This window comes from Castor canadensis, chromosome 7 (genome assembly GCF_047511655.1).
Source record: "Castor canadensis chromosome 7, mCasCan1.hap1v2, whole genome shotgun sequence".
Lineage (NCBI taxonomy): Eukaryota > Metazoa > Chordata > Mammalia > Rodentia > Castoridae > Castor > Castor canadensis.
Window position 1 is genome coordinate 35,131,706 of NC_133392.1, and position 72,089 is coordinate 35,203,794.

The following is a 72,089-nucleotide window of genomic DNA, read 5'->3' on the forward strand; positions in this document are numbered from 1 at the left end:
TACTGATTAAATTCTAAAGGTATGTGTCTTCTGACCAATGATCACTGGTAATAGCCTTAGTAGCCTAAGGAAATTTCTCCAAAATAGGTAATATTTTATGACATAAAGTAACTTAACCAACAGAAGAAGACTGTAAGCAGTTTTCCTATTTTATGACACCACAATGGAATAAAACTGAAATAAATAAGAAGAGAAACAGCAGAAAATATTTAAATAGTGTTTAGAGACTGACAATTTCACTTTTGAATTATCAGTGGGTCCTTGAAGAAACAAGGGAAATAAAATATTCCCAGAAACAACCAAAAAATAAAAACACAACTTACCAGAATTTATGGGTTCTGGTAAGGCAGTACTAAAAATAAACTTCATAGCTATCACCTACATTAAAAATTAGAGATATTTCAAAAAATATATAACATAATAGGCCTCTATGGATCTCAGAAAAACAATAATAGGCAAAAGCCTAGAGCAATAGATGGAAAGAAATAACAATGATCAGGGTAGACATCAATGACATAGAGACTAAAAGGACAATACAAAGAATCAATGAAACAAAAAGCTGGTTCTTTGCAGGAATAAAAACATGGACAGATGGTTATCTAAACTAAGAAAAGAAAGCAGAAGACCCAAGCTATTAAAATTAGAGATGAAAAGGTGGATATCACTACGAATACAAATAAATTTCAGATGCCTACTAGAGACTATTTTAAAAACGTACTCTAATAAAATGGAAAAATCTAGATGAAGTGGATAAATATCTATATGCAGATGAGCTACCAGATTGACCCAAGGGGATGTAAATCATCTAAAAGTTATAAAATGAGCAATAAAACTGGATCAGAAATAAAGATTCTCCCAACAAATAAAAGCCCAGAATCATATCACATATTTTCTGAATAATAACAGTCTTCGAAGAAGACTAATACCTATGCTGCTTAAACTATTTCATAAAATAGAAAAGGGGAGAATGGTATCAAACATGTTCTCCAAAGCAAATATTATCTTGATAGCAAAGCTGGATAAGGAAAAAATAATAAAGAAGAAAATTATAGACCAATTTCCTGGAAGAACATTGCAAGTAGATATTTTCAGAACATATTTGCAAACTGAGTTTGACATCATATTAAAAACATCACATGCCATAATCAATGAAAATGAATCCTGAAATTTTTATGGTAGTATAAAAGGCCCTGAATAGCAAAAGTGTTCCTGAACAAAAAGAACAATGCTAGAGGTATCAGAATGAATAACTTCAAATTATGCTATGCAGGCATAGTAACAGAAACAGCATGGTACTCCACAAAAACAGACCTCTGGGAAAGTGAAAAAGAAAAGAATATCCAGAAATAATGCCACACAGTTGCAGCCATCTGATGTTTTACAAAAATGTATGATACAGAATTTTGAAAAATGACAGTCTCTTCAACAAATGGTATTGGGAAACCTGGAATTCTACATGTGGAACACTATCTCAGCCTGTACAAAAATTCATTTAGTGATCTAAATGAAGACCTCAAACTTCGGAACTACTTGAGGAAAACATAGGGAAGTTCCTTGAAAATAGAGTTACATGTAATGTCTTTTAGAATAGGATACCAAGTTCTCAGGATAGATCTAAGATGGCAACCGGGACAGAGCCTCAGACTGTGTGAGCTCCATAAACCAGGGATTTGTTGTGATACTGGAGACACACTTGGCTGTGGTAAAGTTCCAGGGAGAGCTGAAACTTTGGTGGTCTGAACCCCTAGCTCATGGAAGGCTTCTCAATACCAGGATTTACTAACAGAGCATCCCTTGCTGCACACCAGGCCCTGCCCCATAGGCCTGCAGAGCCACTGCTGCCTGCATAGGTCTGTCAAGCCCATGCTCCACAGGCCTGCCAGATCACCGCAATGACAGGCCTCCACCTGCAGGCCCTTGGGGCCCTGCCCATCACAGGAGGGCTCCAAACCTGCTTAAGAGACACAGGAAGGTTTAGATGCTAAAGGAGGACCACCAGAACTATTAAGACTGAAATTCTACTACTCCTAAATTGGTAAATTTTTTTGCCTTCCTTTAAAGGTTTGGCTCTCTGGTTTTCTCTTTGATCATCCACCATCTCTCCCTGCTGTTTTCCTTGGCTCTCCTTTTTTGTTTTTTCCTTCTATTTCTCTATCTTTCTCTTTCTTCTCTTTCTTCCTTGGTTTTGTTAGTATCACTATGGTAACTCAGCTAACACTAAATTACACATAGTACAGAGACAGAAATGATACCAAGTGGAAATATGGGAAGATGAAAAAAGGATACAAACCATTCTCCTACCAAAATAAATTAGTACAGGATTCAGAGGGAAATTAAGAAAATGGATATTCAGATCCAGACTCCAACAAAACAAAGAAAAACTGTGTCAAGAACCCAATGAAACCCACAAGAACAGCATGAAAGAAGAAATCCTGCAAGCAATCACTGAGAATTTCATGGAGATGTTACTAGACATGGTCAACCAAAACGTACACGAGGCACTCAAGAAATTCCCAGACAACAAAAAATAAAGAATATGAGAAACCCCCCCCCAAAAAATAAATGAAATCATGGGAGTCCTAAAAAAAACACCAAAATGAAACAGAGAACACCATAAATAGATAAATGAATTAAGGTAAAAAACTGACATTAAAGAGGAAGTAACCCATGATATGGAAAACCTCAGAAAAAAGAATGAAACAGAAATACAAAACAAAATGGAAGGCCATTCCAGTAGAATAGAACAAACAGAAGACAGAATCTCAGAACTGAAGATGAAATGTTAATTAAAGGAAAAACTGAGGAATTATTAGTCAAACTGAAGACCTGTGAAAAGAATATGCAAGAACTCACTGATTCCATTAAAAGACCAAACCTGAGAATCATGGGCATTGAAGAAGGAGAAGAGATGCAAGCAAAAGGAAAACATAATATATTCACAAGACAATAACAGAATATTTCCCAAATCTAGGGAAAAATATTCCCATCCAGGTACAGGAAGCCTCCAGAACACCAAACAGACTTGACCAAAATAGAACAACCCCATGACAAATTATTATTAAAACAACAATCACAGAGACTAGAGAAAGAATATTGGAGGTTGTAAGGGAGGAAAAAAAATAACTTACAAAGATAAATCCAGCAAAATCACGGAAGATTTCTCCATGGAAAACTTCAAAGCAAGAAGAGCATGGAGTGAGATATTCTGGGCACTAAATGAAAATAACTTCACCCCTAGGATACTCTGCAAAGCCAAACTATCACTCAAAATATATGGAACAATATAAGTTTTCCATGATAAGCAGAAACTAAAACAATATATGACCACCAAGCCACCACTATAAAAGATTATCCGAGGAACTCTGCACACAAAAAGTGATAGCAAACAAAACCATGAAAGGGTAGGCAATACCAAACCACATTTACTTGGAAAAAATAAACAAGATTGATAGACCCCTGACAAACCTGACTAAAATGAGGAGAGAATTATACCAAATCAGTACAATCAAGAATGCAAAAGGGAAGATAACAAGAAAGAGCATGGAAAACCAGGAAATCATCAGAGACTATTTTGAGAACCTATATTCTAATAAATTTGAAAATCTTGAAGAAATGGACATATATCTAGATACTTATGACTGTTGGAAATTGAACCAAGAGGACATTAATCACCTTAATAGATCTATAGCACAAAATGAAATTAAAGCAACAATAGAGAGTCTCCCAAAAAAGAAAAGTCCAGGACCTGATGGATTCACTGCTGAATTCTATCAGATGTCTAAAGAACTAATGCCAACCCTCCTTAAACTGTTCCATGAAATAGAAAGAGAAGGAAAACTGCCTAACTCATTCTATGAAGTCAGTATTACACTCATTCCAAAACCAGACAAAGACACCTCCAAAAAGGAGTATGATAGGCCAGTTTCCTTAATGAATATCTATGAAAAAATCCTCAATAAAATAATGGCAAACTGAACCCAAAAACACATCAGAAAGATCATTCACCACAACCAAGTTGGCTTCATCCCAGGGATGCAGGGATGGTTCAACATATGCAAATCTATAAATGTAATAAGGCCATTAATAGGAACAAACACAAAAACAACTTGATCATCTCAAAAGATTCAGAAAATGCCTTTGACAAGATTCAACACCACTTCATGAGAAAAGCTCTAAGAAAACTAGGAATAGAAGGAATGTACCTCAACACTGTAAAGGCTATGTATGACAAACCTACAGCCAACATCATACGTAATGGTGAAAAACTGAAACCATTTCCCCTAAAATCAGGAACAAGAAAAGGGTGTCCATTATCCCCACTCCTATTCAACATAGTAGTGAAATTTCTAGCCCGAGCAATTAGGCAAGAAAAAGAAATAAAAGGAATACAAATAGGTAAAGAAACTGTCAAAATATCCTCATTTGTGATAATATGATCCTATGCCTTAAAGACCCAAAAAACTTTACCCCAAAACTCCTAGACACCATAAACACCTATAGCAAGGTGTCAGGATACAAAACCAACTCATGAAAATCATTAGCTTTTCTATACACCAACAATGAACAAACTGAGAAGGAATACACAGAAACAATTCCATTTACAATAGCCTAATAAAAAATCAAATACCTAGGAGTAAACTTTACAAAAAATGTGAATGACCTCTACAAGAAGAACTACAAACATCTGAAGAAGGTTTGTCAAGGAAGACTACAGAATATGGAAAGATCTCCAATGCTCATGGATTAGTAGAATCAACATAGTAAAAATGCCTATACCACTAAAAGTAATCTACCTGTTTAATGCAATTCCCATCAAAATTCCAATGACTCTCATCACAGAGATTGAAAAATCTACCCTAAAGTTCATTTGGAAACACAAGAGACCATGACTAGCAAAGACAATACTCAGCAAAAAGAACAATGCTGAAGGTATCACAATACTCGACTTCAAACTACAATACAAAGCAATAGCAATAAAAACAGCATGGTACTGGCACAAAAACAGACATGAAGACCAGTGGAACAGAATAAAGGATGTGGATATGATTTCACACAACTATACCTACCTCATTTTTGACAAAGGGCCAAAAATATATGATGGAGAAAAGACACCCTCTTCAAGAAATGTGGCTGGGAAAAATGGTTATCCATATGCAAAAAACTGAAACTAGATCCATGTCTAACACCCTGTACTAGTATCAACTCAAAATTGATTAAGGACCTTAATATCAGACCAGAAACTCTGAACTTAGTACAGGAAGGAGCAAGAAACACTCTGGAAGTAATAGGCATAGGAAAGGACTTCCTCAATACAACCCCAGCAGCCAAGCAACTAAGAGAAAGTATAAACAAATGGGACTTCATAAAATTAAAAAATCTTCTGCACAACAAAAGAAATGGTCTCTAAACTTAAGACACCACCTACAGAATGGGAGAAAATATTTGCCAGCTATACATCAGACAAAGGACTGATAAGCAGAATATACAGGGAACTTAAAAAAATAAACTCTCCCAAAATCAATGAACCAATTAAGAAATGGGCAACAGAACTAAACAGAACTTTCTCAAAAGAAGAAATTCAAATGGCAAAAAAAACACATGAAAAAATCCTCACCATCTCTAGCCATAAAGGAAATGCAAATCAAAACCACATAAAGATTCCACCTCACCCCTGTTAGAATAGCCATCATCAAAATGCCACCAACAACAGTTGTTGCCTAGGATGTGGGGAAAAGGAACACTCATACATTGCTGGGGGGAATGCATGCTGGAGCAACCACTCTGGAAAAAAATTTGGAAGCTTCTCAAAAATCTAAATATGGATCTGCCATATGATCCTGCAATCCCACTCCTGGGAATATACCCAAAGGAATGCAACACAGGTTGCTCCAAATGCACCTGCACACCCATGTTATTACAGTGCTATTCACAATATCCAAGTTATGGAAACAACCAAGATGCCCCACTGCTGAGATAGGGATCAAGAAAATGTGGTATTTATATATACTGGAATTTTACTCAGCCATGAAGAAGAATGAACTCTTATCATTTGCAAGTAAATAGATGGAACTGGAAAAAATCATTCTGAGCCAGATTATCCAGACTCAGAAGACCAAAAATTGTATATTCTCCCTCAATGTGATCCTTAGATCTAGGGCAAATACAGCAATGTTGTTAGGCTTGGGTCACATGACAAGGGGAGAACATACAGGGGATGTAAGGTGTTAGATAGAAAACCCCAAATATGAAATCATTTGATGTCCCCACTCCAGAAGAATCAACACAGAAACCTTAAAGTGTCAGAGATCAGCACAAGAAGGGGATCAGGAACCAGAGTAAAGATCAGTTAGAGATGAATCAACCTGGGTTGTAACACATTTGTACATGAAAGCAATGCTAGGAATCTCTCTGTATAGCTGTTCTTATCTCAACTAGCAAAAATACTATGTCTTTCTTATTATTGCTTATTTCTACTCTTCAATGGAAATGGAGAAAAGCACATAACAGGTTCTGCAGGGAAGTGATGGGGGGGGATGAGGATGGGGAGCAAGGATGAGAAATGACCCAATGTGTGCACATATGAATAAATGAAAAAAATTCACAAGCTATAATCAATGAAAATGAATCCTAAAATTTATATGGAAGTATAAATGGCTCTGAATAGCCAAAGTGATCCTGAACAAAAAGAACAATGCTAGAGGTATCAGAATGAATAACTTCAAATTATACTATGCAGCCATAGTAACAGAAACAGCATAGTACTCCACAAAAATAGACCTCTAGGCAAATAGAAAGTATAGAATACCCAGAAATAATGTGACACAGTTACAGCCATCTGACTTTTTACAAAACTGTATTATACAGACTTTTGAAAAAGGACAGTCTCTTCAACAAATGGTATTGGGAAACCTGAGATTCTACATGTGGAAGACTATCTCAGCCTGTACAAAAATTCTTTTACAGATCTAAATGAAGACCTCAAACTTTGAAACTGTTTGGGGAAAACCTAGGGAAGTCCCTTGAAAATATAGTTAAAGGTAATGTCATTCAGAATAGGACCCCAAACTCTCCCAAGAAATGAAAAATGATACTGCATCAAATTAAAAACTTTCTATACAGAGAAGAAAAAAATTACCAGAATAAAAGAGGCACCCCACAGATTAGGAGAAAGACTTTTTGTGCTATTCATCAGATCTAGGATTCCTATCCAGGAGATAAAGGGGCCAAAAATTAAACACCAAAAGAACTAAGGATACACTCAACAAATTAGATAAGACAGATTTTAAAACTGTCTTTTGCTTTTTGTTCTTTCTCTTTTCTTATTGTTCTAGCTTGCCATTTACTCATTAGGTTGACTAAGAGTGGAGAAAGTGGACACCCCTTTCTGAATTCCTTTCTTGTATATAGCCTTTATTATTTTGAGGCCCATACATTCTATTACTAGTTTCTTCAGGACTTTTATGATTGAGGGATACTGAATTTGGTCAAAGCCTTTTTCTTGTTTATTGAGATGATCCTGTGATTTTTTTTCTTTTATATTCTTTATGTGCAGTATTACATTTATGGATTTTTGTATGTTGAATCATTCTTACATTCTGGAATGAAACCAACTTGACTATAGTATATGATCTTCCCTTTCAATCTTATGTTATGGTTGGAGGCGCACTGCTGATAGTTCTTTAAAAATCTTGTGGAATTCATCCAGTGCTCTGCTTTTCTTTATTGGGAGTTTATTACTGCTCCAATCTCATTGCCACTTATAAATTTAACAGGTTTTTATTTTCTTGGGTCAATTTAGGTAGGTTACATGTGTCTGAAGTTAATCCATTTCTTCCATGTTTTTGAATTTATTAGGATATAATTTTTGATGTATTTCCTAATAATTATCCTAATTTCATTGGTATTTCTTGTGCTATTTCTGTTTTATACTCACATTTTATTAATATTCCTATTCTTTTTCTTGTGGTTAGTTTGACAAGGGTTTGTCAATATTGTTTATCTTTTCAAAGAACCAACTATTGTTTAGTTCTTTCATTGAATAGTTGAGATCATTTGCAGTAATGATTGTTTTTGAGGAATATTTGCTTATTCTTATACATTTCTTGGATTGTTTTCCTGGTTCGTTTCAGAACTGTTTCTTCCTTTCTTTATCCCTTATTTCTCTTAGGATTTTTCTGATAACTGAGACAAACAAGATTGACTATTTCATAATTGTTATGGGTTCATCTTTTTCTCTCATGAAATTCATTTCTTGCTATGTTTTAGGCTCTATGTTTGGCTGTCTTTCTTCCTGAACTTTAACTATTTTCTACAATGATGATTTAGCGTTCCTGAATTGCTTTAGTTTATCCTTAACTTGGATGGTCTTTGTTTTCCATCAACATTAAAGGATAAGTTTTTGGATATAGTGATAATGATATACATTTCATTATTATTAGGGGTAGAATTATTTCATTCAAGGTTTCTTCTGAAAGATCTGAAGTAATTCTGATAATTCTGAAGTTTAAATTAAGTTGTAGTTCTCTTGCAGCTTTCAGCATCCTTCTTTGTTTTGCAGTCTAGGTATTTTGATATAATGTGGGGTGGAGGTGTTCTTTTCTGGTACTATCTATCTGGGGTTCTAAATGCCTTCTGTTCTTGCACGTTGATATTTTCAATAGATTTGTAAAGTTTTCTGATATAATGTCATTAAATAGGCTTGAACCACAGGGTGGTTCAAGTGGTAAGATCACCTTTCAGGCAAACATGAGGCCCTAAGTTTAAATCCAAGGGCCGGGGGGGAAGCAAGATGGCGGCTAAAGGGAGGAAGCAGAAAGCGAGCCTCCTATAGTGAAATCTTGGAGAGACTATGGAGACACACTTAGCAGGCATAATCACTGAGAAGAGACAAAACTTTGACCCCTCCACACTTCCAGCCGGTGCAGAGAATCTCCACTTCACGTTAAATGGAGACACCAGGAGGGCCCCCAGGCCACCAGTTGCCCACGCCCAGATGGCTTGGGAAGATGCGGACCAGGTGAGCTTTGCGGTACTGCGGTACTCCCACAGACAAGCCTAGGCTAGAGCAGCATAGCCCCCTGGACAGACTGACCTCCACCTGGGGAAAAAAGAGAAACTGAGTAATAAGCAATAAGAACAATAAAGACACGTGGGAAAGAGGGTAGGGTGCCCTAAGCACTGAAGATTGATGGAAGATAATCCTTCCCAAAACTGTAAATAAATAAGCCAGGTGGTCTGGAGAGGCTCTGGCGGGAGCAGGGACGTGCGCCCAGCAACCAGGGATGGGAAAGCTTGTGGGAGTGGCGGAAGGAGGAAAACTCCACAGGAGAGGAGGGAAGAACCACTTATCATGTGAACTGTAAACAAGCATGGCGGCTGGCAGGAGCAGCAGCACCGCCCAGTAATCAGTAACAGGAAAGCTTATGAAAGTGGCAGTGGGAGGAAAACTCCACAGGAGAGGGGGGAAGACCCACCTCCCACATGAACTGTAAATAAACACGGAGGCCTGACAACGCAGGTGCAGTGTCACCTTTCCCAGTGTGCATGGAAAGGGGAAAGCTTGTAGCAGAGGCTCCTGCACAGGAGAACTCTGAGCAAACAAAGCCTGCGGGGCCAGGTGAGTGCTACGCTCACCCCAGAGATCTGCATAAATAATGCCACCAGCAACAGCAGGCTGACAGTAGCAGGCAGGCAAGCCACAGCTGCAGATACCATTCTCAGAACTGTCTCCAGACTCTTTTTTTTCTTTTTCTCCCTACCCTTGATGAGAGAACAACTGAATTACACCTGCATGCTGAAAAACTTACTGAAACTGTATTGCATTTGAACTTGGGACACTTGGTCGGTTTTTTTTTTTTGGGGGTGTGTGTGTGTAGTTTGGTTCTACTTTATGTGTCCTGTTTGATGAGACAACTACAGAACAACATTTGAGGCACCATCTCCAGGATTGGAGACTGAGACAGACACCCAAATTATTAAGACTGAAACTTCCTTGCATGTGAACTTGGAGGTTTTTTGTTTTTTGGGGTTTTTTTTTTTTGGTTTTTTAAAATTTTCTATTTTTTAGTTGTTTTAGTTTATTTTTATATATAAATATATTTCTTTCATTTACTTATTTTTTATTTTTATTCTTAAATTTATTTTTTTATTTTTTTATTTTCAATCCTCTCTCTGTCTCTCTAATGCCTGTTCAGCTTACTGTCGATTACTACACTAACACTCCCTGTTTATACTTTTGAAACTTTCTTGTCTGATTCCTAGTTCTGTTTTCTCCTTCTTGTATGTTTGTTTTTCCCTTTTCTTTAACTTCTTGCTTTCCATCTCCTCTCACCATTCCATTCTAAATATTACCATTGTTATTATTACAGGTAGAAAATACTTATTTGCACATAGTACAGGGACAGTAACAACAACAAAGACAATGATGGGAAGACAGAAAAAACAGGGAAACCAGTTTCCCCACAGCAAAAAATTAGTACAGGAACCAGAGGGGAATGAAGAAAACAGATACTCAGATCCAGACTCCAACAAAATGAAGATAATCTATGCCAAAGGACCCAATGAAGCCCACAAGAATAATTTAAAAGAAGACATACTACAAGTACTCAATGAGAATTTTATAGAGACGATACTGGATATGGTCAACCAAAATGTACAGGAGACATTCAAGAAATTCCGATGCAACAAAAATAGAGAATTTGAAAAAGCAAAAGAAGAAATAAAGGAAACCATAGAAGCACTGTATAAACAGCAAAGTGAAACAGAGAACATGATGAATAAACGGATAAATGAACTCAGGATAAAAATAGACAACATTAAAGAGGAAACCACCCAGGATATGGAAAAACTCAGAAAAAAGAACGAAACAGAGCTGCAAAACAAAACGGAAGGCCAATCCAGCAGAATAGAACAAACAGAAGACAGAATCTCAAAACATGAAGATGAATTGGTAACTAAAGGAAAAACCAAAGAACTATTAATTAAACAACTCAAGACCTGTGAAAAGAAAATTCAAGAACTCACTGACTCCATCAAAAGACCAAACTTGAGAATCATGGGCATCAAAGAAGGAGAAGAGGTGCAAGCAAAGGGAATGCGTAATATATTCAACAAAATAATAATGGAAAATTTCCCAAATCTAGAGAAAGATATTCCCATACAGATGCAAGAGGCCTCCAGGACACCAAAAAGACCAGATCAAAATAGAACTACCCATGACATATCATCATTAAAACAACAAGTTCAGAAACTAGGGAAAGAATATTGAAGTCTGTAAGAGAGAAAAAACAAGTAACATACAAAGGTAAACCCATCAAAATCACAACAGACTTCTCAACAGAAACATTAAAAACCAGAAGAGCATGGGGTGAGATCTTCCGGGCACTGAATGAAAATAACTTCAACCCCAGGATACTCTACCCAGCAAAACTATCATTCAAAATAGATGGAGCAATAAAAGTCTTCCATGATAAGCAGAAACTAAAACAATATGTGACCACAAAGCCACCACTACAAAAGATTCTTCAAGGGATTCGGCACACAGAAAGTGAAACCCAACTTAACCATGAAAAGACAGGCAGCACCAAACCACAAGAAAAGAAAAAGCAAGACAGTAAAGAGTAACCTCAACCTAGGTATACACAATCAAACCTTCAAACAACTAAGACAAGTAAATGACAGGAATCACCACATACCTATCAGTACTAACACTTAATGTTAATGGATTTAATTCACCCATCAAAAGACACCACTTGATGAAATGGATTAAAAAGGAAGATCCAACAATTTGTTGCTTATAGGAGACCCATCTCACCGACAGAAATAAGCACAGGCTAAGGATGAAAGGTGGAAGAAGATTTACCAAGCCAATGGCCCCCAAAAACAGGCAGGAGTATCAATACTTATCTCTGACAAAGTAGACTTCAAACCTGAATTGCTCAAATGGATAAAGGAGGACATTCCATACTAATAAGAGGGGAAATAGACCAAAAGGAAATAATAATCATCAATCTGTATGCAACCAATGTCAATGCACCCAATTTCGTCAAACATACCCTGAAAGACCTAAAAGCATATATAAACACCAACACAGTGGTTGTGGAGACTTTAACACCCCATTATCATCAATAGATAGGTCATCCAATCAAAAAATCAATAAAAATATCCAAGATCTAAAATATGCAATAGATCAAATGGACCTAGTTGATGTCTACAGAACATTTCTTCCAACCTCTACACAATATACATGCTTCTCAGCAGCCCATGGATCCTTCTCCAAAATAGATCATATCCTAGGGCACAAAGCAAGTCTCAGCAAATATAAGAAAATAGAAATAATACTGTGCATACTATCTGACCACAATGCAGTAAAAGTAGAACTCAACAACAAAAGTAAAGACAAAAAACATGCAAACAGCTGGAAACTAAATAACTCATTACTTAATGAAGAATGGATCATCAATGAAATAAAAGAGGAAATTAAAAAGTTCCTGGAAGTCAATGAAATGAACACACAACCTACCGGAACCTATGGGACACAGCTAAGGCAGTCCTGAGAGGAAAGTTTATACCCATGAGCACATATATTAAAAGGACTGAAAGATCCCAAATCAAGGACCTAATGGTTCATCTCAAACTCCTAGAAAAATAAGAACAAGCAAATCCCAAAAACCAATAGAAAGAGAGAAATAATAAAAATAAGAGCTGAAATCAAGGAAATGGAACCAAAAAAACCATACAAAGAATTAATGAAACAAAAAGTTGGTTCTTTGAAAAAAATAAACAAGATCGATAGACCCCTGGCAAACCTGACTGAAATGAGGAGAGAAAAAAACCCAAATTAGTAGAATCAGGAATGCAAAAGGGGAGATAACAACAAACACCATGGAAGTCCAAGACATCATCAGAGACTACTTTGAAAATTTTAAAGAAATGGAAAGATTTCTAGATATATATGATCATCCAAAACTGAACCAAGATGAAATTAATCACCTGAATAGACATATAACTCAAAATGAAATTAAAGCACCAATCAAGAGTCTCCCCAAAGAGAAAAGTCTAGGATCTGATGGATTCTCTGCTGAATTCTATCAGACCTTTAAAAAAGAACTGATACCAACCCTCCTTAAACTGTTCCACGAAATAGAAAGGGAAGGAAAAGTGCTGAACGCATTTTATGAACCAGTATAACACTTATCCAAAACCAGGCAAAGACACCTACAAAAAGGATAACTATAGGCCAATCTCCTTAATGAACATTGATGCAAAAATCCTCAACAAAATAATGGCAAACTGAATTCAACAACACACCAAAAAGATTATTCACCACGACCAAGTAAGCTTCATCCCAGGGATGCAGGGGTGGTTCAACATATGAAAATCAATAAGTGTAATAAACCACATTAACAGAAGCAAAGACAAAAGCCACTTGATCATCTCAAAAGATGCAGAAAAAGCCTTTGATAAGATCCAACACCATTTCATGATAAAAGCTCTAAGAAAACTAGGAATAGAAGGAAAGTACCTCAACATTATAAAAGCTATATATGACAAACCTACAGCCAGCATTATACTTAACGGGGATAAACTGAAACCATTCCCTCTAAAATCAGGAACCAGACAAGGATGCCCACTATCTCCACTCCTATTGAACATAGTACTGGAATTCCTAGCCAGAGTAATTAGGCAAGAAGGAATACAAATAGGTAAAGAAACTGTCAAAATATTCCTATTTGCAGATGACATGATCCTATACTTTAAAGACCCAAAAAACTCTACTCAGAAGCTTCTAGATGTCATCAATAGCTATAGCAAGGTAGCAGGATATAAAATCAACATAGAAAAATCATTAGCATTTCTATACACTAACAATGAGCAAACTGAAAAAGAAGGTATGGAAACAATTCCATTTACAATAGCCTCAAAATAAAATCAAATACCTAGGTGTAAATCTAACAAAAGATGTAAAAGACCTCTACAAGGAAAACTATACACTTCTGAAGAAAGAGATTGAGGAAGACTATAGAAAGTGGAGAGATCTCCCATGCTCATGGATTGGTAGAATCAACATAGTAAACATGTTGATACTCCCAAAAGTAATCTACATATTTAATGCAATTCCCATCAAAATTCCAATGACATTCATTAATGAGATTGAAAAATCTACTGTGAAATTTATATGGAAATACAAGAGGCCATGAATAGCCAAGGCAATACTCAGTCAAAAGAACAATGAAGGAGGAATCACAATACCTGACTTCAAACTATATTACAAAGCAATAACAATAAAAACAGCATGGTACTGGCACAAAACAGACATGAAGACCAGTGAAACAGAATAGAGGACCAAGATATGAACCAACACAAGTATAACAAACTTGTCTTTGACAAAAAGACCTAAAAATATACAATGGAGAAATAGCAGCCTCTTCAACAAAAACTGCTGGGAAAACTGGTTAGCAGTCTGCAAAAAACTGAAACTAGATCCATGTATATCACCCTTACCAATATTAACTCAAAATGGATCAAGGATCTTAATATCAGACCCCAAACTCTAAAGTTGATACAGGAAAGTGTAGGAAATACTCTGGAGTTAGTAGGTATAAGTAAGAACTTTCTCAATGAAACCCCAGCAGCACAGCAACTAAGAGATAGCATAGATAAATGGAACCTCATAAAGCTAAAACGTTTCTGTTCATCAAAAGAAGTGGTCTCTAAACTGAAGAGAACACCCACAGAGTGGGAGTAAATATTTGCCAACTATACATCAGACAAAGGACTGATTACCAGAATATATAGGGAACTCAAAAAACTAAATTCTCCCAAAACTAATGAACCAATAATAAATGGGCAAGTGAACTAAACAGAACTTTCTCAAAAGAAGAAATTCAAATGGCCAAAAAACATGAAAAAATGCTCACCATCTCTAGCAATAAAGGAAATGCAAATTAAAACCACACTAAGATTCCACCTCACCCCTATTAGAATAGCCATCATTAGCAACACCACGAACAACAGGTGTTGGCGAGGATGCGGGGAAAAAGGAACCCTCTTACACTGTTGGTGGGAATGTAAACTATTACAACCACTCTGGAAAAAAATTTGGAGGCTACTTAAAAAGCTGGACATCGATCTACCATTTGATCCAGCAATACCACTCTTGGGGATATACCCAAAAGACTGTGACATAGGTTACTCCAGAGGCACCTGCACACCCATGTTTATCACAGCACTATTCACAATAGCCAAGTTATGGAAACAGCCAAGATGCCCCAGCACTGATGAATGGATTAAGAAAATGTGGTATTCATACACAATGGAATTTTATGCAGCCATGAAGAAGAACGAAATGTTATCATTCGCTGGTAAATGGATGGAATTGGAGAACATCATTCTGAGTGAGGTTATCCTGGCCCAAAAGACCAAAAATCGTATGTTCTCCCTCATATGTGGACATTAGATCAAGGGCAAACACAACAATGGGATTGGACTTTGAGCACATGATAAAAGATTTAGCACACAAGGGAGGGGTGAGGATAGGTAAGACACCTAAAAAATTAGCTAGCATTTGTTGCCCTTAATGCAGAGAAACTAAAGCAGATACCTTAAAAGCAACTGAGGCCAATAGGAAAAGAGGACCAGGAACTAGAGAAAAGGTGAGATCAAAAAGAATTAACCTAGAAGGTAACACCCACGCACAGGAAATTAATGTGAGTCAATGCCCCGTATAGCTATCCTTATCTCAACCAGCAAAAACCCTTGTTTCTTTCTATTATTGCTTATACTCTCTCTACAACAAAATTAGAAATAAGGGCAAAATAGTTTCTGCTGGGTATTGAGGGAGTGGGGGGAGAGGGAGGGGGCGGAGTGGTGGTAAGGGAAGGGGTGGGGGCAGGGGTGAGAAATGACCCAAGCCTTGTATGCACATATGAATAATAAAAAAATATATATATATAAAAATAAAATAAATCCAATGGCCATAAAAAAGCAAGTAAAATGAAAACACAACAATAAATAAAACACAAAAAGAATCTTCAAAATTATGCCCTTAAGTATAATTTGTACCACTTCTATTGAAAATTGTCTGTTTCATTCTGTTTCCCATTTATTCATTAGACTACTAGCATTTTGTTTAATTTTTTTAGCTTTTTATGTGCTTTGGATATTAACCTTCTCTCAGATGAATATATATGTGGATTATTTCCTTCAGTATGCCAAAGGTTTTTAATTTGATGCAATCCAATTGGTTTATTCTTGTTCTTATTTCCCAAGTTGTACTCCTGTACAACTCTGCTATTAAATACCTGTGTTTATGTAATTAAATGTTTCCCCTATGCTTCTTCTAGGTTAGAATAGTAGTTTCAAAGTTTTAGATGTTTCATTAAAGTTTTTGACATAATAAGGTTTTTAGTTTCATTTCTGTACTCTTTCATATATACATCAGACTTTTATATATTGATATACTCTTTTCAAGTATAACTTTTTAAGAGGCTGCCTTGTCCCAATGTGTGTTTTGGTGTATTTTTGAAGAGTCAATGAAAGTACCTGCTTGGCTTAATTATCGATCTTCTCTTCTTTCCATTGGTTTATATGTTTTATTTGTTCAAGTGCTATGATGTTTTGGTGCAATTGCTTGGTAGTATACATACCCAAAAGAATGAAAGTTATCTTACTACAAAAATAACTATATAGTTATTTTTGTCACAGCACATTTCACAGTAGCCAAATTACAGCATAAGTGTCCACCAAAGAAAATATGATAAATAAAATTTATATATATACACAGAGGAATTTTCATTGTCCATAAAGAATGATTTATCTAGGTTGCTAAGAAATTAATGTAATCACAGATCAGCTCCTTAATTGAAATAAGCCAATCCAATGTATACAAATTTCACATGTTCTCTTTAATTAATGGATGCTGTGGGGGTGAAGAGAAAAAACAAGTTCATGGAAGTAAAACATGGACTAAAATTGCAGTATGAAATAAACTAACATATGGCAGAACACAAAGTATAGATTATTAATAAATGTAAAGGATTAACAATTAATTTCTCCTTATATCTTTTGGGAAAATAAATACTGTGCATTGTACACCCAAATATGAAGAGCCACATGAAAAGAAGTTTTAGTCAAGCAATAAATGTGCAGGAAATACAGAGAATTTCATTTTGGTATTTGATTTCATTCTGTTGGCTGAACTGATCTGCCTTTAGAGAAGTGTGAATAGGTATAACAAATTAAATTTTCCACTTATTGAAGCTAAATAGTACAACTTAATGCAAATAACATAAATTCTGTGCATTTAATGTACATTGAAAATTATAATCAGGATACACCAGCAGCAAAACTTAAGCAACCCACATGAAGCTGAATTTTAAAGCAAAATAGTCACTTTACAAAATATTACCATACAGAAAGGAAATGCACAGTGAGGCTTGATACTGTCTTTGTTACAACATTTAATAACTAATAACACATCAGGTTTATATTGGTGGGAAGCCTGCCATTTTCCAGATGGAATGAGGTACCTATGCAAGAACTCAGGTCATAATGGGCAGAAAAGAACGTCAGGACACCTTAGTGGAAGCAAGCTCAGATGGCTGCATGCAGTGCTACTCAAGGACTGGTGAACAGAAGATATCCTCTTGTCTGGACCCTCCCTGAATCTGAAGAGAAGGAAGAGAAGCTTCATAGTCAATCACATTCTATTAGGGTATAATGAGGAGCCCTCTATCACAAATCACTCTGCACAAAGAACATGGCAGGAATTCTCACTAACAGATGCTCCACTGAGATTACCAAAAGCCTGAGGATCCATTTCTGGACTCAGGGTTTGTTGCATTTTTGGTTATTCTTTACCACATATCTGCAACCTGCTGTCTGGAATTCATAGCATTTACTTTCATCATTTAAGCAGTCTGCAAATGATCCATGAGCTTTCAGTATGACAGACTCTGCCTCTGAAAAGAATATTTCTTTCTCCTTAGAGATAGTTGAATCACATTTTTTTCTCTACCATTCTTTATAATTGTAGTTCATTGGGTTATTTTGTTCAAAATTCCCAGCTCTCCATACAAGAAATCATATACCTTGAAATGTAAGAGCTATAACATTCTACTTTTTATAATGATGTAGATCTGTCATTTCATTTCCTCCTCCCTCCAGATGTTATACAGACCATTTGATACAGAATCTCTTATACTGAATTTCTCTACCTCTCTGGAATTTTGTTTTTTCCTATTTTGCTTCACCAATATGGTGTAGAATTCATCCTTATTGCTGTTTTAGATGTCTAAAGATACATTTAATTTTTTCAACTTCTTCTGTGACATACACATTCCTTTTCTTACAGTTTTTTCTCCTTCCTTTTTATAGTTTTTACATTTATTACATGTGCACATATTTTTTGTGCCCCTCCACCCCCACCCCACTGCTAGGCAGAACCTGTTGTACCCTCTTCTCCGATTTTGTTGAACAAAAAACATAAGAGATTATGAGAAAGACATATCATTTTTGCTAGTTTGATATAAAGATGGCTTTTACAGAGAGATTCCTAGCATTGCTTACATGCACTTGTGTATTGCAGCCCACATTGGTACATTTCTACCTGACCTCTTCCCTACTCTCTGGTCCCCTTCCCATAGTGTCCTCTGTCAGCTTAAGTTTATTTGCTCCTTAACAGAGAGCACATCAACCACATTCAAGTTTTAGGTTTCCTTTCCTTTCCTTATTTATCCCATGTACGTTTTCCCCTTAGTGTGTGATCCATGTCTAATAATATTTCTGCATTTGTTTTAGGTCTATAATCCACATATAAGGGAGAACACGCAATTTTTGGTATTTAGAGCCAGGTTAACTTCGCTTGTCATGATGTTCTGTAGTTCCATCCATTCATAGCATCCTTTATCTGACTTGTGAATATGGTCTCTCAAATCTTGATTCCCAGGTATTTATTATGTTCTAGAACTCCAGAAAAGATGTCGGGATATTGGCCCTGAACCAGCGCCCTGAAGAGAAGTGCTAACACTAATATATATGTCCTGGAGAGCACTGTGGAGACACTGAGCATTTGTCAGCTACCCAGATAGATTCAAGGAAGCCCTTTTGGGATTAGACTATGAGCACATGATAAAAGTGAGAGCACACAAGGGAGGGGTGAGGATAGGTAAGACACCTAAAAAACTAGCTAGCATTTGTTGCTCTTAACAGAGAGAAACTAAAGCAGATACCTTAAAAGCAACTGAGGCCAATAGGAAAAGGGGACCAGGTACTAGAGAAAAGGTGAGATCAAAAAGAATTAACCTAGAAAGTAACACCCACGCACAGGAAATCAATGTGAGTCAATGCCCTGTATAGCTATCCTTATCTCAACCAGCAAAAACCCTTGTCCCTTCCTGTTATTGCTTATACTCTCTCTACAACAAAATTAGAAATAAGGGCAAAATAGTTTCTGCTGGGTATTGGGGGGGGGGAGAGGGAGGGGGCGGAGTGGTGGTAAGGGAGGGGGTGGGGACAGGGGGGAGAAATGAACCAAGCCTTGTATGCACATATGAATAATAAAAGAAAAAGGAAAAAATAAATAAAAATTTAAAAAAAGGAAGCCCTTTTGCTTTCCATGAATAGTTTTATTTTCTACAGGGTATATATTTCTTTCAGTAGTTGATATCAACTAAGTTTTGTCAATATTTTCCTCAGTGTTTTGCTAAAACCTATACAAAGCTCAGTTGTAGACAATTCAAATTCAACACACATTTTTGTGTCTTCGTCCTCTCAGAGGAATAAAGTACATGACAACAGTAGTTTCATAGAGCTAGTTATGGATTACTATTGGCAGGTTCATTGTCTCACTGTAGAAAAAAAATTCCTTCATTCCCTACCTGAAAAATTCTTCCTAGAAGCAAGGGACTATGAACACCTGATTCACCACAGCGCCCTTCAAATATCACCCACCGATTACCAGGCACAGTAAGATGTGCTCTCTAGTCCACTGGGAGTTCTGATGTGAAACTTTTCAGTATTTACTGAAATTGCCACAAATATAGACCTTCAACTGGATGAATTTCTTCTATAGTAATCCAGTCTAAGTGAACACTATGGACAGTTGTACCAGATGACACTATGATGGTTATAAGTTCGCCAGAGAACAATTCTGGACCAAGCAGCAAGGTCAGACCTTAGAGTATGCATTATAGTGGTAGAAAATGAGCACAAATAATAAAATAAATGAAAGTTCATTAGAAAACTGGTTAACAACCTTCACTTTGTTTCAGAATTGCCATGATTCAACTCCCACCTCTTTCCCTTAAGAACTATGTGAACTTGGACAAGATCCATAACAAAACTTTACCTCAGTATTTGGTGGCAAAACAGGTATTCCTGTAATGTCATAGTTGAATAATGACATCAACCCTTTCCCCCAAGATGTTCATGCACAATTCTTTGCAAACTGTGAGCAAAAAGGAGGTTCTTTACATAGTAAAAGGTAATAGTAAGTGTTATTATGCTGAAGATTGTTAAATGAGTACATTCTACATTATTATGCTGTGTAGTCACAATGGTTCTTAAGGGAGTGAAATACGAAGGGCATAATAGTCAATAGTACATCATGAGTTATTCTAAGTAAGTAGTGGGAGAGGTGCAAGAAAGAATCATAAGCCAAGGAATACCGGCAACCTCAAGATGCAAAAAATATCAGGGAAATTAATTCTCTCCAAGTGTTAAAGAAAGGACTACTGAAACCAACAACATTATCCTTGAGTCTTGAAATACAGAACTTTAAGATAATCATCTATATTGTTTTATGGCAGTAAATTTGTGGTAATTTTTATAGTCAAAAGGGAATTAACACAAAGATCATCTATTTTTTAGGTTTATGAGAAAGATTAACATGATCCCTGCCAAATGTCAAAAACACTGTAAAGCTAATTAAAAATTAATGACTGGGGGGGGGGTTGTTACAGATGGGAGAATAAAGTTTAAATCAGATTGCAAGCACAGGCATTACTGAGAAGCTGATCATTTTTCAGTGTACAGGATTAACTGTTTGCACATGTATTTGAAATTTCCAAGCAGAAAGGCTTAAAAGGTTCATGGTATAGTTTTAAATTATACTTTTTCCTTTAAGCTATTTTTTGCATAGAAAATAATTTCTTCTCCATTTCTGTTATGGTCATTAAATTAATTTCTTAATTTTCTATTATTATGAGGGGTTTTTATGAATATTCTTTATGAAAGAAACAGTGTCAGAAAAAATAAAGCATAAGACAATTTTATAAATAACTGTGTTAAATTTATTCTAAATGTGTTCATGATATAGGTTACATGTAAATGTATAAACATGTACAAATATATAAGTCAAATAGATGTACCTAGGCAGTAGCATAGCTCTTGAATTGCATCACAAAGTGGCTTCCTCTGAGAAATGAGCTTGGAAAGGTCATAACCCTTTGGGGTTATGTAACTTCCCATAACACTCTATTATAGAAGGAACGGAAAATGTGATAAGAAATTGAAATGTATTTGATATTCTCTAGTGTATGCTGTGGAAATTAAATATGGCTACTGACATTACAGACATAGAATCAAATTTCTATCATATTGGTGTTGAGTTTAAAACTTTTGTTGTGGAAAGCAAAAAAATAAAGAAACTGGAGAGGCTTCCCAGGGGTTTTTTTCATGTTTGGAGAGAATGACACTAAGAAGTTATGAGGAGTGATATGAAAGCATAAACTTATACTTAGCTGAATGTAGGAAAAATGCAATAAAAAGTATATTTTACATATTTATTTTATATTCCAGTAACACCAAAGCAGGGATATGTGTTCTAACACTTTACGTACATTACCGCCCATGGCAGTGCATTTCAATACAGATCAGACATTTATTTATGTAGGTACTTTTGTCAAATCCATATCTCTAGCAATTTTGTATGATATTCATCCAGGAATCTTTCCTACTAACTTCTCCATTACCCTTTTGTGAAAGCAAATACTCTCCTGGGCCTCTATTTTCTTTTCATTTACTTTCATTATGCTCAAAGGAAAGAATGTTTGAGAACTGACTCAAATTAATAGTGCAATTTATTCAGGACATGATTTCAAGAATTCAAGGTAATTCTTGTGCCATTTTACAGTGACTGCACATTAACAATTCAGTATCAGGGAAATATTAGCTCTTCAGATGGTCAGTATATGTGGTTCAGAATTAAGAGTAGCAGATATACTTATGCAGTAAGTAACCCATGTAATTCTGCAGAAGGGAGGTAGGGCACTCTCTGGATCCTGAGGGAATGGAAAAATGTAAGGGATATCAGAGAAGGCAATCCTTAAGGGAGAAGGAGGTGAAGGATGTCCCAGAAGAAATGTTGCAAAAGACAGCACAGAAGCAGCCAGTCTGCTCTTCTTCAGACAGAAATGAAGCACATCTGATACTTGGGTGGCAATGAAATAAATCCTTTGGTAACCGGGGTGGTATGAACATCTTTTGGGTCAACTGCAGATTTCAGGTTAAAGTGCTGTAAAATTGTGGTCAGGAATAAAAACATTTCCATGTGGGCCAGTCCTTCTCCCACACAAATCCGTTTTCTCGAACATAAAACACAAAGAAGATTGTCACTGCTTGTGTGTGACTATGTCAAGCATTCTTTCTGCAACTGTTACAAAGAAAATATATAATAATATTTACAGATGGTACAGTGCATGGATGGATAAATGAATGTGTTGATATGATTAGATGGACAAAAGTAAAATGATGGACAGACTTGGTCTCCATATCTGATCTTAATGAATATTTTATTTAAAATATATATTACCACTTTCATGTCATATGCTTCATTTATTCCTGAATTATAATTGCTTTTTTGACATTTCAAGTTTCCCTCTATATTATTCCTGTGAACTAGCTACATTTCTCTTTTCTGTCCTAGTGTGATGATCTTTGCTTCTACTATTCATAACCTGTGTTCTCGACTCTAGCACTACAATCTTTTGTTCAAGCTCCAAAATACTATGAGTTTTTGTTTATATTTGCTCATGGTTTATATCATTCTATTCTTTTTATCTCAAAAGCCCTTTGCATACACTACTGTTAAATTGCAAATCAAATTTCTTTGTTATCCCCACAAGAAATATAAACTTTTCCCCTATTTATTTTCTCAAAATTATTCATGCGGTTGTATTGAAGAAGGAATCACCTAGAATCAAAATTTATAATTGTTCATTTATGTTCTATTGTGGTGAAATATGTGAGTTCTTGATGACAGACTTATGACTTTGTCACTGCATTATTTACAGTAAAATGTATAAAGTAGACATTACATTCATGGACACGAAGAAAGAGATTCTATGGCCAGAATCACCTCACACACTGAAGTTATGGAGAGCCAATATTACAGACCGTTGATCATGATTGGAGGAATGACAGGGTGCTCTGTGATTATTTCCATTTATCTTGCTTCATTTCCAAAATTTTTGGGACTCCCAATTTTTGGTAGAAAATCTAAAACCCATGACTTTGAGGTATGTCCTTTTCCTACAAATTAATACATACTTAAAAATAACCTGTATTTTCTGTCTTCCAATTTTTATCCACTTCTACCCATCAAAGTCAATTCTGTTATGCCATGTAACATTGATTACCCCATATTATGCCCGATAGCAGATTATGAGTGAGCACAAAGCATGTGCTTTGTCCCCCAAAACCCTCCCTTCCACCAGCAATCCAAGATTCCCTCTCTCACAGTGCCAGTCCTATCCTGTGACAATTAAGTGTTCTCTTGTGGCTATGAGGGCATTTTGTATCCATTTAATGCCTGTGGAAATACATATCATCATAGCTGAGCTTGGGGGTTTAGCCACACCACCTAGAAGGAACTTGATCAAGTTGTGGAGTTAGATGCCTTTCTCATGGTGGGTGTGGAAAGAATAAATTAATTTTAACTTCCAGGAATGATTCTCTAGTATTTCAAGATGTGTCTAGATGAAGAATTCAGTCAACCTAAGCTCTAGCCTTTTCAATTTGGAGAAACTGGGTCAAGATCTTAAAACTACACTAATCAGACCACAAAATGAGGATGGAACATGGGCAGGGAACATGTTGGAAATGTGTTTGTTAGCACTTCTGATCATGTACAAACTGCTATCCTTTCACACATTAAGGTCTTTGGTTTCATTTTAGTACAGCATAAATCTTTCATATATACATCAGACTGTGATATATTGATAAACTCTTTGCGAGTATCACTTTTTAAAGAGGCTTCCTTTTTTCCAATGTGTGTTTCAGTGTATTTTTCAAGAATCAGATGAAAGTACCTGGTTGGCTTAATTAAGGATCTTGTCTTCATTCCATTATTCTATGTATTTTATTTGTTCAAGCACCATGCTGTTTTGGTGCAATGGCTTGGTAGTATATATACCAAAGAGAATCAAAGTTAGCTTACTACAGAAATAACTATATACCTATGTTTGTCACATGACATTACACAGTAGTCAAATTATGGAATCAGCCTAGTCGTTCACCAAGGAAAATATGATAAATAATATTTGTATATATACACAAAAGAATTTTCATTGTCCATAAAGAATGATGTTATCTAAGTTGCTAAGAAATTAATGGAATCAGAGATCATCTCCTTAATTGAAATAAGCCAATCCCATGTATACAAATTTCACATGTTCTCTTTAATTAGTGAATGCTATGGGAGTAAAAAAAAAACGAATTCATAAAAGTAAGTTGTGGACTAAAGCTGCAGCATGACAAAAAATTTACATATGGCAGAACACAAAGTACAGATTATTATAAGCAAAAAGAAGTCAAATATATATATATATATATATATATATATATATATATATATGAAGGAAGAAATAGAAAGTGTAAGTAATAGAAATAGTACATGTAAAGATTCAGCAATTGGTTTCTCCTTATATCTTTTGGGGAAATAAATATCCTGCACTGTACACCTAAATATGAAAAACCACATGAAAAGAAATTTTAGTCAAGCAATAAATGTGCAGGAAATACAGGAAATTTTGCTTTGACATTTGACTTCATTCTGTTGGCTGAACTGATCTGCCTTAGAGAAGTGTGGATAGGTATAACAAATTAATTTTTCCACTTATAGAAAATAAATAGTACAATTGAATGCAAATAACATAAATTCTGTGCAATTAATAAATGTTGAAAATCATAATCAGGATACACAGGCAGCAAAAGTTAAGCAGCCCACATGAAGCTGAATTTAAAGAAAAATAGTCACATTACAAAATATTACCATACAGAAAGGAAATACACAGTGAGGCTTGGTACTGTCTTTGTTACAACATTTAATAACTAATATCACAACAAGTGTATATTGGTGGGAAGCCTGCCATTTTCCAGATGGAGTGAAGTACCCATGCAAGAACTCAGGTCATGATGGGCAGAAAGGAGCATCAGGACACATTAGTAGAAGCAAGCTACTTTCTTGTGAACAGAAAATATCCTCTTGTCTGGACCATCCCTTTAGATACACCAAGAATATTAGTGATCTGAAGAGAAGGAAGAGAAGCTTGGTAGTCAATCACATTCTATTAGAATATAATAAGGACCCTTCCATCACAAATCACTCTGCACAAGGTACGTGGCAGGAATTCTCACTGACAGATGCTCCACTGAGATTACCAAAAGCCTGAGGATCCATTTCTGGATTCAGGGTTTGTTGCATTTTTGGTTATTCTTTACCACATATTTGCAACCTGCTTTCTGGAATTCATAGCATTTACTTTCATCATTTAAGCAGTCTGCAAATGATCCATGAGCTTTCAGTATAAGGGTAAAATATGCCTTTGAAAAGAATGTTTCTTTCTCCTTAGAGATAGTTGAATCACTTTTTTGTACTCTACCATTCTGCATAATTGCAGCTCATTGGGTTATTATGTTCAAATTTCCCAGCTCAACACATAAGAAATCATGTACCTTGAAATATAAGACCTATGACATTCCACTTTCTATAGTGATGTAGATCTGTCATTTCATTTTCTCCTTCCTCCAAATGTCATACTGACCATTTCATACAGAATCTGTTGTACTGAATTTCTCTGCTTCTCTGGAGGTTTCTTCTTCTATTTTGCTTCACCCATATTGGGATAGAATTTATCCTTATTGCTGGTTTAGATGTTTAAAGATACATTCAATTCTTGAACTTCTTCTGTGACATACACATTACTTTTTTTTTTACAGTTTTTCCTCTTTTTATTTTATAAATTTTACATTTACTTACATGTGTATATATGGTTTGTGCTCACCAACCCCCCAGCCCCTATATCCAGGCAGAACCTGTTCTGCCTTCTTCTCTGTTTTGTTGAAGAGATAACATAAGAGATAATAAGAAAGACATACTGTTTTTGCTAGTTTGAGATAAAGGTTGCCTTACAGAGAGATCCCTAGAATTGCTTACATGAACTTCTGTATTGCAACCCACATTGGTACATTTCTACCCAACCTCTTCCATATTCCCTGGTCCTCTTTCCATACTGTCCTCCAGTTTAAGATTACTTAATTTGCTCCTCAACAGGGAGCACATTAGCCACATTCAAGTTTAGGTTTCTTTCCTTTCTTTATTTATCCCATGCATGTTCTCCCCTCGGTGTGTGACCCATGTGTAATAATATTTCTGCATTTGTTTTAGGTCTATAATCTGCATATAAGGGAGAATATGCAATTTTTCCCATTGGGAGCCAGGCTAACTTCGCTTATCATGAGGTTCTGTAGTTCCATCCATTCACAGCATCCTTTATCTGACTTGTGAATATTGTGTCCCAAATATTGATTTCCAGGTATTTATTATGTTCTCTAACCCCAGAAAACAGTCAGGATGTTGGTCCTGAATCAACGTCCTGAAGAGAAGTGGTAACACTAATACAAATGTCCTGGAGAGCACTGTGGAGACACTGAGCATTTGTCAGCTACCCAAATAGATTTAAGGAGGCCCTTTTGCTTTCCATGAATAGTTTTATTTTCTACAGGTTATATATTTCTTTCAGGAGTTGATAACTAAATTTTGTGAATGTTTTCCTCATTGTTTTGCTAAAATCTATACGGTGCTCAAGGGTAAACAAGTCAAGTTCAACAAACATTTGTGGTCTTCATCCTACCTCAGAGGAATAAACACATAACAACAGTAGTTTTATAGAGCTATTGATGGATTGCTGTTGGCAGGTTCATTGTCTCACTGTAGAAAATAATCCCCTCATTCACTACCTGAAAAATTCTTCCTAGAATCAAGGGACTATGAACACCTGAATTACCACAGTGCCCTTCAAACATCTCCCACTGATCACCAGGCACAGTGAGATGTGTTCTCTAGCCCACAGTGGGTTCTGATGTGAAGCTTTTCAGTATTTACTGCAATTGCCACAAATATAGACCTTCAACTGGATTAATTTCCTCCATAGTAATCCAGTCTAAGAGAACACAATGGACAGTTGTACAAGATGACAAAATGACAGTTATAAGTTCACCAGAGGGAGACCAATTCTGGACCAAGCAGCAAGGTCTGACCTTAGAGTATGTATTAGAGTGGTAGAAAATGAGCACAAATAATAAAATAAATGAAAGTTCATAGAAAACTGGTTAACAACTTCCACGTTATATCAGAATTGCCATGATTCAACTCTCAACTCTCTCCTTTAAGAACTGTGTGAACTTGAACAAGACCCATAACAAAACTTCACCTCAGTATTTGGTGGCAAAAAAGGTATAACTGTAATGTCATAGTTGAATAATAACTTCAACCCCCTCCCCCCAAGATGTCCATGCACAATTCTTTGCAAGCTGTGTGCAAAAAGGAGGTACCTTTACTTAATAAAGGGGAATAGTAAGTGTTATTATGCTAAAGATTGTGAAATAAGTACATTTTACCTTATTATGCTATGTAGTCACAATGGTCCTTAAGGGAATGAAATACAAAGGGCATAAGAATCAATAGAACATGATGAGGTATCCTAAGTAGTACTGGGAGAGCTGTAAGAAGGAATCATAAGCCAAGAAATACTGGCAGCCTCAAGATACAGAAAATATCAGAGAGATGAATTCTCTTCCAGAGTTAATGGAAGGACTACTGAAATCAACAACATTATCCTGGAGTTTTGAAATACAAAACTTTAAGATAATCATCTATATTGTTTTTTGGCAGTAAATTTGTGGTAATTTTTATAGTCAAATGGGAATTAACACTAAAACCATCTACTTCTTAGGTATATGAGAAAGATTGAGTAACATGATCCCTGCCAAATGCCAAAAACACTATAAAGCTAATTACAAGATGAGTGACTGGGTGGTTGTTACATATGGGAGAAAACAAGTTTAAATCAGATTCCAAGGACAGGCATTACTGAGAAGGTGATTATTTTTCAATATGCACAGGATTAAGTGTTTGCACATGTGTTTGAACTTTCCAAGCAGGAAGATTTAAACTATTCATGCTATAGTTTTATATTATACTTTTTACTTTAAGCTATTTTTTGCATAGTAAATAATTTCATTTCCTTTTCTGTTATATCCATTAAAATAACTTCTAAATTTTCTATTATTATGAGGGGTTTCTTGTATATTCTTTAGGAGACAAACATTAATTGTGAGAAAAAAATAGAACATAAGACAATTTTATAAATAACTACATTAAATTTATTCTAAAGTGTTCATGATATATGTCACATGTAAATGTACAAAGATATACTCATACATAAGTCAAATAGATGTACCTAGCCAGTAGCATAGCTCTTGAATTGCATCACAAAGTGGCTTCGTCTGAGAAATCAGTTTAGAAAGGTCATAATCCTTTGGGGTTATGTAATTTCTCATTTCTAATACTCTTAATACAGAAGGAACAGAAAATGTGATTAGAAATTGAAATGTATTTGATATTCCTTGGTGTATGCTGTGGAAATTAAATATGGCTACTGACTTTATGGACATAGAATCAAATTTCTATCAGATTAGTGTTGAGTTTAAAACTTTTGTTGTGGAAAGTAGGAAAATAAAAGAAGCTGGTAAGACTTTCAAGGGGCCTTTTTCATGTTTGGAGAGAATGACACTCAGAAATTATGAAGAGTGACATGAAAGCATAAACTTATACTTGGCTGAAAGTTGAAAAAATGAAGTAAAAAGTGTGTTTTACATATTTATTTTATATTCACAATAACAACAAAGCAGGGATATGTATTTTAACACTTGATGTACATTATTGCCCATGACTGTACATTTCAATCCAGAGCAGACATTTCTTTATGTAGGTACTTTTGTCAAATCCATATCTCTTTCAATTTTGTATGGTATTCATCCAAGAATCTTTCCTACTAACTTCTCCATTACCCTTTTATGAAAAGCAAATACTCTCCTGGGCCTCCATTTTCTTTTTATTTACTTTCATTATGCTCAAAACAATATTTGAGAACTGACTTAAATTAATAATGCTAATTATTCAAGACATAATATCAAGAATTCAAGATAATTCTTATGCCATTTTACAGTGACTGCACATTAATAATTCAGTTAATTCAGGGAAATATTAGCTCTTCAGGTGGTCAATATATGTGGTTCAGAATTAAGAATAGAAGATATACTTATGCAGTAAGTAACCCATGTAATTCTGCAGAAGGGAGGTAGGGCACTCTCTGGATCCTGAGGGAATGGAAAAATGTAAGGGATATCAGAGAAGGCAATCCTTAAGGGAGAAGGAGGTGAAGGATGTCCCAGAAGAAGTGTTGCAGAAGGCAGCACAGAAGCAGCCAGTCTGTTCTTCTTCAGACAGGAATGAAGCACATCTGATATTTGGGTGGCAATGAAATGAATCCTTTGGTAACAGGGGTGGTATAAACATCTTTTGGCTCAACTGCAGATTTCAGGTTAAAGTGCTGTAAAATTGTGGTCAGGAATAAAAACATTTCCATGCGGGCCAGTCCTTCTCCCACACAAATCCGTTTTCCTGAATATAAAACACAAAGAAGATTGTCACTGCTTGTATTTGACTGTGGCAAGCATTCTTTTTGCAACTGTCATAAAGAAAATATGTAATAATATTTACAGATGGTACAGTGCATGGATGGATAAATGAATGTGTTGATATGATTGGATGGACAAAAGTAAAATGACGGACAGACTTGGTCTCCATATCTGATCTTAATGAATATTTTATTTAAAATATATATTACCACTTTCATGTCATATGCTTCATTTATTCCTGAATTATAATTGCTTTTTTGACATTTCAAATTTCCCTCTATATTATTCCTGTGAACTATTTATATTGCTCTTTTCTCTCCTAGTATAATGTCCATGAACTTTGCTTCTACTATTCACAACCTGTGTTCTCAACTCTAGCACTACAATCTTTTGATCAATCTCCCAAATACTATGAATTTTTGTTTATATTTGACCATGGTTTATATTATTCTATTTTTTTTATCTCAGAAGCCCTTTGCATACACCACTGTTAAGTTGCAGATACAATTTCTTTGTTTTCCCACAAGAAATGTAAACTTTCCTCTATTTATTTTCTCAAAATTATTAATGCAGTTATATTGAAGAAGGAATCACTTGGAATCAAAATTTATAATTTTTTATTTATGTTCTATTGTGGTGAAATATGTGAGTTCTTGAAGAAAGACCTATGACTTTGTCACTGCATTATTTTCAGTAAAATGTATAAAGTAGACATTACATTCACGGACATAAAGAACAAGATTCTATGGCCAGAGTCACCTCACACACTGAAGTTATGGAGAGCCAATATTACAGACCCTTGATCATGATTGGAAGAATATCAGGGTGGTCAGTGACTATTTCCATGTATCTTTCCTCATAACCAAATTTTTGTGACCCCTACCCCCAGTTATTTGGCAGAGAATCTAAAACCCATGACTTAGATGTATATCTTTTTCCTATGGCTTAATACATACTTAAAAATAAACTGCATTTTATTTCTTCTATTTTTAATCCACTTCTAACCATCAAAGTCAATTATGTTATGCCACATAACATTGATTACGCCGTATTATGCCTGATAGTAGGTTGTGAGTGAGCAGAAAACATGTACTTTGTCCCCCAAAACTCTCCCTTCCACCAGCAATCCAAAATTCCCTCTCTCACAGTGCCAGTCCTATCCTGTGATGATAATGTGTTCTCTTGTGGCTGTGAGGGCATTTCATACCCATTTAATGCCTGTGGAAATATGTATCATCATAGTTGAGCTTGGGGGTTTAGCCACACCACCTAGAAGGAACTTGATCATGTTGTGGAGTTAGATGTCTTTCTCATGGTGTGTGTGGCAAGTCTAAATTAATTTTAACTTCTAAAAGAGGTTCTCTAGTTTTTCACTGATGTGTCTAAATGAATTCAGTCAACCTAAGCTTTAGCCTTTTCAATTTGGAGAAACTGGGTCAAGATCCTAAAGCTACACTAATCAGACCACAAAATGAGGATGAATCATGAGCAGGGAACGTGTTGGAAATGTGTTTGTTAGCACTTCTGATCATGTACAAACTGCTATCCTATCAGCCTCATAGTGACACCATATAAGACACAGTCGTTCTCCATAAACATATTCTGTCCCCTGAAAAACTCATAGAACTGCATTCTTATTACCTGATGAGAAAGGTATGAAGTAGTCACTTTTCTTAAAGTTTCCACTCTCATTTAGAAAGTGTCCAGGATCAAACTTCTCTGGGTTGGGGAATTCTTTGTTGTCTTTTAGTACAGATGAGAGTAATGGTAATATTGTTGTTCCCTGAAAACAAAAAGCAGAAATAAATCAAGTTTTCAAGGATTCCTGCTGCTGGAGGTTACAATGGCAATCCCTTAATTTAATCTTCTTGTGTACATAAACAAAACCAAGCCCAGAGAGCAGTGACATTTCCAGGTAGGTCGCGTAACAAAAGATAATTTTGAGGGCAGTACCAGTGATCGTGTTAAAGTACATTCCATATACTACAATAACGTTTTAAGTGCTGGTCGTGTGGGGTATTGGTGTCAAAACTTCTGAAAAATTTCTCCTTACTATCAACCTTGAAATTGATGTCTGTTTCCATCCACCTATCTAATCCATAACTTCAGTTTTCATTTAACACGTAAGTCATTTATACATTCAAATAGAAGTCTTTTTTTGCATGCAAAATATATATATTATATCCTTATAGGGCTTCTGTATTGTTATTTTTGACATGGGAATATTACATTCTGGTGATATGGTAGCAAACACATTAACAAGTATAACATTTTTGAGTGTTTATCATTGCCACGTAGTTTGCCTTAATTTTAAATCATTGAAATTTTAATATAAATTAATCAATTTTAAAAAGCAAAAGAGATGATAAATTTATAAATTTTATTTTGTAATATTTCATGTCAAGATTATCTGTTCAGTCCAAGATTATAAGTTTAGAAAAAGAATACTGGAATGAGTGATTTAGGAATTAGATTTTTTATGTGGTCTTAAAATATGTAATGTCTGCTTGACCAGGGCCACGAAAGAAAGAAGAGAATGAATAACACCCAGGCTTTGCTTTCTGTGAAAGGTACTACACAGGATTATCCAAATGATAAAATGCAATGTTTCTAAATTTCAGGTGCAAAGAAATAGAAAATACATTATAAAATTATAAAATAAAAATGTTGATTATCCAGTGTGGTTGCTTGAGTATGAAGTTCCTCAGAAGGCTCAAGGGTTGAAGATTTGGTCTCCAATGCAATATTCACAGGCGAGGCATGTGGGGAATTATTAGATCATGAGGTCTCTGATGTAATCAATGTACTAATCCATTGGCTGAGTGACAATTTAATGGAATTATAGGAATTGTGGAAGCTAGGATGTGAGGCCTGTAGGAGGAAGCAGATGCATGCCTTTGAAGTGTACAGTTCTTCCAGACCCATCCTCAGCCTGTTGCTTCTTCCTCTCTGCCATTAGGTAAGACACTTTTCTCCACCACATCCTCCCTGCAGTGATGTCCTGCCTCACCCTACAAAGGTCCAGAAGCAACAGAACCAAATGACCAAGGACTAAAAGCCCTAAAATTGTGGGCTAAAAGGTATTCTTCCTCCCTTAAGATGATTATCTCAAACGTTTTGTCAAAAGGATCAAAGTAATGAACACAGCCAGGAAAAATAATGTCAACAAATTTATAATTCACTGAACTAAAACCAAAACTTTATTGACAAAATAAAAGAAAGTCTAAATAATGTAGGTCAAAATATCAATTCTTTCCAAACTTATATAGAGATTTACTGTCAGTCTGATAAATATCCAAGAATCACCTTTTGAGAAACTGACAATCTGAATATTTAATATTTATTATTAAATGTATCAAAGAATAGCCAGAATAATATTAAAAAGGAAGAACAAACAAAATTTAAAGAGTTAAACTACCAGACTCCAGATTTGTTAAAAGATTCATGACCCAAACTAAAAAGAGCACAAAGCCACCAAGAGCCATATGTAGGATGTGTTGGTAGGAAATTAGAACCATTTAGTAGATTGTAGGAATAGGACACCACTAAGATATATCAAGGAAGAAAGATTACCTTTGGAATGTGGTAATTTCTGAATTTAATATCACAGGTTGCAGAACGGGGCACACCAGCAGGGACAAGGTCAATATATCTCTGGGTTTCATGTAACACAGCATCCATGTAGGGCATGTTGCTTCTGTCCTGCATGCAGGGGACCCGGTGTCTGCCAATCACATGGTCAATCTCTTCCTGCAGTTTAGCTGGAGAGACACAAGCATGAAATTATGGAATAGAAAAACACTATGCATTTGTCACATCAATTCAGTGCCACCTGTAACATGAAGGACATACATAGACAGCTTTATGCATTCATAAATCATATGGCTAGAAATATATGTGAACATCTAAAGAGAATCACTAAAATATACATACCAGTTACTCCCTTACAAACCAGGAATTATGATACATCACCACATAATTATAACCTGGCATACATGATGCCTATATATAGAAGGAATTAAGTATTTCAAACAATAAATTAAGCATAATTAAGTCAATAAAACAGAATGCAAGATACAAATTGTAATCAAATCTCAAATCCATATCAAAATAATTGATGTAATTAAATAATTAATATAATTTAAAATTATATATAATTATATAAAATAATTAATGTAATTAAAATTTAATATTTTACATATATGCATCTGTATTGTGTGCATCTTATGTGTGAGTGATGTCCAATGATAGGCCATCATATTGACATTCCAAACATATGCACTGAATAGTTTGCCAGCATAATCTGAAATTTATATTTATGATTCTAAATAACAACTGTTTGCTAATTATCCACATTGGTGCAAATTGTAATAATATCTTGATAGAGGGAAAAGAAAATTTTCATCTCTATTCCAATGCACAATAGATGAACACATATATGTTTATAGAGGAAAACATGAAACAGAGATGCTCACATATGTTTCTCCTCACTATATTTATAGACTATAATATAGTACAATTTTTGTTGATATCAGTATCCATTCCTTACTTCAATATGAATACATAAATATTATGAGGTGTCACGATTGTTATTTTTTGAACATTATACTGTTTCTGATTTTTTGCTTGAGTTGGAATTATTTCCAAAATCTCAAGTAGATTTTTGAAACTCCCAGGAATAAATTGTCCATGTACTAGTAAATATCAGATCCTTGATTGCTTCTATTTTGTTCCTGGCTCTGACCTCACACCTGCATCATCTACTTGGTCCATTGTGTTTTCAAGGATTGCTACTGAGCAGCCTATCTGCCACTCTCTTCCTCCTCCATGAGTTCGTCTGACTCCTGGAGCCCATGATTTCTGACAACTGGATTTAGACACTTGGATGCAGTACATTCTACAGAAGTTTTCTGATATGGGGGGAAAAGGCATAACGTTTTTGGAAAATGTTCAGTACCATAAATGCCCCTTTGTAGTAATAATAAAACATTGGTTTCTTGAGAGTTTTGGTGCTCTTCCAAATCATAATCTTTCTTATATCACATGGCATATTTCTCTAAAAAGTTTTATGATTTTCTCTTCATCAGGGTGATCTGAAATTCCCTGATCCTCTGCTTTTGGTGGTTGTTTTTACTACATTCACTCTTCCAGAGACTTGGACATAATTTTCTATCAGCATGGTAGAAGATGGAGGCCTTTCCTCTATTGTTCTTCACTCTATAAAGAATATATCTAGCTCCTGAATTTCGTGCAGCCTGATGGAGTACAAAGCTCAGAATCTTTGCATTAAAGGAATTGACACTTTGCCAGATTTCCCTTTAAGCCCTAAACTCCTCTTTTTTTTATGATTCTTTGTTTTCTGTCAGTGCTCAAGTCCCTGAGCACCGGTCTTCTTTAGCTATTTCTCTGAAGAATGGGCTTCTCATTACTGTGTGTACAAAATCAGTCACATAGTGAATGGTGATGTCAAGGGAATCCATGCACAAAAAGTCTCTTTTTGCAAGTCCATTTGATATTATTTTTGACATGTATTATTTCCAAACTCTTGTTGAGAAAACTTATTTTTCTTATTTCATAAAATTCCCTCCTCTTATATTGATGTTACAATATCATCCTTGCTGCTCAGTTAATTTTCACCCTCCAGACTACTCTGTTTTTCAGAAATCTTCTGACACAGTTGTAAGGTGTTTACTTTTCTCCTCTCCTCCTACACTAAAAACTGTCATTTGTCATGCAATCCTCATTTCAATGTGTGCTCAAAGGAACTCTTTAAAAGTAAATTTCTATTGTGACATTTGAAAAAGACAAAAGTATTGGTGCCCCAGACAAAAATGTCTTAATTGTTGACTACTTATTTTATGGCCACAGACTTTTGAAGTAATAAGTAAACTTCTTTAGAAACTTATTCATCCTATAATGGAAATGTTTTCTATTGAATCTATGTTTTTAGAATATTTCCTACAGTGGAAACTATATCTGACAGCCTCACTTAATACTAGGTTTCATACTAATGCTACAGTAAGGAGAGTTTCCTTTTCACTATGAAATACAATTATTTAATAAGGAAGTTTATCTGCAGAAATTTAAGTGCTATATAAAGTACAGTTTTTGCAATAAAATCAGTTTGCAATCTCTTGCCAAGTTATGTTGATTGTGCCTGTCAAAAAACTATATCCTATGAAATCAACACATTACTCCAGAGAGTTATTGCTCTTCAGTGCATGCTGCCTTCCCGTCTCTCAGTCACACTTGTAATTTTATTTTGTGGCACAGAAAATTAAATAGTGAGAAACTTTAAGAATAACATGATGATGCCATTAAAATGTATTCCCAATATCTTACTGAAGTTCACTTTGCTCACCATCTCTGCTCTTACCTAAGACATCTGGATGCGTTATCAAGAGCAGGAGAGCATATCTCAGTGTTGTGCTTGTGGTCTCTGTTCCAGCCGCAAACAAATCAGAGACAGTGACTAACAAACTTTCCACAGTAAACAGCGACTCTTGATTGTGTTTTTCCTAGGAATAATTTGATCATAAAGTCTGTCAAACTATTTGCCAGCATATTTATTTACAGTGAATCAAAAATCACAATAAAAATTACTCATAGCTAGTTGAGATGTGCTCAAATTTACTTTTCCTAGAGATACAAGTGAGGACATTTTGCCTTTTTTTCTATATTCTCCCTCCTGTGAGGAGGTAAGGTAGACAGAATCTTGGTATATGAAGATTTAATCATGAAAATGAAGGTTTTAATTATAAATGTGATGAAGAAAAGCAGAATGTACCTGACACTCTGATGTGTCGAGAATCTTATCTTAGCCCAATGTCAGTTCAACTTAATACTCTTCACATTTGAGATAAATAAATGCACTCTTTGTTTATATATTTTATAAACAAATAATCCCTTCTATGTCAATAAAATATTTTATTAGGAAATAAGCAGAAAAATAAGGGCCATAGCAATGTAGATTTTGAAAACCATATTCAGGAGTTTGTAATGATCTTCTGTCAAAAATTTACATGGAACTAATATTACATTCACACTCAGTGAATGTTGAAAAGGCTAAAAAAGTTTACGACATTAACCTAGAAAGAATGACAGGTAAAGAGAGTGGGTTTGTCAAAATAACTGCCTGAACTATTGTGGCTTATGCAGAAGTCTACACAACTAATCACCTATGAATACATGGAGGAGTGAACAAATATGCCTAAAATGAGGAGAGACTAAGGTGTCAATGCATTAATTACCTACATGGGACAAAGGAGAGTATGAATATTTCAGATAAACTGGCTAAGGTTTAGGACTGAGAAGATCACATATCACAGAATTGGAAACAAGGTCACAGTTTAAATATTGAAGTGCAAGAGATCATTAATATAGAAATGACACTATTTTCTATAAGTCCTTCAGCCAGTATTCAATTAATAGTATGTTATAATCTCTACTTTACCATTACTACATGTAATATATGTAATCACAACATTAAACTACATGCTTCTAATATGTGTACTTGCAAGATAAAATAAATCCTTTCAATAAGAATATCAATTCCAGGTGATTGCCTATGCTCATCATGTTAAAGTTGTTCTTAAGTCAAATTAAGTTATTATAAAGCAAATAATATTCCTAAAGCAATGTCAATATTTCCAAATTTTGATATGAATTTTTAGAATTAATCATTATAGGCAGTCTATTTTAATTAAACTATGCTACATAAAACAATGTTGAAAGCAATTAAACATATAAATGGAAATGCATGTATAGCTATCTTTATCTCAAAGAAGCAAAAATGCTATGTCATTCTTATTATTTCTTCTATTTCTCTTCAACAAAATTGGCAAAAACGAGGTTGAAACAGATTCTGCCTGGAAGTGGGAGGGTGAGGTAGTGCAAACAATGTACACACATGTGAGTAAATGTAAAAATGATCAAAAAATAAAGGCAATATTAGGAGAAAGGAAGACATCAGATGATATATGGTTTATAGAAGAAATAGTATTAGATATATCAAAGTTATTCAATATGGCTAATCACTTGAAATAAAAGGATTGAAATTATACTTTAAAATACACATACATAAGGATCTATGGCTTCAAGAAAAACAAATGATATGTTGCCTCTTGGAGACTCACGCTAAATCCAAAACACCAATGTGTCAAATGTGAAAGAATGTAAAATGAAGTCCTGCAAATAGTGGCATAAGAGACCTAGGATGACTATAGTATCAGACAAATCAATATTTAATAAAATTTGTTAAAAAAAGAGAATGAAGGTCTTCCATATTGTATAAAAGGTTGAGTTCATCAGAGGATAAAACTTTATTCATGTATATGCAATAAGTAGAGAACCCCAAAATACACGAAGCAAAAATGACACTGCAGGGACAAATACTCAATTATATTATCATAGAGAGAGATTTCAATATGTAAGTTCAAATGATTCATAGAAGAGGAGGGCCCCTGGGCCACCGCCAGTCACCCGTGCCCAGACAGCTTGGGAAGATGTGGACCATGAGGTAGCTAAGTGGTATGTGGTACTTCCACAGACATCCCTGGGCCAGATCAGCATAGTCCCCTGGACAGACCAACCCCCACCCAGGGAAAAAAGAGAAACTGAGTAATAAGCAATAGGAACAATAAAGACACTTAGCAAAGAGGGTGGGGCATCCCGAGCACTGAAGCAGGGGGAGGGGATTCCTTCCCAGAACTGTAAATAAACAAGCTGGGCCTGGCCAGAGAGGCTCCGGTGGGAGCAGGGGCATGCGCCCAGCAACCAGGAGCAGGAAAGCTTGTGAGAGTGGTGGAGGGAGGAAAACTCCACAGGAGAGGGGGCAAGACCCACCTCCCACGTGAGCTGTAAACAAACACGCCAGGCAGCAGGAGCAGCAGCACTGCCCAGCAAGCAGGAGCGGGAAAGCTTGTAAAAGTGATGGTGGGAGGAAAACTCCACAGGAGAAGGGGGAAGACCCACTTTCCACAAGAACTGTAAATAAACATGCAGGCCTGAGAAAGCAGGTGCAGTGTCACCTCCCCCAGTGTGCTTGGAAAGGGGAAAGCTTGTAGCAGTGGCTCACGCACAGGAGAATGCTGAGTACACAAAACCTGTGGGGGCAGGTGAGTGCTAAACTCACCCCAGAGATCTGCATAAATAAAGCCTCCAACTACAGCAGGCTGACAGCAGCAGGCAGGCTAGCCACAGCCACAGATAGCCACTCACAGAACTGTCTCCAGACTCTTTTTTTTTTCACTCTCCCTACCTTTGATGAGAAAACAACCAAACTACACCTGCATGCTGAAAAACTTACTAAAACGGTATTGCATTTGAACTTGGGACACTTTGTAGGTTTTTTTTCTCTTATGCTACCCCTTTGATGAGACAACTACAGAACAACATCTGAGGCACCATCTCCAGGATTCGAGGCTGAGGGACGAACACCAAAATTATTAAGACTGAAATTTCATTGCATTTTTTTATTTTATTTATTTTCATTTATTTATTTTTTTATTTTATATTTTAATTTTTTTATTTATATGTATATGTATACATTTTTTCTTTCATTTACTTATTTTTTATTTTTATTCTTATATTTATTCTTTTTATTTTTTATTTTAAATCCTCTCTCTGCCACTCTAATGCCTTTTCAGCTTACTGTTAATTAGTACACTGTCTCTCCCTGTTTATATCTTTGAAACTTTTTTTGTTTGTTTCTTTTTCTTCTACTTCATTATTTGTTTTTCCCTTTTACTTTAACTTCTTTGCTTTCAATCCCCTCTCATCCTTCCATTCTAAATATCACTAGTGCTATTATTACAGCCAGAAAATACTTAATTGCACACAGTACAGGGACAATAACAACACCGAGGGAAATGACAGGAAGTCAGAAAAAACAGGGAAACCAGTTTCCCCACAGCAAAAAATTAGTACAGGAACCAGAGGGGAATGAAGAAAACAGATACTCAGATCCAGACTCCAACAAAATGAAGATAAACTATGCCAAAGAACCCAATGAAGCCCACAAGAATAATTTAAAAGAAGAAATACTACAGGTACTCAATGAGAATTTTATACAGATGATACTGGATATGGTCAAACAAAATGTACAGGAGACACTCAAGAATTTCCAAGACAACAAAAATAGAGAATTTGAAAAAGCAAAAGAAGAAATAAAGGAAACCATAGAAGCACTGTATAAACACCAAAGTGAAACAGAGAACATGATTAATAAACAGATAAAAGTACTCAGGACAAAAATAGACAACATTAAAGAGGGAAAGATACAGGATATGGAAAACCTCAGAAAAGAATGAAACAAAAGTGCAAAACAAAACGGAATGCCAATCCAGCAGAAGAACAAACAGAAGACAGAATTTCAGAACTCAAAGATGAAATGGTAATTAAAGGAAAAACTGAAGAACTGTTAATTAAACAACTCAGGACCTGTGAAAAGAAAATGGAAGAACTCACTGACTCCATCAAAAGACCAAACTTGAGAATCATGGGCATCGAAGGAGGAGAAGAGATGCAAGCAAAGGGAATGCATAATATATTCCAAAAAATAATAACAGAAAATTTCCCAAATCTAGAGAAAGATATTCCCATAGAGATGCAAGAGGCCTCCAGAACACCAAACAGACCAGATCAAAATAGAATTACCCTACAACATATCATCATTAAAACAGCAAGTATAGAAAATAGGGAAAGAATATTGAAGGCTGTAAGAGAGAAAAAAGAAATAACATACAAAGGTAAACCCATCAAAATCATAGCAGACTTCTCAACAGAAACATTTAAAGCAAGAAGAGCACAGGGTGAGATCTTCTGGGCACTGAATGAAAATAACTTAAACCCCAGGATACTCTACCCAGCAAAACTATCATTCAAAATAGATGGAGCAATAAAAGTCTTCCATGATAAGCAGAAACTAAAACAATATGTGACAACAAAGCCACCACTACAAAAGATTCTTCAAGGGATTCTGCACACAGTAAGTGAAACCCAAAATAACCATGAAGCACAGGCAGCCCCAAACTACAGGAAAAGAAAAAGCAAGACAGTAGAGAGTAACCTCAACTTAGGTATACACAATCAAACCTTCAAACAACTAAGACTACTAAATGACAAGAATCACCACATACCTATCAGTACTAATGCTTAATGTTAATGGACTTAAATCACCCATCAAAAGGCACCGTTTGAAGAAACGGATTAAAAAGGAAGATGCAACAATTTGTTGCTTACAGGAGACCCATCTCACCAACAGAAATAAGCATAGGCTTAGGATGAAAGGCTAGAAGAAGATTTACCAAGCCAATGGCCCCTGAAAACAGGCAGGAGTAGCAATACTTATCGCTGACAAAGTAGACTTCAAACCTACATTGATCAAATGAGATAAAGAAGGACATTCCATACTAATAAAAACAGAAATAGACCAAAAGGAAATAATAATCATCAACCTATATGCACCCAATGTCAACTCACCCAATTTCATCAAACATACCCTGAAAGAACTAAAAGCATATATTAACTCCAACACAGTGGTTGTGGGGCCTTTACACTCCATTATCATCAATAGATAGGTCATCCAAACAAAAATCAATAAAGATATCCAAGATCTAAAGTATACAATAGATCAAATGGACCTAGTTGATGTCTACAGAACATTTCATCCAACCTCTACACAAAATACATTCTTCTCAGCAGTGCATGGAACCTTCTCCAAAATAGATCATATCCTAGGGCACAAAGCAAGCCTCAGCAAATATAAGAAAACAGAAATTATACCGTGCATACTATCTGTTCACAATGCAGTAAAAGTAGAACTCAACAACAAAAGTAAAGACAAAAAACATGCAAATAGCTGGAAACTGAATAACTCACTACTTAATGAACAATGGGTCATTGATAAAATAAAAGAGGAAATTAAAAAGTTCCTGGAAGTCAGTGAAAATGAAAACACAACATACCGGATCCTATGGGACACAGCAAAGGCAGTCCTGAGAGGAAAGTTTATAGCCATGAGTGCATATATTGAAAAGACTGAAAGATCCCAAATCAATGACCTAATTATACATCTCAAACTCCTAGAAAAACAAGAACAAGCAAATCCCAAAACAAATAGAAGGAGAGAAATAATAAAAATAAGAGCTGAAATCAATGAAATTGAAACCAAAAAACAATACAAAGATTAATGCAACAAAAAGTTGGTTCTTTGAAAAAATAAACAAGATCAACAGATCCCTGACAAACATGACTAAAATGAGGAGAGGAAAAACCCAAATTAGTGGAATCAGGAGTGCACAAAGGGAGATAACAACAAACACCATGGAAGTCCAGGAAATCATCACAGACTACTTCGAGAACCTGTACTCAAATAAATTTGAAAATCTTAAAGAAATGGACAGATTTCTAGATACATATGATCATCCAAAACTGAAACAAGAAGAAATTAATCACCTGAATAGATCTATAACACAAAATGAAATTGAAGCAGAAATCAAGAGTCTCCCCAAAAAGAAAAGTCCAGGATCTGTTGGATTCTCTGCTGAAATCTATCAGACCTTTAAAGAAGAACTGATACCAACACTCTTTAACCTGTTCCACGAAATAGAAAGAGAAGGAAAACTGCCTAACACATTTTATGAAGCCAGTATTACATTTATCCCAAAACCAGACAAAGACACCTCCAAAAAGGAGAACTTTAGGCCAATCTCCTTAATGAACATTGATACAAAAATCCTCAACAAAATAATGGCAAACAGAATTCAACAACACATCAAAAAGATTATTCACCACTACCAAGTAGACTTCATCCCAGGAATGCAGTGGTGGTTCAACATACAAAAGTTAATAAACATAATAAACCAAATTAACAGAAGCAAAGACAAAAACCAGTTGATCATCTCAATAGATGCAGAAAAAGCCTTTGATAAGATCCAAGAGCATTTCACGATAAAAGCTCTAAGAAAACTAATAATAGAAGGAAAGTACCTCAACATTATGAAAGCTATATATGACAAACCTACAGTCAGCATTATATTTAATGGAGAAAAACAAAACCATTCCCTCTAAAATCACGAATGAGACAAGGATGCCCATTATCTCCACTCCTATTCAACATAGTACTGGAATTCATAGCCAGAGCAATTAGGCAAGAAGAAAAATTAAAAGGAATACAGATAAGTAAAGAAACTGTCAAAATATCCCTATTTACAGATGAAATGATCCTATACCTTAAATACCCAAAAACTCTACTCAGAAGTTCCTAGACACCATCCGTAGCTACAGCAAGGTAGCAGAATGTTAAATCAACATAGAAAAAGCATTAGCATTTCTATACACTAATAATGAACAAACTGAAAAAAGAATGTATGAAAACAATTCCATTTACAATAGCCTCAAAAAAAATCAAATACCTAGGTGTAAACCTAACAAAAGATGTCAATGACCTCTACAAGGAAAATATAAACTTCTGAAGAAAGAGATTGAGGAAGACTATAGAAAGTGGAGAGATCTCCCATGCTCATGGATTGGTAGAATTAACATAGTAAAAATGTCTATACTCCAAAAGTCATCTACATGTTTAATGCAATTCCCATCAAAATTCTAATGACATTCATTAAAGAGATTGAAAAATCTACCATGAAATTCATATGGAAACACAAGAGGCCACGAATAGCCAAGGCAATACTCAGTCAAAAGAACAATTCTGAAGGTATCACGATACCTGACTTCAAACTATATTACAAAGCAATAACAATAAAAACAGCATGGTACTGGCACAAAAACAGACATGAAGACCAGTAGAACAGAATAGAGGACCCAGATATGAAGTCACACAACTATAACCAACTTGTTTTTGACAAAGGCGCTAAAAATATAAGATGGAGAAAAGACAGCCTCTTCAACAAAAACTGCTGGGAAAACTGGTTAGCATCTGCAAAAACCTGAAACTAGATCCATGTATATCACCCTATACTAACATTAACTCAAAATGGATCAAGGATCTTAATATCAGACCCCAAACTCTAAAATTGATACAGGAAAGAGTGGGAAATACTTTGGAGTTAGTGGTATAGGCAAGAACTTTCTCAGCGGAACCCCAGCAGCACAACTAAGAGACAGCATAGAAAAATGGGACCTCATAAAACTAAAACTTCTGCTCAACAAAAGAGATGGTCTCTAAACTGAAGAGAACACCCACAGAGTGAGAAAAAATATTTGCCAGCTACACATCAGACAAAGGACTGATAACCAGAATATATAGGGAACTTAAAAAACTAAATTCTCCCAAAACTAATGAAGCAATAAAGAAATGGGCAAGTGAACTAAACAGAGCTTTCTCAAAAGAAGAAATTCAAATGGCCAAAAAACAGATGAAAAAATGCTCACCATCTCTAGCAATAAAGGAAAAGCAAATTAAAACCACACTAAGATTCCACCTCACCCCTGTTAGAATAGCCATCATTAGCAACACCACCAAAAACAGGTGTTGGCGAGGATGCGGGGAAAAAGGAACCCTCTTACACTGTTGGTGGGAATGTAAACTAGTACAACCACTCTGGAAAAAAAATTTGGAGGCTACTTAAAAAGCTAGACATTGATCTACCATTTGATTCAGCAATACCACTCTTGGGGATATACCCAAAAGACTGTGACACAGGTTACTCCAGAGGCACCTGCACACCCATGTTTATTGCAGCCTTATTCACAATAGCCAAGTTATGGAAACAGCCAAGAAGCCCCACTACTGAAGAATGGATCAAGAAAATGTGGTATCTATACACAATGTTATTTTATGCAGCCATGAAAAAGAACAAAATGTTATCATTTGCTGGTAAATGGATGGAGTTGGAGAACATCATTCTGAGTGAGGTTAGCCTGGCCCAAAAGACCAAAAATCGTATGTTCTCCCTCATATGTGGACATTAGATCAAGAGCAAACACAACAAGGGGATTGAACTTTGATCACAAGATAAAAGCGAGTACACAGAAGGGATATTTGAGGATAGGTAAGACACCTAAAAAATTAGCTAACATTTGTTGCTCTCAACGCAGAGAAACTACAGCAGATACCTTAAAAGCAACTGAGGCCAATAAGAGAAGGAGAGCAGGAGCTAGAGAAAATGTTAGATCAAAAAGAATTAACCTAGAAGATAACACACATGCACAGGAAATCAATGTCAGTCAACTGTCTGTATAACTATCCTTATCTCACCTAGCAAAAACCCTTGTTCCTTCCTATTATTGCTTATACTCTCTCTTCAACAAAATTAGAGATAAAGGCAAAATAGTTTCTGTCAGGTATCTAGGGGGTTGGGGGGAGAGGGAGGGGTTGAGTGGGTGGTAAGGGTGGGTGTGGGGGCAGGGGGGAGAAATGACCCAAGCATTGTATGCACATATGAATAATAAAAAAATTAAATTTTTTTTAAAAGTTAAAAAATTCAAGAAGCAAAATCATCTGCTTTCCCTTTCTGTAAAAAAACAATGATTCATAGAAAATGCAATCAAAAGGTAAATCAGACTATGAAGACTTCAACAACTGGATACCTAACAGACACCTACAGAAATCTTCACCCATGAAAAGCATATACCTTTCCTCAAGTGCATACTGGACATTTCCCATGAAATACCATACATCTAGACACATAAAATCCTTGGCAAAATTTAAAATATCAGAGCATAAAATATATCTTCTCTGACCACAACAGAATATAGCTAGAAATCATAAAATAACATTGGACTTCAAGCAAAATATGCTTGAACACCCAGTGGATTAAAGACAAACTCACTAGGAAGTTTTGGAATCAGTGAGGGAATGAAAATCAAAACAGAATATAGCAAAACGATGATCTATAGCAAAACATAGAACTCAGAGACAAAGTTCAAGCTCTGAACATCTATTCTACGATTGAAAACAGTGATCACATTGATGGTACAACTTTACATCATAAGAATTCACAAAAAACATCAAACAAAAGCAAAGACAAGAGAAACAAGACACAAAGTAAATAGGGGAATAGGAAAACAACAAAATAATCACTGAACCCAACTACATGTTGAGGAAATAGTTGACTAAATTGAAAAATCATTAGCTGGAGGAACTAAAAAGAAAAAGAAGATACACATGACTAGATTAAGAACTGAAGCAGAGACATAACTATTGAATTTACATAAAGAGAGTCATAATGTAAAGATTTTGCTTCTACAAATTAGATTATGAAAAACATGGGAAAATACTGAAATGATTCAGATTCAAACAAAAAATGTGAATACATACACAAAATAACAAGTAATTTAATTCCAATCAATTTATAATTACAAAATCCAAAGAAAGAAATGTACGTAACTATATGACTTCAATGATAAATTTTATCAAAAGTTTTGAAGTTTTGTATATGTGAGTGGAAAATGAAATATTATCTGTCACATAGAGAAGGAGGTACTGATGTATTCTACAATATAGATGAGACACTAAAGAATTATGCTAAGTGAAAGAATCCAGAAACAAAACCTCACATATGCTCTCAAAGTTCTTTCATATGATGAATCCATCATAGGCAAGCCCACAGAGAAAGAAAGCAGATTAGAGGATACTCCAAGTTTGGATGGACAAACACTGACCATTTACAGGTAGAGCAGATTTTGAGAATGTTTAGCTTTAAAACTAAAGAGAGATCCTGCTTGCAGAAAAATATGAATGCAGTAAATACAACTTAATACTAATGCATTTTACTTTCATGGCATGTGGATTTCAGCTCAATTTTTAAATAACTGCACTCCTTGAACTATTATTCAAATTCACAGACAGCTGCTCAAAATCCCCACTGTTTTGTACAAATTTTCAAACCCATCCTAAAATTTATTTGAAAATACCAGGACTGTAGAGAAGCTAAAAAGGGCTTGAAAACTAAGCTGCAGGACTGACACATCTTGATTTGATAACTTGATTTAAAGACATATTAAAGAATTATGATAATTGTGTACTATTATCAAAAGAATAGAACTATAGGATAATATAGCAGAATTGAGACACTACAAACAAACCCTCATGTTTATAGACAATTGATTTTTGGAAAGAAATCAATGGAAAGAACAGCCTTTTCAAGAAACGGAGCAATGACAAGACGGTTCATATTTCCAGGTTACCTGAATACATTTGTGTAACTCCATGTCTCTGAAAATTCATTTGAAGTTACTCTCAATTAAGGCTTCACACTTCCATCCTCCTGATTTTTTACACCACATTATTTTATATTCGATTCTGTCTTCCTTAAATGCCCTCTCCTCTCCATTTTTGCAAATATTCTATTTCAATCCGTAGACATGTAGTAGTATTCCAAATGTAAAGCCATTCTTTTCCCTTCTCCTGTACATTGGATGCCATGATAACGTCCATCTTCATATCAGGCCTGTTTTCTTTTTTTCACACTTGTTTGGAAATTCACTTCACAATATCTACTTTGTACATTCTATTTCTTCTCAGCTACATGACCAGTATAATGATGATGACGACGACGATGATGATTTTGTTTTGTTACTTGTCTATTTAACTTTTGAGATGAAACCCAGATTGGCCTAAAACTGACAGTCTTCTTTCCCAGTCTCAAAAATGCTAGAAGTGAAAGTGTTTGTCACCATTATTGGCTTAGATAATTTTTACTGAAGGAAAAGGTCAAGATCTTCTAATTTTTGCACAATTTAATTTTATTTCTTCCATTATGCTTAGTAGAGATTCATGTACACAAAACTTATCCAGTGTGTTTGTCAAACAAAACCTTCCTGGCCATTTAAACAACCCTAGCATGTACAGAACTATTCAGTAAACCATGCAATGCTCAAACATTCAAAAATTGACCTAATGTTACCATCTTACCTCCTCCATTTTTATCAAGAAACAATCAATAAAGTCCCGAGGATTGTTAATATCCAATGATGCTTGGTGTTCTTTTACTTTCTCCAAAATATCATTTCTAATTTCAGAAACATTTTTAAGCACTCTATTATGACTTCCTGGGAAGTAATCAATGAGAGCAGGAAAGAATCTGCATATCTAAAAAAGAAAAGAATACCTTACACAAAAAATTAATCAGGATGAACAACCCATAGAGCAATCACTGGCTAAAATCATAATTCATAATAAATTATGGTCTCTATTGAGGTATACTTGTATTGCAAGCCTAAAGTTATTCTCTATACCCCTAGAAAGGTTTGTGGGTGAAAAATCTGGCAAGAACCTCAAAGATGAAAACATATCCTAGGTACTCATATAGCATCATTATTCTCCAAAAGGATTTTCATCAATTCACTTATTTTCTGTACTTCCTTTCAATATTGAAAGGTAAGAAGATGTGAACTACAACTGGTAGAAGACAACAGAGTTTAAGGACCTGGAATAACATTATCTAGGGTACAAAGCTAGCCCCTAATTTTTGTTTGAATGTATGTATGTATGGTTTTTTGTTTGTTTGAGGCATGGTCTTGTTATGAAGCCCAAGCTTTCCTGGGCTTACACTGGCCTGGACTTGTGATCCTTCTGTCTCTACATCCACAATTCTAAGATGTGTGCTACTGTGTCCAGCTGTTGTCCTTGCTATTTTTATTTCCATGAGTCAGTTTCAGATATAAAACAGAATGAGTGGGACGGAAGTAGGAAGTGCTCAATGATTTCTTGAAACACATTTGCGTCCCAGAATAGTTAAATGACTTCTTTCTTATCACACAAGTATTATTTAGGAAGTGTTGAGAATATGACAATTCAGAACAAGGAAAACTATGCATTTTTATGATTCATACACTACACATCTTCTTTACTGGGCAATATTCTCTGCTAGAATGTTAACTGAAGATCAAACATCTCACCCTACTCTCTGATTCCTAGCAACATTAATTTTTTCCTAGAAGGAAATATTGTCTTCACAAATTAAAATATCTCTGAAAAGTCCTGTGATGAAGAAGTCTTTAAGTGTTGGTTGAGAGACAAGCTTTGTGAAAAAAGTTCCTGAATATTCTTTGAGTGGAATGAACACCTTTAGTCAGGTACCAAAAGTACATAGGAATTTAAGGAAAAACAATGAACAGAGAGCTAAGATATTGAAAACCAGTTAAATATCTGCACCTTTCTTTCCATCATTTTAAAGTAAATAACTTTAAAGGATGCTCTTGCCAGCACTGTGATGTCTAAACATTTACTTCACCACTTAGTCCATATAGAATTTTGTATGCAAATTTTTGTACCAAAAAGACCTTAGATTTGTTTGGAAGAAAGGGTTTTGGCCACACCTGCATCCATGGGGAGCCCAATATCTTGACGTTTTCATTGAATCTTTTCATAAGGACAAGAAGATTCTGATCTTTATAGTCAAAGCGATTATGGAAGATAATGGAACAGATTACATTGCAGGGAGCACAGCCCAGGATAAAGGTGGGATCACAGGGTGAACCTGTAGAATTAGAAGATAAAACAATTTACATACTACTAAAATACACATAAAACATGCTTTCATTATTAACAGTAGAATTCTTTAAGAAATTTAGGCACTACATTTCTTACACATTCCCCTTACGGCAAAATATTTAGCATGCATTCAATCAATACATCATGTTTACCTTAAATCTGAGTTGGCCATCATAATATAACTAAATAATAGAGTTTTACATATTCAGTTCACATCCACTGCATTTACTTCTAAACTTTCATCCCAGCTCTCTGCTATTGTGGAAGAAAAGGAAAGACATTTTAACGTAATAAAAAGCCTTAGAGCAGAATCACATCTCTCTGCGTGTTGGGAGAGTATTGTTCTGAATTGAAAGGTGGGGCCAGAAACTTGTTTTTTATGAAAGGAATAGGTGAATGAATAGTGTGTTTTCCAATACAGGAAAGAAATTGTGACATTGTTGGTGAGTTCACATCTCTGGAGAAAAAAAAATGCAGAATGCATACTTGGGAACACACACATTACATAAAGAAAGTAAGTACAATACAATTATCACTAAAATAAATTGAGAATTTTAAATTTCAAATATTATCACATGTAAGGCAAACATATAGTAAACTAATAAGTGTGGTCTGATTATTTCCCATTTTGATCTTTAGAAAAAGATAGAAAAGCAAAAAGGAATTTTCTTTCCTTGGAAGTGAATGTCCACAATGTCAAAGAAGTGAATGTCCATTGTCTCCACTTAAACTTCATATTAACCCATATAGACGAAGTTATTTCATGGATACTGTGATATTGTCATATTAGCCTGAAGTACTGGAGGCATAGCTCAAATGGTAGAGCACCTGCCTAGCGAGTATGAAGCCCTGAGTTCAAACAATAGTATTAAAGAAGAACCATACTTAGCCATGAACAGAATGGTATGTCTTAATAATTTAAAGTTTTTGTTCAACTCTTAAGGAAAATCTATTACTTTGCAGGTGACAGAATTGAAGAATTTTTTTTTCATTTTTGTTAGTAATTTATACCACAAAATTGCTAAAATAAAATGGTCCATGAACTTTTTATCCAAATAAGTCTGAAATAAACATCTGCCTAACCTAAAGTTACCTTGAATTGAAAGTATTCCGGGTAAATATGAAGGACTTTTGAAGAACGAAAAATCTGTTGAGTGAGCTGTTTGTGTATCAGTTTCTTTTAGCCATATGGAATCTAAACTTTTAGAATTCGTGCAGGGGGAGAAAAAGGAGACTTGAAGAGGAGGTAAATTCAAGTATGATGTATTTAATATATTATAAGAAACTGTGTAAATGTCACAATGCATCACCACCAAACATAACAATGAAGAGGGGAAAAATAGAAAAAGTTTTATTTTAGTCATGGAATTGGAAGCCTTGGTGACTGTATGCTTGTGTGTGTGTGTGTGTGTGTGTGTGTGTGTGTGTGTGTGTGTGTATGAGTCAAAGGAAATAATAGTTCTCAATCTTTTCAATTGATTTGCAAAGAAGAGTTTAAAAGTAGGTCTTTTAGAATTCAAGCTGTAAGAGCTGGGGGCATGGCTCCAGCATTAGAGCCTTTGCCTCCCAAGTGTAAGGCCCTGTGTTGAAACTCCAGGTACAACAATGACAACAACAAATTAAAAAATTTATAATTATCTAAGCTGATAATTAGGTTCATTTTGTCAAACACTTCTTAGGTAAATTGTGCTGCCAGTGGGAGAAAAAAATTTTCACAAATTTCTAAACTAATTCCAATAAACAGGTCAGATAGGCAACTCTGAATCTAACGCCAAATCACATTTAGGAAAGACCAGATTAGAGTTACCATTAATAGTTGAAATCTAGGTAAATGAATCAATTTATAAATTACAGTTTCTCTATTTTTTAGATTTACACTATAGTATATATTACTCTAAGACTTGTAGATCTATCTCTGAAGTATTGGGGAATAAGAAATAAATAATACTAAGTGTTTGTGATGAATTTACAGAGAACAATAGTTGAAGAGAAATATATTAAGAACTGTATTAAGCTACAGCTAAACAGGGATGGCCAATTGCTTCAAGTGGTAAGACCCTGAGCTAACCACATGCTGCCCAAAAATATCCAAACAAAAAACAGTACAAAGCACCATTTCTATTATATTTATGAACCTAGAAGAAAATGTGAGAGATGTCTGAAAGCAGTCATACAGCCATTGTTCATTTAAATGAAAGCATATATCACTTAGAACTGTCCATGTAAATGTGTGTTGGAGTCACTGCCACTATAACCACACATTCTCTGATGAAATGATCAGTAAAAGGTGAACCACATTTACGATAAGGAAAACACAGCTCATTACTCTTCAGAAAGTAAACTTAAAACCTATATTCAAGCCTTTTGTTTGAACAAAAAGAAAGAAACTTATCAACAGAATGAAATTAAAAGGATGTTATACCCTCACTGGAGGCACAGCCATGCCTGTACAAATACAGCATGGATATTAAACAGTCTGTAGGATCTCTCCTTCAAATCATCCCTTCTCTCCATGAACTCACAGCCAGGATGCAAACTGAAAGCTCAATTCACCTCTGAAATAAACACAATGACCAAATTGGAGAAGAGAAAAGTCTACAGAGATCATGACATGAAGGGGTACCCACCATTGGTTTTTCTCAACTCCTCCACAAGGCAGCGTGCTTCCTCTTGAATACGGTCCTCAATGCTCCTCTTCCCCATCCCAAAATTCCTCAGAGTCATGAGGGAGAACCGTCTTGTCTCTTTCCAATACTTTCCATTGCTGGAAAAGATTCCTGAAAAAGGAGAATCATAAAGTAAGAGGGACATGCCCTCTTTGCTTTTCTATTTTGCTTTTCTTTTTCTTATACTGTTCCAGATTATAACTGTTTAATTGAGAACAATGAAGAATGTGCCTTTGGCTTTCTACCACAAAGATGGGCAGGCTCTACTTGACCACTTTTTCAAGTCTTTGTTTTCCATACTCCTCATGTCCATGACCATTGCCCAGCACACATCTGTACATACATGCACACTTACCAAGGCCTTTGCTAATTTTTTCAGGCATTATTAATTTGCCTCTTCCGGAAAACTCCTCACCATAGTCAACCAATGCTTCCTTTACAGCCTCATATCCATGCAGCACCACAGTGGGCTTCATTCCCAAATACACAGTGAATACCGGGCCATAGACTTTTGACAACTGGAAGTAGATAAGAACTGCAAATATTACTAAAAGAATTCATATTTGGTGCATATATTGTTTCTTATTCAAACAGATGCTATAGTTGCATTTTTTAAGTTTATCAGCATACCTTCAAATATTAATGAACTTTATGTGGTAGCCATCACTTTTGTATGCCCTATCATGTGCTATACAGTGGCCCATGAAATTGATACACAGATTACAAGTAAACCTAACATCAACCCAGTCAGAATGTGTTTTGGAGCTATTTTTCAAAGAAAAAAATGAGGTCAGAGAATTTTAAAATTATTTACAGTGTGCCATGACTAATGAATAAAACACTTTAATGTGAACCTTTATATTTCTATACAAACTACTGGATGGGCACAGAAGGAATTATCTCATCCCAAAGCTACTTTTAAATCAGTACATGTATAGGTGCTTCAGAGTAACCTGTAAATAACTTACCATGTAGGTCCTGACTCAGTGGCACAGACATGAAAAAAAGAAAGCTATGCTTTTGTCAGATTTAGTGTCTACTGGTATTACAAACTCAGAGATTTGGCACTGAAGAGGCAGCACCTTTTCGGTGGAATAGATTCTTCTACCCTGTAGCATTCTGGGCCCCAGACACATGATATTTTCACAATCCAAATGGATTCAGATAACAATCAGGTGTTAACTTACTGTTTGCTTTTCTATTTCTTATGCTATTCCGGATCATAACTGATTAATTGAGAACAAACTTACTTTTATTCTTTAAAGAAAATCAGCTTTCATGGCAATTCTGAACAAATGCATGGCTAAAATGTTGCACAACTTAGTGAATGTATATGTATATAAGGCAAAGAGGAGAAGAAGCATTCACAATTTATGTCACCTTATAGTTTTGATTTTCCTGTACAAGTTGCTAAATATTTTTCTAATCAGAAAATGTGCTACTTCATTACATAATTTCATCCTATGACAAACTGGAAAGGTAACAAGTACATAAATCTTATAGGCAGTATTTAGTTCACAATCATCTATGTGTACCTTAGACAATATATTTTATTTAAAATAAGGAATCAATTTACTCACAATTGCAAGCCTATGGAGGATATTAAGGCATACTTACATTGGTTAAGGATGTGCTTATGTCCTTAAAATTTATCTGTAGGATATTTCCAATAATTGGGAGAGGATTAGGTCCAGGAGGGAGTTTGTTTCTTCCAGAGCTCTGTCTCCATAGTGAAAGGAGAAAGAGACAGAGCAAACCGAATCCCAAGACTAAGAATGGATCCATCAAGGCCTTCTCTTATTGCTATAATGCATGCAACTCAAAACCCAAATCTTTATATACTGTTTGCCACTTCAACTGTGACTTGTTGATACCTAACTGAGTAATCAGCTAGATGCACTTTAGTCTCTGTCAAGGTCTCTTTGGAGTGAACTTTGACTCAATGACAGAGATAAAAATAAAATGTTCTCTTCCTTTTTTCCTATATTAGGACTGAGATTCTGGAACTTCGGGGTTCCATACTTGGTTATGAACAATTCGTATACTGTGTACATAAGTATGTAAATAGAAAAATGATATCTGTTGAAACTACTCAAGGAATGGGGGAAAGGGAATGAAGGAGAATAGTGGGAGGACTGCATTCAAGCATATTATATGTGATATATTATAAGAACTTTTCTAAATAAAATAATGAACCTCCACTCAACGCAGAAATAAAAAAGGAAAAATATGTAAATAAATAAATATTTAAAAATTAAATAAAATATGAAAGTCTGCCAGTTGGTAATTCAGCAATAACTTTGTATGTGTGCATTTATTTATGTGCCTGGATGTATATTTAGTAGAATAGTAAAGAAACAGGAATGATGTTTATATACAGTGAGGCTTGGATGTGATACACAAATCAATCTTTGCCAGCAGAGATGCCATCTTCAAGATTAAATCCTTACATAAGCAAAATTATATTTCAAGTTTTAATAATTTTTAAAACACTGACAATGTCATATTCAACCATTCCATTAAACAACAACAAAAAGATGCATGACTAAACATGCAGTTTTAGAAACTAAAAAACAAAAATCACAAAGACCACAGTTGGTAGATCTGAGGCTGTAACTCACAGTCCCTGCAAGGAAGATTTTCAGTTCTAACAGGTTCACTAATCTTTTCTGGCTGTGTACTATGGTTCAGTACTGGTTGATTGTTCTTAATCAGTTACCTTCAAAATAAACATGAATTTGGTCAATAATTACAGCACCACTTCACTAAAATAAAGGTTAGATAAGTTTGGTTTTACAACCATTAGAACTAGAGTGATCCCAAGTCTTTATGCATCCATTATCCTGAACAAAACAGCAGTAATTTGTACCTGACCCAAATAGCTCTAAGCTCCAAAAGTACCACACTGGCTTGTTTTTGAAAGTGCAATTTCATTACCTTTCTCTACTGAGTATTTTCTTTTTAATTCCTTGGGAGATAAGTTATCGTGGTCTCCTTTTCCTTCCTTATACTGAAATAAGTCTCCTGCTTGGATCTTTCCTTTTATACACTGAAGAAGAAGAGATATTTTAAATGTAAAAGGGATATTTTAGGTCAAGGAATCTAAGGTTTTTTTTAAGGAATAAACACTTGGTCTCACACTGAAATAAACTGTCACCAGTGCATCAGTATGAAGCCTTCCCTCAAAATCCTGGTTCTCCAACCTACAATTTGTTTTCCTCTCCCTTATCACTACACCAAATTCTAATCTCAGTGCAAATACTTCAGAGGATTTCAGCATTAGTCCTTTGATATTTACAGTGTAATGCAAACCTCATCTTGTCTATAGTCAGGGATTTGAAATCATTTCTTAATAATTAATAGAAATTATATTTTAGAGAAAGTTGAGGTTCACAGACAAACTAAATGTGAAGTACACAGTTCCAATATGAATGTTCCCACACTGACACAGTCTCTCTTATAATCAGCAGCCGTCACCAGTGTGGTTCATTAGATACAGTTGATGCATGAGCACTGACATAGCAACATTCAACATTCAGATCACATGACATTTGCCTAATAAGGACAGCACTAAAACAATATAACAATATACTTGATGAGTATAGATGGTAAAATTCCCAGTAAAATATGTTCAAATAGATTTCAACAATTCATTAAAAATATCATATGACAAGGTCAAGTTGCTTTCATCCCAGGGATTCAAGAATAGTCCAACTACGCAAACCAATAACTTTAATACAACACATAAATAGAATCGAGAGCAAAAATCACATTATCAACTTGATAAACACAGAAAAGTCTTTCATATCTTTCAACATCCGGTCATGATAAAACCCTTAAAAAACTAAGTTCAGGAGGGTCATAATTCAACTTAAAAGGCTACATTCAACCAAGCTAAAAACAGCTGGCACCATACCAAATGGAGAGAACAATAAATGCATTTCCTCTAAAGTTGGGAATAAAAAAGAGGTGACCACTCTTATTCAAAATAATACTTGAAATTTTAGCCAGAACAATTAGGCATGAGGAAAAACATAAAAGAATATAATTAAGAAAGAAAGAAATAATGTTATTCTTCTTTTCAGATGATTTGATTTTACACTTAAAACACCCTAAAAACCCCACGGAAAGATTATTTGAAATAACAAATTTGTCAAAATATCAGGACAGGAAATCAAGTTACCAAAATCAATAGCTTGTCTGTACATCAATAGCAAATTTACTACAAAATATATGAGGAAAATAACCCCACTCACAATAACACCAAAAATAAGCTGAACATGCTGGCATATACTTACATTCTTAACTACTCAGGAGATACATGCAGGAGGACTATGAGTTTTAGACAGGTCCAGGAAACATTAGCAAGACCATTTCTCCAAAACCTAATACAAACAAAATTTCACAGGATATGGTTCAGATTGTAGGGTGCTTGCATGATCTAAGCCCTTGGTTCAATCCCCAGTACTGAAATAAAATAAAATAAAATAAAATGCACAGAACATATACACCTAATGAAGTGAAAGACTTCTAATATTTCTAATACCTAATATAGTCTGTGCTCATTCAATTGTATTCCCTGGTGTCTTTAAGTGAAAACTTTTATGTGGTGAGCTTATCTGGAATTTCCTAGAGAAAAAGGTTTAAGTCATCAAGATAATGTCAAATATCAAGGGACACTTCCTTCCTATTATTTTTTTGTATACCACCATGATAACAGGAAGGAGAAGGTTCTTCTGGGCCTAGATACACGGCAGTTGATTTAGGTCATGAGGAATGAATGGTGGGGAGGTTTTGATTCCAGAAAAACACCATCCTGGGTGGTTTTCCTTCCCTTCCCATAGCCCACTAGCCTACATGGTTATTTGTCACTCTTACCACATCTTTGTGCACCTGGGTAGAGTAAATGTCTCTGTTTCCATGTGCTTAATTCTCTGGAAGAGTTGAGATATTTTACCCCTCATATTAAGAAAATCAACACTGGTTACCTACCAATTTTATCTTCAAAAAACCTCTGAAAACACTTCACCTACTCCTAAGCTCCAGTTCCTTTGAAACTAGTTCCTCCTTTTAGGATCCACCTTCAACATCCTCTGAAGTTCTTCCTGTGACCCTGATGTTGGGTACAGCATCCTGAAATCAGTTCTTCCTGGACTCATTTTATGTTTTCCTCTGGAAGAACACACATTTTCCTGAAAAAAGGTGAACGAAAGATAATTTTCTGATATCTTCCTTCTATTTATTTGAAAGATGCCTAAGCTTAACTTTTTAGATTGTAAATAATTTCTCTTAGAATGTTTGAGGTTTTTCTGAACAAATTCTGGTTACTGTTGCAGTGTTGTTTTTGAGACATTTCTTTTCCTCTTGAAATCTCAAACTCCTGGAAAATATGAAAATTCAAATCTCAAAACACATATAGATAACAAAATGGTTTAAATTGTCATCTACCATATTACAATGGGAAGAATAGCACTGCTCTAGGATATTCCTGAATGTAAATGCATTACCTGATCTAATCACAAAGAAGTAAAAGACACAATATGGCCTATTTTACACAACACCTGGGATGAGTTTTTCAGGTGTGGCAAGATCATGGAATTCATAAAAAGAATGAGAATTTTTTTAAACTAAATGTTGCAAAATAGATAAGATGAGCTGCAACATGGGCCCTGCACTGTAGTCCAACAGGGAAGAAAAGATATTACTCTGATTTTTGTGTGGAACACACATGAAAATGAGATTTGATACCTACTACAAATCAAAATTATTTCTTGACTTTATACATTTTTGCAGGTATGAAGATGAATGGCCATGTATTGGGAAATACATGCACACCTATTTTACATTTGGACATCAGGTCAGTAATTTGCTTTCAGTTTGAAAACAAAATAGTTCTTTATTTTGCTTTGATTGCTAACTTTTGAAGTGTGTATGGATATATTGTGTATATACACATATGTGTACCAAAAATGGAATCATGTTCAAAGTCCAAAAGTTATAGAGAAAAAAATATACTACCACAACATAAGAATGATGGAAATTAAAACAACATTGAGGTGTTATTAAATAGCCATCAGTTGTTTGGAATGTAAATGGAGTCACTATGCTAAATGTAGACAAAACATGAATCTACACTAATTTATGTAAAAATTTTGAATAGTGGCTGGCGATGTAGCTGAGTATTAAAGCATCTTCCTAGCATGAACATGTCTTGGGTTAGCTCACTAAAAGTGCAAAAACACTATGTATTTGTTAAACCATTTGTAAAATTCCTGTCAGGAGTCAATGAAACTGAAGATATCCATAGCAAGCAATTGCACTAGTAGTTATGTATTGATCAGAAATGCAATACTTTGGAACAACAAAAGACACTGAATAGGAATGATCAAAAAAGCAATATTTATAATGACCTCAAAATGGATACAACCAAATATCCATAACAATATTTTTGATGGTTCCGGGTTTTGATCTCAGAGTCTTGAGTGTTCTAGGAAGATGTTCTACTACTTGAATTCTTTTTTATTGCAGTCCTTATTTATTTAGGTAATTTTCAGGTAGGATCTCATGTTTTTGCCTGTGAGTTGACCTCAAAACTGTCATCCTCCTACCTACTCTTTCTTAATGACCATCTTCCTTAACCCTCCCCTTTTTAAGAGCTTTTCATTATGTTATTTTCATACCAAGCAGAACCTTTCTGAGATGAAAAGAGTAGCAGATAGAGATACCCATGTCTTTGGGAAGAGGGTCATTGATCAACAGTGAACATCTAACTTTCTTTAATCCAGTATAAACCAGTGTCAATCTTTTAGAGTCTACCAAATATGTGAACCAAAAATCAAGTTAATGCTCACATTTAATTTGATGACAGAGTCACTGAGAGTTGGGTATACACAAGTTCTAAAAATTATAAAATTATTCTTTTCTTACTTTGAATTTAATCAAATAGCTGTAGCTATATTGGACTGTTTCTTTTTCTTTTTCATATTTTACCTTTTCCCACTCCCACCCCCATCCTCCTAATTCCCTTTTCAAAATAGCATTTGGTGGGATTCATTATGCTGTCTTCAAACATATATCTTTAGTATAGTATACGTCCATCCTCTTCCCTCTCAACTGACTTTCCTTCACCCCCTTAGCTCCCACTGATCCCTTGAACATAACCCTTTCACAGTTATGTTCACTGTTTTTATTGTTGTTACTATTATTGTTGTCATCACCAACGTTGAATGTCTAGGTTCCACAAATGAGTGAGAATATGTGATATCTTGTTTTTTGAGCTTGACTAATGTCACTGAACATTATGATATCCTATGTCATTCATTTTCCTGCAAATGAAAGAATTTCATTTTTCTTTTTGGCTAATTGATACTCCGTGTGTGTGTGTGTATGTGTGTGTGTGTTATGTATTTTCTTTATCCATTCCCTAGATGTTGGAAACTTCAGCTAATTCTATAATTAAGCTGAACAGAGCTTCAATAAACTTGGGTATGAAGTTAACTATCTTATATATTAATTTACATTCCTTCAGATATATACAAAAGAGTTGAATTATGGGGTCATAAGGTAGGTCTAATTTTAGTTTTATAGGGAACTTCTATACTGATTTCCACAGTGAATGCACTAGTTTATATTTCCACCAATGGTGTATGAAGATTCCTTCTCCACACCATCCATGCCAGCATTTATTGTCATTTGTTTTCTTGACAATTGCCCAGCTGACTGGTGTAAGATGGAATGTTAGTAAAGTTTTGATTTGCATTTTCTTTATGGCTAAGAATGTTTGGCATTTCTTCATGTATTTATTAGCAATTTGAATTTTTTCTTCTGAGAACTGTCTGTTCAATTTATCTTCCCATTTATAAATTGGATTATTTGTTCTTTTGCCGTTTACTTTTTTGAGCTCTTCGGATGTATGGATATAAATCATAAATCTTTTACGTGTCGAAGTGCTGCTTCAGATTTTCTCCCTCTGTGTGGATCATCTCTTGATTATAGTAATTGTTTCCTTCCATATCCAGAAACTTTTTAATTAGGTGTACTTCCATTAGTCAATTTGCATATATTTTCTGTGCATTTGACATCCTATTCAGAAAATTATTATACTGGCCTATATCTTCCAGAGTTTGCCCTAATTTTTCCAGTAATATTTTCAATATTGTAGGTAGTACGTGAAGATCTTTGATCTATTTGGTACTAAGTTTTGTACATGGTGAGATATAGGGGTTTGGGTTTATTGCTTTGTGTGTCAATAGCCAGTTATACCCACAACATTTGTTGAAGAGACTGTCTTTTCTCCAGTTATGCTTCTCACTCCTCTGTCAATGATCAGATGGCTATACTAGTGTGCATTTATTTCTGAGTCTTCTATTCCATTGAATTTGTGACTGCTTTTGTATCAGTTCCATTCTGTTTTGTGACAATAGTTCTGTATCATAATTTGAGGTACTAGATATTGTGTTATACTCATTGTTTGTCATTTTGCTAAGATTTACTTTTGTTGGTAAATGGAAGGATTATTGATTTTTGCATGTTGAGGTTGAAACCTTGATATGTTTCCAAAAGTGTTTGTTTGATCTAGGAGTGTTTTTGGTGGATTCTTTTAAGTATAGAATCATATATTGTGCAAAAAGGGATAATATGACTTCTTCCCTATATGAATCCCTTTTATTTCATTCCCTTCATTTATTGTTCTAGCTAGAAATGGCAGTACGATACTAAATAAAACTAGTAAGAATGGACACCCTTTTCTCACTGCTGAGTTCAGAAGAAAAGATTCCAGTTATTACCCATGTAGTATGATGTGCCTATAGATTTGTCATATGTAGCATTTATTATATGGAGGCAATTACATCTATTCCTTTTCTTTTCAGAGCTTTCATCACAAAAGGCTGTTGAATTTGTCAAAGAATTGTTTTGCAGTAAGATCATCATGTGGATTTGGACTTGATTCTGTTTCCATGCTGTATTAAATTCATTAATTCACGTTTGTGAACAATATTGCATGCCTAGACTGAAAGGAATTTAATCATGGTTTATGATTTTGGATATGTTTCTGATATTGGATTTCAAGTATCTTATTGAAAATTTTTGTGTCTTGGTTCATTAAAGAAATATGCTTATAATTCTCTTTTTTGGGGGTACTTGTCCAGTATTAAAATGAATATACTGCATACTTCATAGTGAGCTTGGTAGTGTTCTTCCCTTTTCTAGTTCATGGAAACTTTTGAGAAGTATTGGTATTAGCTCTTGTTTGAAGATCCAGTAGAATTTGGTATTGAATCCATTGAGTTTTGGACTTTCATTTGTTGGGAGATTCTTTATTACTATTCCAATCTTACATCTTCTTACTAATCTACTAGGTGGTTTGTAGCATCAAGTTTCAATTTTGGGAAGAAAAATGCACGTAGATTTCTTCTAGCTCTTAAAGTTTATGTCAATATTGATTTTCAAAGTATTCATTTATGATACTCAGGATGCCACTGGTATTGGCTGATATCACCTTTTCATCTTTAATTTTATTAATTTTAAGTTTTTATCTTCTGCTAGGGAGCTTGGATATGGGCTTATCAGTTTACATATCATTTTGAAGAACCAATCTTATTTTTATGTAGATTTTTGTCTTTATTTCATTAAAATTTCTTCCAATTTTTATTATTTCTGTTCATCTGGTAACTTGGGGTTTGTCTTATTCTTGTTTTTCTAGGGATTTGAGTTGCAAAATTTGGCTATTTAGTTGATATGTCTTCTTTTTTTATGTATATGTTTGGGCTAATAGGCTTTCTCTTAGCTCTGCCTTACTTACTTATCCCATAGGTTCAGGCAGGTTGTGTTTATGTTTTTCTTGCACACTAGGGAATTTTGGATTTCCCTGCTAATTTCTTCAGTTACTTAGGGGTCATGTAAAAATCTGTTCTTCCATATCCATGTGTTTGAAGATTTTTGGTAATTTCTTTTCCAGCTGAGTTATATTTTTATCTGATTGTGGTCTGAAAAGTACAGAGACAAATTTCATCTCATCAGTGCTCAGATTTATTTGCATTGATGCACTGAGTTGCTCTATGTAGTGACCTTCAGGACTGATAGGATTCACCCTACTGGTTCATTCTGAGTTAGCCTTTTTGCAATGGGTGTTGGAATACAGTTTCTTGCTGGCTTTCGTCCACCACTCTGAGCACAGCCTGCCAACCTGCTCTTTGTGTGTTGTTTTATTCATGCAACTGTTTTATTCACAAGTTGCTCTTACTGGAAGCAATTTAAGCCAAGACAGGAAAAAAGAAAAAAAAGGATATTGGGGTCTTGGGATGGATCCAGTTCCAAGTCTGGGCCCATGACAGACTTGTGGTTTCAGAGGTTTAGTTAGGTATTGTCAATTCTTGTTAATAGCTGTTCTTATACTAGTGCCCTCCTTTAGCTTACTAAATTGCCCATCTCACTTTGTAGCCACATTCCTGAGGAGGTTTGTGGAGACATGAAAAAGTGAAACCTGTCAGTGTTCTGCCACGTAGGAACCATCAATGTCTCTTTTTCAAACATTATTTAGGGTAAATTACAAAATCCTGGGTATTATTGCACAGTCTAGAAACTTTGGTCATCTCAGGTAACTAAATATGCTTCTTAGTAGTCAGGATGTCCTATCATCAGATCTCTGTGAACTTTGCAAAGCCACTGAAATCTGAAGTTCGTTTGCATCACTATGAAATGGGACTTGTTTTATCTTTGGCTAAAGTAATTGAGACAATAGGAAGAGATCTCATATGTGTTAAAATTCGGCCTAAAATGTCAGCCTCTCTGCAAATATGAGGAGAAAACATTTTTAAAAGGGATCTTGACACTATTTTTCTTCATTGAAATAGTATGAAAGAAAGAAAATATATTTTACTAGCATCATAATGTCCATATATGTTGATGTACATAAGCATAAATGATAATAAAGGAATGTTATGAACAACTCCATTTGCACACCTTGAAAGCTGTCACTAATGATAGGTTCTTTTTGTTTTCTTTTATTTTTTCATTTTTTATTATTCATATGTGCACACAAGGCTTGGGTCATTTCTCTCCCCTGTTCCAACCCTCTCCCTTACCACCCACTATCCCCCCTCCCTCTCCTCCCCACTCCCTCAATACCCAGCAGAAACTATTTTGCCCTTATTTCTAATTTTGTTGTAGAGAGAGTATAAGCAATAATAGGAAGGAACAAGGGTTTTTGCTGGTTGAGATAAGGATAGCTATACAGGGCATTGACTCACATTGATTTCCAGTGCGTGGGTGTTACCTTCTATGTTAATTCTTTTTGATCTACCCTTTTCTCTAGTTCCTGGTCCCCTTTTCCTATTGGCCTCAGTTGCTTTTAAGGTATCTGCTTTAGTTTCTGTGTGTTAAGGGCAACAAATGCTAGCTAATTTGTTAGGTGTCTTACCTATCCTCACCCCTTCCTTGTGTGCTCTCGCTTTTATCATGTGCTCATAGTCCAATCCCCTTGTTGTGTTTGCCCTTGATCTAATGTCCACATATGAGGGAGAACATATGATTTTTGGTCTTTTGGGCCAGGATAACCTCACTCAGAATGATGTTCTCCAACTCCATCCATTTACCAGCAAATGATAACATTTCGTTCTTCTTCATGGCTGCATAAAATTCCATTGTGTATGAATACCACATTTTCTTAATCCATTCGTCAGTGGTGGGGCATCTTGGCTGTTTCCATAACTTGGCTATTGTGAATAGTGCTGTGATAAACATGGGTGTGCAGGTGCCTCTGGAGAAACCTGTGTCACAGTCTTTTGGGTATATCCCCAAGAGTGGTATTGCTGGATCAAATGGTAGATCAATGTCTAGCTTTTTAAGTAGCCTCCAAATTTTTTTCCAGAGTGGTTATACTAGTTGACATTCCCATCAACAGTGTATGAGGGTTCCTTTTTCCCTGCATCCTCGCCAACACCTGTCGTTGGTGGTGTTCCTGATGATGGCTGTTCTAACAGGGGTGAGGTGGAATCTTAGTGTGGTTTTAATTTGCATTTCCTTTATTGCTAGAGATGGTGAGCATTTTTTCATGTGTTTTTTGGCCATTTGAATTTCTTCTTTTGAGAAAGTGCTGTTTAGTTCATTTGCCCATTTCTTTATTGCTTCATTAGTTTTGGGAGAATTTAGTTTTTTAAGTTCCCTATATATTCTGGTTATCAGTCCTTTGTCTGATGTATAGTTGGCAAATATTTTCTCCACTCTGTGGGTGTTCTCTTCAGTTTAGAGACCATTTCTTTTGATGAACAGAAGCTTTTTAGCTTCATGAGGTCCCATTTATCTGTGTTATCGCTTAATCGCTGTGCTGCTGGGGTTTCATTGAGAAAGTTCTTACCTATACCTACTAACTCCAGAGTATTTCCTACTCTTTCCTGTATCAACTTTAGAGTTTGTGGTCTGATATTAAGATCCTTGATCCATTCTGAGTTAATCTTGGTATAGGGTGATATACATGGATCTAGTTTCAGTTTTTTGCAGACTGCTAACCAGTTTTCCCAGCAGTTTTTGTTGAAGAGGCTGCTATTTCTCCATCGTATATTTTTAGCTTCTTTATCAAAGACAAGTTTGTTATACTTGTGTGGCTTCATATCTGGATCCTCTATTTTGTTCCACTGGTCTTCATGTCTGTTTTTGTGCCAGGACCATGCTGTTTTATTGTTATTGCTTTGTAATATAGTTTGAAGTCAGGTATTGTGATACCTCCTGTATTGTTCTTTTGACTGAATATTGCCTTGGCTATTCGTGGCCTCTTGTGTTTCCATATAAATTTCATGGTAGATTTTCAATCTCTTTAATGAATGTCATTGGAAATTTGATGGGAATTGCATTAAACATGTAGATTACTTTTGGGAGTATAGACATTTTTACTATGTTGATTCTACCAATCCATGAGCATGGGAGATCTCTCCACTTTCTATAGTCTTCCTCAATCTTTTTCTTCAGAAGTGTATAGTTTTCCTTGTAGAGGTCTTTCACATCTTTTGTTAGGTATACACCTAGTTATTTGATTTTTTTTGAGGGTTTTATAAATGGAATTGTTTTCATACATTCTTTTTCAGTTTGCTCATGGTTAGTGTATAGAAATGGTAATGATTTTTCTATGTTGAGTTTATATCCTGCTACCTTGCTATAGCTATTGATGATGTCTAGAAGCTTCTGAGTAGAGTTTTTTGGGTCTTTAAGGTATAGGATCATGTCATTTGCAAATAGGGATATTTTGACAGTTTCTTTACCTGTTTGTATTCCTTTTATTCCTTCTTCTTGCCTAATTGCTCTTGCTAGGAATTCCAGTACTATGTTGAATAGGAGTGGAGATAGTGGGCATCCTTGTCTGGTTCCTGATTTTAGAGGGAATGGTTTCAGTTTTTCTCCATTAAGTTTAATGCTGGCTGTAGGTTTGTCATATATAACTTTTATAATGTTGAGGTACTTTCCTTCTATTCCAAGTTTTCTTAGAGCTTTTATCATGAAATGGTGTTGGATCTTATCAAAGGCTTTTTGTGCATCTATTGAGATGATCAAGTGGTTTTTGTCTTTGCTTCTGTTAATATGGTTTATTACATTTATTGATTTTCGTATGTTGAACCACCCCTGCATCCCTGGGATGAAGCCTACTTGGTCGTGATGAATAATCTTTTTGATGTGTTGTTGAATTCAGTTTGCCATTATTTTGTTGAGGATTTTTGTGTCAATGTTCATTAAGGAGATTGGCCTATATTTCTCCTTTTTGGAGGTGTCTTTGTCTGGTTTTGGGATAAGTGTAATACTGGCTTCATAAAATGTGTTTGGCAGTTTTCCTTCCCTTTCTATTTTGTGGAACAGTTTAAGGAGGTTTGGTATCAGTTCTTCTTTAAAGGTCTGATAGAATTCAGCAGAGAATCCATCAGGTCCTGGACTTTTCTTTTTGGGGAGACTCTTGATTGCTGCTTCAATTTCATTTTGTGTTATAGATTTATTCAGGTGATTAATTTCCTCTTGGTTCAGTTTTGGATGATCATATGTGTATAGAAATCTGTCCATTTCTTTAAAATTTTCAAATTTATTTGAATATAGGTTCTCAAAGTAGTCTCTGATGATTTCCTGGACTTCCATGGTGTTTGTTGTTATCTCCCCTTTTGCACACCTGATTCTACTAATTTGGGTTTTTTCTCTCCTCATTTCAGTCAGGTTTGCCAGGGGTCTATCGATCTTGTTTATTTTTTCAAAGAACAAACTTTTTGTTTCAATAATTCTTTGTATGGTTTTTTTGGTTTCTATTTCCTTGATTTCAGCTCTTATTTTTATTATTTCTCTCCTTCTATTTGTTTTGGGATTTGCTTGTTCTTGTTTTTCTAGGTGTTTGAGATGTATCATTAGGTCATTGATTTGGGATCTTTCAGTCTTTTTAATATATGCACTCATGGCTATAAACTTTCCTCGCAGGACTGCCTTAGCTGTGTCCCATAGGTTCTGATAGGTTGTGTTTTCATTTTCATTGAGTTCCAGGAACTTTTTAACTTCCTTTTGTATTTCATCGATGATCCATTCTTCATTAAGTAATGGGTTATTTAGTTTCCAGCTGTTTGCATGTTTTTTGTCTTTACTTTTGTTGTTGAGTTCTACTTTTACTGCATTGTGATCAGATAGCATGCACGGTATAATTTCTATTTTCTTATATTTGCTGAGACTTGCTTTGTGCCCTAGGATATGATCTATTTTGGAGAAGGTTCCATGCACTGCTGAGAAGAATGTATTTTGTATAAAGGTTGGATGAAATGTTCTGTAGACATCTACTAGGTCTATTTGATTTAGTGCATATTTTAGATCTTGGATTTCTTTATTGATTTTTGTTTGGATGACCTACCTATTGATGATAATGTGGTGTTAAAGTCTCCCACAACCACTGTGTTGGCGTTTATATATGCTTTTAGGTCTTTCAGGGTATGTTTGATGAAATTGGGTGCATTGACATTGGTTGCATACAGATTGATGATTATTATTTCCTTTTGGTCTATTTCCCCTTTTATTAGTATGGAATGTCCTTCTTTATCTCGTTTGATCAATGTAGGTTTGAAGTCTACTTTGTCAGAGATAAGTATTGCTACTCCTGCCTGTTTTTGGGGACCATTGGCTTGGTAAATCTTCTTCCAGCCTTTCATCCTAAGCCTATGCTTATTTCTGTCAGTGAGATGGGTCTCTTGTAAGCAACAAATTGTTGCATCTTCCTTTTTAATCCATTTCATCAAGCGGTGCCTTTTGATGGGTGAATTAAGTCCATTAACATTAAGTGTTAGTACTGATAGGTATGTGGTGATTGCTGTCATTTACTTGTCTTAGTTGTTTGAAGGTTTGATTTTGTGTACCTAAGTTGAGGTTACTCTCTACTGTCTTGCTTTTTCTTTTCCTGTAGTTTGGTGCTGCCTGTCTTTTCATGGCTAAGTTGGGTGTCACTTTCTGTGTGCAGAATCCCTTGCTGAATTTTTTGTAGTGGTGGCTTTGTGGTCACATATTGTTTTAGTTTCTGCTTATCATGGAAGACTTTTATTGCTCCATCTATTTTGAATGATAGTTTTGCTGGGTAGAGTATCCTGGAGTTGAAGTTATTTTCATTCAGTGCCCGGAAGATCTCACCCCATGCTCTTCTTGCTTTTAATGTTTCTGTTGAGAAGTCTGCTGTGATTTTGATGGGTTTACCTTTGTATGTTACTTGTATTTTCTCTCTTACAGCCTTCAATATTCTTTCCCTAGTTTCTGAACTTGTTGTTTTAATGATGATATGTCATGGGTAGTTCTATTTTGATCTGGTCTTTTTGGTGTCCTGGAGGCCTCTTGCATCTGTATGGGAATATCTTTCTCTAGATTTGGGAAATTTTCCATTATTATTTTGTTGAATATATTACGCATTCCCTTTGCTTGCACCTCTTCTCCTTCTTCGATGCCCATGATTCTCAAGTTTGGTCTTTTGATGGAGTCAGTGAGTTCTTGAATTTTCTTTTCACAGGTCTTGAGTTGTCTTCAGTTTTTCCTTTCATTACCATTTCATCTTCAAGTTCTGAGATTCTGTCTTCTGTTTTTTCTATTCTGCTGGATTGGCCTTCTGTTTTGTTTTGCAGTTCTGTTTCATTCTTTTTTCTGAGGTTTTCCATATCCTGGGTGGTTTCCTCTTTAATGTTGTCTATTTTTGTCCTGAGTTCATTTATCCATTTATTCATTGTGTTCTCTCTTTCCCTTTGGTGTTTATACAGTGGTTCTATGGTTTCCTTTATTTCTTCTTTTGCTTTTTCAAATTCTCTATTTTTGTTGTCTTGGAATTTCTTGAGTGTTTCTTGTACATTTTATTGACCCTATCCAGTATCATCTCTATAAAATTCTCATTGAGTACTTGTAGTATGTCTTCTTTTAAATTAGTCTTGTGGGCTTCATTGGGTCCTTTGGCATAGTTTGTCTTCATTTTGTTGGAGTCTGGATCTGAGTTTCTGTTTTCTTCATTCCCCTCTGGTTCCTGTACTAATTTTTTGCTGTGGGTAAACTGATTTCCCTGTTTTTTCTGTCTTCCCGTCATTGTCTTTGGTGTTGTTACTGTCCCTGTACTGTGTGCAATTAAGTATTTTCTAGCTTGTAATAATAACAAAGGTAATATTTAGAATGGAAGGGTAAGCTGAGATGGAAAGCAAGAAGTTAAAGAAAAGGGGAAAACAAATACACAGACAAGAGGGAGAAAGCAGAACAAGATTTCAGACAAGAAAATTTCAAAGGTATAAACAGGGAGTGTTAGTGTACTAATTGACAGTAAGCTGAACAGACATTAGAGTGACAGAGATAGGATTGAAAATAAAAAATAAAAAAAATTAAGATAGGAATAAAAATAAAAAATAAGTAAATGAAATAACTATCTATATATTAAAATGAATTAAAATAAAATTGAAAGTAGAAAATTAAAAAAAAAAAAAGAAAACCAAAAAACCCTCCAAGTTCAAATGCAATGAAGTTTCTGTCTTAATAATTTGGGTGTCCGTCCCAGTCTCCAATCCTGGAAATGGTGCCTCAGATATTGTTCTGTAGTTGTCTCATCAAAGGGGTTGCATAAAGTAGAACAAAACTACACACACACACACACAAAACAAACAAACAAAAAAAGCCCCACCTTTGTCCCAAGTTCAAATGCAATACAGTTTCAGTATGTTTTCTGCTTGCAGGTGTAATTCGGTTGTTCTCTCTTCAAAGGTAGGGAGAAAAAGAAAAAAAAGAGTCTGGAGACAGTTCTGAGAATGATATCTGCAGCTGTGGCTTGCCTGCCCGCTGCTGTCGGCCTGCTGTTACGAGAGGCATTGTTTATGCAGATCTCTGGGGTGAGCTTAGCACTCACCTGGTCCCACAGGCTTTGTTTGTTCAGAGTTCTCCTGTGTGGGAGCCTCTGGTACAGGCTTTCCCCTTTCCAAGCACTGGGAAAGGTTACATTGCACCCGCGTTGTCAGGCCTGCGTGTTTATTTACAGTTCATGTGGGAGGTGGGTCTTCCCCCCTCTCCTGTGAAGTTTTCCTCTCACTGCCACTTTCACAAGCTTTCCTGCTCCTGATTACTGGGCGGTGCTACTGCTCCTGCCAGTCACCATGTTTGTTTACAGTTCACATGGGAAGTGGGTCTTCCCTCCTCTCCTGTGGAGTTTTCCTCCCTCCACCACTCTCACAAGATTCCCCGCTCCTGGTTGCTGGGCACACACCCCACCCCCGCTACCGCCAGAGCCTCTCCGGCCAGCCCGGCTTATTTATTTACAGTCCCAGGAAGGGTTCCCTTCCCCCAATCTTCAGCACTCAGGGCACCCCACCCTCTTTCCAGCGTGTCTTTTTTTTTTTTCATTTTTCTTTTATTATTCATATGTGCATACAAGGCTTGGTTCATTTCTCCCCCCTGCCCCCGCCCCCTCCCTGACCACCCACTCCGCCCCCTCCCGCTCCCCCCCGTCAATACCCAGCAGAAACTATTTTGCCCTTATCTCTAATTTTGTTGTAGAGAGAGTATAAGCAATAATAGGAAGGAACAAGGGGTTTTGCTGGTTGAGATAAGGATAGCTATACAGGGCATTGACTCACATTGATTTCCTGTGCGTGGGTGTTACCTTCTAGGTTAATTCTTTTTGATCTAACCTTTTCTCTAGTTCCTGGTCCCCTTCTCCTATTGGCCTCAGTTGCTCTCTCCAGTGTGTCTTTATTGCTCTCATTGCTTATTACTCAGTTTCTCTTTTTTCCCTAGGTGGAGGTCAGTCTGTCCAGGGGGCTATGCTGCTCTGGCCCAGGCTTGTCTGTGGGAGTACTGTGGTACCATGAAGCTCACCTGGTCCACGTCTTCCAAAGCCGTCTGGGCACTGGCGACTGGCAGCCCGGGGGCCCTCCTTGTTTCTCCGTTTAACGTGAAGTGGAGATTCTCTGCGCCGGCTCAGGTGTGGAGAGGACAAAGTTATGCCTTTTCTCAGTGATTATGCCTGCAAAGTGTGTCTCCGGCATCTCTCCAAGATTTCACTATTGGAGGCTCGCTTTCTGGTTCCTCCCTCTAGCCGCCATCTTGGAATTGGATATAATGATCAGTTCTTTAAAAACAAAATCACTTTCCCCAATTGACACTGCCTCTTAGTATTTGCTTCTGTCAAGACTGGGTATGAGAACCAGTAAAGTTTGGCTTAGTTCTCTCATAGCTTCTTCCTGTGCAGTATGTTGTCCCATGCCTGTGATAATAAGCCAACTGCTTTTGGGGCTACCAGTGCTAGAATTGCTTGCTAACAACAGAGATTGCCTCTATTATCTGAGGATATATCCTGTACATGACTAGTTCTAACTCCATTTATCAAAGCGACCACAGAGTTGGTACTTCACTTCAACACCTGTGTACTCCATACATGCCTGAGTTATAAGATTGTATGCATTTGTATATTTAACTTTGATATAGTAGGTCTCTTCAACTCTTCTATGTCACATATTACCTATAATTAGTACTTATAGCCAAAGAAGCTATTGGTTGAATTCATATCCATAAATATAAGCTTTGGTTGACTACCAAACTGCAAGTATGAGACATATCTGTAGAAGAAAGCCATTACCCATAAAGGACATCCCATGAAAGTGATAGAGATAACTGACCCATGGATTGTACAAATTTTAATGGAGGATAACAAGAAGTAAGAATAAGAACATGATAACACGAGGCTTCCAGATGAACAAAGTATGCAGCAATCAGAAATAAAATGATATTGATGAAATACCTTACAATAAATTTAAAAAATGAATGTAATGGAAACCCAATAAGATTTTAAAAATGTAGTGACTATAGAATGAAGTTGTAAAAACAGTACTAGATCTCACCTAAGAGGTAGAGATCATAAAAAGAAAACAAACTCTTCCAAATGAGGAACTGAATTATTCCAATAATACACAATTAATAGCTTTAACAATAGACTGGATCTGACCTTAAAAGCATCTGTTTTGAAATAACAAAATCAGAGACAATAAAGGTAAATAAATAAAGAAAGAAGGAAAGAATGAGGGTGTGGTGGTACATACAAATAATTCTAGAAATAGGCTGAAGCAGATAATATGAATTCAAAGCAAGCCTTTGATACATAGCAAAACACTGTCTCAAAAAACAACAAAAAAGAATGAGACTACACCTCAAGGGCTTTGTGACAGAAATAAATTAACAAATTCCAAAGTTTTCTGTATTCATAGGAAAAGAAAGGATTTCAGAAATAATGTATTCAATAAATACTAGCAGAAAACTTTCCTAATCTTGGGAAAGTCATGGACACCATGCTCAAGGGCCCCCAAGGAACCATAGTCAGAAAAGATTCTCACTGTCAAACTGTCATAATTCCAGACAATATTTTAGAAATCTCATGAGAAAAAGTGCCATATTACTATTAAGGGAACACCCATTAGACTAATGACTGCTTTCTCATTTGAAACCTTATAGATTAGAAGGACATGGGATGATGAATTCTA

General features: G+C 35.5%; 1 protein-coding gene across 1 annotated transcript; it reads right to left on the bottom strand.

Annotated features, from left to right (window-relative positions):
* Positions 1 to 29,145: 29,145 nt before the first annotated feature.
* On the bottom strand, positions 29,146 to 53,958 carry LOC109678431 (cytochrome P450 2C19-like). The gene is made up of 9 exons (XM_020153985.2): positions 53,719 to 53,958; positions 52,457 to 52,619; positions 52,063 to 52,212; positions 49,261 to 49,421; positions 47,855 to 48,031; positions 36,356 to 36,497; positions 33,553 to 33,740; positions 31,621 to 31,762; positions 29,146 to 29,962 (listed from the first exon to the last, which is right to left on the bottom strand). The coding sequence occupies exons 1-9, from the start codon at positions 53,884 to 53,886 to the stop codon at positions 29,781 to 29,783; spliced, it is 1,473 nt and encodes a 490-aa protein (XP_020009574.2). The 5' UTR covers positions 53,887 to 53,958; the 3' UTR covers positions 29,146 to 29,780.
* Between the last annotated feature and the right edge of the window lie 18,131 nt (positions 53,959 to 72,089).

What these genes read in the sequence shown, in the direction of transcription:
- LOC109678431 (XM_020153985.2), bottom strand. Translation starts at nt 53,886, where the DNA reads ATGGATCCATTCTTAGTCTTGGGATTCGGTTTGCTCTGTCTCTTTCTC. An exon ending in TGGGCTCCCCATGGATGCAG is followed by an intron (nt 48,032 to 49,260) that starts GTGTGGCCAAAA and finishes TTTCTTTTTTAG; the next exon opens with ATATGCAGATTCTTTCCTGC. An exon ending in AACGCATCCAGATGTCTTAG is followed by an intron (nt 33,741 to 36,355) that starts GTAAGAGCAGAG and finishes GTGTCTCTCCAG; the next exon opens with CTAAACTGCAGGAAGAGATT.